At 42.4% G+C, this 72089-nt stretch overlaps 1 long non-coding RNA gene across 1 annotated transcript; it reads right to left on the bottom strand.

Annotated features, from left to right (window-relative positions):
- Positions 1 to 17614: 17614 nt before the first annotated feature.
- LOC142471210 (uncharacterized) lies at positions 17615 to 42274 on the bottom strand. Its single transcript, XR_012789373.1, has 3 exons — positions 42216 to 42274; positions 17987 to 18164; positions 17615 to 17856 (listed from the first exon to the last, which is right to left on the bottom strand). It is a non-coding gene; the product is annotated as an uncharacterized LOC142471210 (long non-coding RNA).
- Between the last annotated feature and the right edge of the window lie 29815 nt (positions 42275 to 72089).

Genomic DNA, 72089 nt, shown 5'->3' with positions numbered 1-72089 from the left:
TGGAATGGGCTGGGGGAATGTGGAGGGGGTATTGTGTGTTTGATGTGGAGGGAGGTATTGTGTGTTTGATGTGGAGGGGGGTATTGTGTGGGTGAGGGGGAGAGATGGGGGTATGAGAGATAGATGGGGAGTATCGTAAAGGTTGATAGTGAGGGGTTCTGGGGCAGATATGAGGATGATGATGATGATGATGATGATGATGATGATGATGATGATGATGATGATGATGATGATGATGATGATGATGATGATGATGATGATGATGATGAGGTGCTGGAGGAGAGATGATGATGATGATGATAATGATGATGATTTCACCCGTGCGGCCCAAATTTTTTTTCCTTGGAGCAGTTTGGCCCTTCTCACTTTACGAGTTGGGCAGGCCTGGTATACACAATGCCTTGCAGTAAATGCCCTTTTAATGCACTAATCTTTTCTTTTCAGAGCTGGCTGCTGCACTAAAAAACGAAGTGGTGGGGGGCATGTGTAAATGTATTGGACTGTGTGTACTGTATGTTGTAGCAGTCTTAATGACAAAAGAACTAAGAACTAAAGACAGAATGCAATGCAGCCATTACGAAGAAGATAAAGATTGTAAATTTGTATTATTCATGATTATTTGTATTTTTCATTCTTCACAGATGAAATAAAAAAATTGTTAACTTTTCATAAACATGATTCATATTATGGTTAATTTAAATCATTCCTTCAAAAAGGGATGTCTGTTTTTTTTAAAAACTTGAAATTCACTTTGATTCTCCAAGAAGGGCTTATCAATCACAGATGAATTGCTTTGGGGAAGGTGTGGATAAGCATTTCTATTCACGTTTGTTTGTTAGGCTGTGTGTGTGTGTGAAGTGGTGGGTCGGGAGGTGCTACAATAGCAGTGTGTGTGGGATTAGTGATTGGTTCACAGAAATCTTTTGACCAGCAGTTAGCAGTTAAACTCATCCCATGTCGAGAAAAAAAATGGAATGTCTGTGATGCACGTGCGTGAATGGGTACGGGGGGCGGGGGACAACACGGCTCAACAAAGTCTCAATGTATTCTCAATAATTCTCAAGTCTCAATAATTTCTTCTTTAAATTCACGAGAATCATTGAAAAAACCCACCCCAAAAAAGAAAAATTACGGTAATATACTGTACAGTGCAGTATACATTACAGTACATTTACAAAGGAAGTGATTGTAAGAATGGCAAAAATTGTTAACTTTTCAAAAACATGATTCGTATTATGGTTAATTTAAATCAGTCCTTCAAAAGGAGATGTCTGGTTTTATTTTAAACTTGAAATTCCCTTTGAATGTGTGGTGGATTCTCCAAGAAGGGCTTATCACAGATGAATTGCTTTGCTTTTAAAAAATAAATAAATACACGCATGTGCCTAAATATGATGATACGCATATGCGTTTCAACAAGGTACCAATGAGACATACATGCATGTGCCTAAATGTGATGACATGCATATGCGGTTCCAATGAGACATACACGCATGCGCATTAAATAAAAACAGTATGAAAACAAGAGAAAGCCTAGCAAAAGTTGAAAGTATTGAATAATACATATAGAATAAAAGATATACATTTTTATTTTTGGGGTTCTTAAAAGAGTTAATTAAACATGCAAGTGTATTGTAATTATACTGCAAAATGCAACGTCAAACAGTAGTGATGATTACAGTACAATGTAAAAAAGTATTGAATATGAAAACAGCAGCATACTGGTTAAGGTTTTCTATAAAGCTCACAATTTTTCTATCCTAATCAATAAAAATTCCACTGTCACTAAATTGTTGCCTACAGTACTTGGATTTTTAAATCAGATTCACAATGCGCAAGCAACGTTTTAAAACAGCGATATTATACTGTACAGTAGGTCCATCGAAATCCCTCCTTGTGCCTTTTTCCGCTTGATGACAAAGTTTCTTTTCTGGGGAAAAATAACATGACACTATTATTTCCGGTATTGCGCATGCGTCAAGTCGAGTCATTGTGAATTAAAGCAGCAGTTCAAACAACTTCTGATAGGCTCTTCCACCTTGCCCTCTCCCTAGCTGTCCACCAATTGTATCTACTGTAGTAACTGCTCAGTCAATTATATTGCATGACTACATTTTCAATAATTGTGCAAGAATTAAATACAGTAACACTGGGCAAAGTGATTGATTACAGGAGAATGGACCAATCTGCAGCTTACTGGACTGTAACTAATCACTTGTCTGTGTGCATAATGTATTGATGCACATACTGTACATACTGTACAGTATTTAAAAAAAAGAATATATTTTTTTAAATACGGCAGCTTGAATTTCAGCTGTAAACTTGATACTGTACAGTATAGTGTAATACAGGTAGTTACTGTAGTAAATTATATTTACCTTCATTATAGACTTTGCCAAACGTGTGGTGATGAGCCACTGTCAGTCCCGTAGTCTTCATTATACATGTAGTTGACAGGTGACAGCGGGCCTGCTACACCTGTAGTCTTTTTGGTACATGCAAGCTTGCTGGAAGTTTTGCAGGTATTCTGGCGGGGACAGACAGCAAGGATTGGCGTTCACCAGGTTTTCACTGACGGTCGGACCGTTATTGTAAGGCAGTGCAGGTGCCGGTGCAGGCGCCGGTGCAGGCGCTCTTGCTAGCGCTGTTGCATTGCTGGATTGGAATTGATGAATTTTTATTTGGATTCAACCCGGACTTTCTCCTTTTGAAGTTTCCATGCTCAAACACAATGGAAAAATCTGGTATAACACACTAAAGCCTCTTCTGTCTCCGTGTGCAGGGTCAATACGAAAAAAACACGGATCGCTACTTATCTTTTTTCTTATTGCACGCTTCCACACACGTGCGTCAGGTGAAAATTTGTAAAAATCATAGTTCGAAGTGAAATATTCATAAATTTTGGTAACAGTCGCATGTTATCTGCTGCAACATCAATTGCAGAACAAATTAAAAATGCATACGTAAAGTCAGGTCTTTTAAATAGTGGTGTACTCATTGTGTCCAGTCTGCAATGGTGCAGGAGAAAGAATGTAAAAAAAAGACACAGAGCATTGAGTTTTTTTTTTTTTATATAACTTAAATTTTATTGAATCAAGACAGCATAAAATACATTACAGAATACTTTTGTCTTGTATGCAAACAATATTTTAACAATTATATAAGTAACAACGAGGCCCTGCTGTGCTTCAGGACCCGGTCTTCCGGGTACTTTGGTGTGGACAATATAATCCAAGCCGACTCTACTTAAATGGACAAACAGACACATATAACTCAACTTAAAAGGGGAGACAATACATACTCACAGAAAAAAAAAAAAAAAAGAAGAAAAAAAAAAAAGGAAGGTTGAGGCGGGATGGGGAGGGGAAAGGGGTAGGTTGGGGGTGAGGTAGGGGGAGTGCGTTGGTAGTAGGTGTGACACGTGGCTCCGTGCTAAGCATCACAGATGTTTGCAAGCTGAGTTGTCTCTCTTATTACTTATGTTATAATGTTGCTATAAGGGGTCCTGGGTGAATAGAATACTTCCTGTAAGCCCCTCCCAAGGAGAACGCACCTACTGTTATCAGAGCCATATTGAGGACCTCTCAATCCCCGGGATATCTGTCTGTGCCAGCCAAGGCGTCCAGACTTTTAGAAAATTGTCACCAGTATTAATTTCCATCTGGCAAATGAACCAAATTCGATTCCGAATCTTTGGGATGGTTGGAATATCAGATTGTTTCCATAATGCTGCGATCTCGCACCGCGTTGCAATTGCGAAATGGGCAATTAGTTTGTTATTTGTTTTGGAAAGGCCCGTCAATGGCCTGTTCAGTAGGAACAACCACGGGTCTGGGGGAATGGTGAGATCGAACAGTCTCTGTATCCAATGTCTAATCGCCTCCCACAGTGGAGAGATCCGTGGACAAGACCACAGCATATGTAACAGGTCGGCTGTTCCTCCGCACTGGCGGGGTCACAGGGGAGAGGAACCCGGCACAAACCTTGATAATTTCAGTGGGGTGAGGTACCATCGCATTAGGACTTTATATGCGTTCTCCTTGAGCGTGGTGCATATGGAGCTCTTCGCTGTGGCCATATATATGGCGCTCCATTCTTCATCTTCTAAGTTTTCTCCCAGATCTGTTTCCCATTGAGAACGGAATGAGGGTATCTGCTGCTCATGTTCACCAGAACTGATCACTTCTCCGTATAGCTGAGATGTAAGTCCCTTCGTGTCGGTCTCAGCCAGACAGAGCTTTTCGAAAGATGTTAATAGGGGGTATGGGGCAAGTTTGTTATAAAATGCCCTGATCTGGAGGTATCTAAAGAATTCTGAGTGAGGGATCTCTTTTTCTTCCCTGATATGGTCGAATGTTTTGATTTTTCTGTCGTGACCCTCCAGATCTCTAATCCGATTGTAGCCCCTCTGTCTCCAGATTGAGATATTACTGACTGATAGACCTGGAGCGAAATCAGGGTTATTCCAAATGGGTGTTGCCATAGAATGTTTTGTTGTAAGGGAATGCCGAAATTTCGTAGACTCCCAAATTGACACTGAGTTGGTCATCGAGGAGAGCGGCATGGCGGTAAATTTTTGCGCCGTTTTAGGTAACCAAATTAAGCTGCTCAGTTCCAGAGGTGCACATGCAGCATTTTCTAATTCCACCCATCTCTTTAACTTTGGGTTAGAATGCCATTGTACAATCTGACTTAATTGTGCCGCCTTGTAATATGATACCAGGCAGGGTACAGCTAGGCCGCCCGCCGCCACAGATCTTTTCATATTTAATTTACTTACTCTCGGTTTTTTACCTCCCCAGATGAATTTGGATATTTCAGATTGAAGTGAGTGCAAGTCCCTCCACCTGAGTGGCACTGGGAGAGTTTGGAAGAGGTATAATAAACGGGGGAGTAAATTCATTTTGACTCTATGGATACGTCCAATCCAGGATATCCTTTTGGATGTCCACTTCCGTAAATCAGATTTTAAGGTCCGAATCAGGTTGGGGTAATTTGCATTGTACACGTCTTTTACAGTTTTGGTGATGTGGACACCCAGGTATTTTATGTGGTTTTGTTGCCAATTAAATTTGAAATTTAATTTGAGTAATTTCTCCATGTGTCTAGGGAGGTTGATGTTGAGGGCTTCCGTTTTGGATTGATTGATTTTGAAGCCGGAGACCTTAGAGAATCGATCTAGTAGGTCGAAGAGGTTTGGTAGGGATGTAAGGGGTTTTGTGATAATCAAGAGGATGTCATCCGCATACAGGGCCGCTTTATGGGTCTGGGAGTATGCGTTTAACCCTGAGATGTCTGTGTTTCCTCTGATATGTGTCGCCAGTGGTTCGATACATAGGGCAAATAAAAGCGGGGATAATGGGCAGCCCTGTCTCGTGCCACTCTTTATTTGGAATGGCAGAGAGGGGTAGCCTTGGTGTATGACCCTGGCGGTGGGGCCAGAGTACAGCGATAGAATCGCCTCACTCACCCGATCTCCAAAGCCAAATGTCGCAAGCGTCTCTTTTAAATATGGCCAGTCTATCCTATCGAAAGCTTTTTCTGCATCCAGACTTAACAACATGCTTTGAGTTGCCTTACTATTTGCCAAATCCAACAGATCAATAAATCGTCGTGTATTATCCGCTGCTTGCCGGCCCTTGATAAATCCGACTTGATCTGGATGTATAAGTTTGGGTAGGATGAGACTAAGTCTATTGGCCACTAATTTAGCGTATAATTTAACATCAGTGTTAATTAATGATATAGGCCGGTAACTTTTGCAGTCTAGCGGGTCTTTCCCAGTTTTATGAATTAGTGATATTGACGCCTTTAACATCTCCTTGGGGATGGGGGCTCCCGCTAAAATAGCGTTAAACATGCGGAGCAGCCTTGGGGCGAGCAGCTTTATAAATTTCTTATAGTAAAGCCCTGAGAATCCATCAGGCCCAGGGGCCTTTGATGGCTTCAGTTCTTTAATGGCCTGAGATAGTTCTTCCATAGTGAAGTCAGCATTCAGAACTGCTCTATCAGTGTCCGTCAATCTCCCTAGTTCCGAGCTGGCTAAGAAATCTCTTAGGGCACCGCTCGTTGTAGAGTTATGTGCCACTTTTTCACCGTTATACAGTGTTTCATAGAAGGAGCCGAATTCGTTTACAATTTTCTGAGGATTAGACGTGGGGGTACCAGATTTTAAGCGTATAGCTTGGATGTTATACTTAGCTTGCCTGTCCTTTAGCATGCGGGCCAGCATTGTATCCGGCCTGTTCGCTTTCTCGTAAAATTTTCTCTTTGACCAACTCAGTGAATTGTCAGCTCTGGAAGCTACTGCACCGACACACTTTATTCAAGCAAATACCCAGTATGTACCTGGCAGATACCTGGAATGCGCCGCTCCTCACCTCTGACAAGCCCCGTTGCGTTTGCCTTCCCAGCCTGGGTTCATGCCTGGCTGACGGGCGGTTGATCTGTTAAATGATAATGATTAGGATTTAATAGGCTGCAATGCTTCGCGTGTCTACCAGATGGCATAAATTCATGAATTGTAATGCAGTATATATATATATACTGTGCAGTATTGCAGCCAGCGGGAATAAAATGCTTCAATCCCTGCCTGAAAATACCTCAATGCACTCGGGCAGAAAACAGTCACAAACCTCAATACACCCGGGTATACCCGAATTCGTGGGACTAGCCGAGCTCGAATAAAGTGTGTCGCCAGTGTAGTAGCATGTTAAGTTCAATTTTGACATCTTTTACCTCTTGTAAGGTTTTGGGGTCTAAATTCCTTTTATGGTTGGAGGAGAAAGTCTGTAATTTGTTTTGGAGATTGATAATTTTGGACGCTCTTTCTCTCTTTCGTCTGGCTGTGATATTTATTAACGTGCCGCGTAACGTTGCTTTTTGGGCTTCCCATAGGACAAGCTGTGAGTCAACAGAGCCCGTATTGATATTGAAGAATTGGTCAATCTCGTTGCCAATAACATCACATATTTCCGGTATTTTTAAGATTGATTCATTAAGTTTCCAGTTCGTCCCAGGTCTATCAGTTCGGATATTATTGCACCTTAGCTCTATTGGTGCATGGTCTGACCATGAAATATCATGGATCCCTGCTCGGGTAACCTTAGGAACCAGTTGACAGGACACAAAAAAGTAATCAATTCTGCTGTACGAGCCGTGTGGGTGAGAGAAGAAAGTGTAATCCCTGTCTGCCGGATGTAGTTCCCTCCATATATCTGACAACTGGTTGGTCTTGAGGCCCCGGCGCAAAGATACACCCGCTCCTTTGTTGTACTGACCTACGACCCCTGACCTATCCATGTGCGGTTGCATGACTATGTTAAAGTCACCCGCGAGCATGACGCTCCCTTGGGCTACTGAGTTCAGGGTTCTGAAAAACGTATCGAAAAAGATCGTGTTCTTCTCGCTGGGAGCGTATAAGCAGGCCAACGTGATTCTCTGCCCCCTAATTGTTCCTACAACAATGATGTATCTACCATCCGTATCCCGTTTAGTTAACTGCACCTCGAACGGAATGCTGTTCCGGAATAGTATAGCTACCCCCCGTTTTTTGACTGCTGCTGCTGATGTGAAAACCTGGGTGAAATCTTTGTCAAGATATTTAGGGGCACTTGATTTACTAAAGTGTGTCTCCTGTAGAAAAAGGATTTCAGCATGTTTCCTTTTATAGTCTGTAAAGGCCAACTTCCGTTTGGTTGGGTTGTTAAAGCCCTGTACGTTATGGGAAATAAGTATCAACGCCATTTATTAAAGTGTGTGTGTGATAGCTTCGTGAAATCTTTGGACTCACCCAAGAATCCATCCTTGGAGCATGTCCGGTCCGTAGTGCTGAGACGCATCTGTACCATCTGTTGTGTGTTTTGACGGTGTGGACGATGTTACCCTGAGAGGTGAAGGGAGGGAGAGGTGGGAGGGGGAGAGGTGGGAGGGGGGGGAAGGGAGGGTGGGAAGGCGGAGGATGGGGGACCACATGCAGGTAAAAACATTAGGGAGGAAACAAAAAATAACATGCATATATAACGTCAATATGGCAGAGACATCAAATAATAAAAAAACAAGAATCCACCTCGGGAGCCCCCGAGTGTGTCTCTTGCGCCCATGGGGTTGGTCTCCTGGTCCAGTCTTATAGAGGGATCTCTCCGTCTTGCTGGGACCCGACCTCCCTGGGACTTGTGTGCGATCCCTCTTTCTCAGGGATCGAAAGTGGAAATGCATGCACGCCAATACGGGGGATCCCGCCGGCGTGTTTTTCATAATCAGCTACTATATGTAACTCCGTTAAACTCTTCAACGATGGAAACTGGAACAGAAACTGCATATCAATAAGCACCTCCCAAACATAACGAAAAACTTTGCCCTGTGTCTAACCTTCTGTCACCCTCCATGAACCACGTTACCAATTTGGAGCTCATCTACTTAGTTCCTTGGAGAATGTTAACTCATATACCTCCAGTCTGAGATGATCATGTCCATAGCAGCCCTTTTCTTCTGGGTAACTCTACCATGTATCAGGATATCTACACTGATGTACAGATGTACCCTGCCCTTCGTGAATCCGAGCCTAACATATCAAGTGATTAATCCTCGTCAGTCTGTCTATACCCTCCAAAGAGCCTATCCCCTCTTAGATTATGAGTTGCATGTCTTCTAGTAGCCCTATGCAGAGATCCCTCTGTGCATGTGCCACAGACGTAGCGGAAATAACCTGTCTCCCTGCCCACTTATGCCTGCGCTATCTATATACCTCCAGAGGCTACGTTGTTCAGCATCTTAGCGGCTCCTGTACTCATCACCAAGGTATCTCAGGTCGGGAGTCTAGCTTCCCAGATAGCGCTTTATAGGGAGTGATAGGCTTTAGTCTCTCTAGACCGTGGTCGAGGGACTTAAGTAATTATTTTTTTTTTTTAAACCTTATATTATGAACCCTGTGGTGGGATTGGCTTGTTTTTTGTTTACCCAATCAGTCGCCCTTCTTCTTCCTCCCCCCTTCTTCTTCTCCTTCCTCCCCTCTCCTCCTCTTTCTTCCACCTCTTCTCCCTCCCCCTCACTCCACCTCTTCCTCCCATCTCTCTCTTCCTCTCTCCCACCCCCCTTCTTCTCCACCTCCTCCATCCCCTCTCCTCCTTCCTCCCCCACCCCCCTTTCCCTTAGATCCTTTTTATTGTGTGTACATCTGCATCCCCTCTCCTCCTTCCTCCCCCATCCCCCTCTCTTCATCCCCCCCTTCTCCTCTCCCCCCTCTCCTCCTTTTCCCCCTCCCCCCCTCTCCTCCTTCCCCCCCCCCCCTCCCTCCCTTAGATCCTTTTTATTGTTTGAATATGTTTTATATGCGTGTATATGAATATGTGCATATGGGAGACCACAGTTCTGGGCCACAGGCACAGGCGGAGGCTGCTATGCACACTTCCATGTAGCGCGCCTAGAGCTCCTCTATGCCTGTGTCCCCGTCAGCCTCCTCATTCTGTGTGGCAGCGCTCCTCGGCGGCCATCTTGGTGAGGGCAGCAAGCCCCTCCGCCTCCTCTCTCTTCCGCGCAGGCGCCGGGATCCCGCGTGTGGCAGCGCTCCTCGGCGGCCATCTTGGTAGGGGCAGTAAGCGCCCTCGCTTCCTCCCTCTTCTGCGCAGGCGCCGGAGGTCCCGTTCGTGGCAGCACTCCTCAGCGGCCATCTTGGAGAAGGTAGCAGGTGCCTCCGCTTCCTCCCTCTACTGCGCAGGCGCCTGGGATCCAGCTCTCGCGGGAAGACGGTGCGGGGTGATGACGTCACTGGACAAGCCCGCGAAGATCAGTGAAGTTCCCGCGCGCCTCGGGGAAGGAGCAAGGGAAGAAGCAGGGGAAGATGGCTGCCGGCAAAAAATATGAGTAGGACCTGCTGCATTGTAGGGCGCTGATTCCCCTCTCCAGGGACTGGTGAGGGCTGCGGAAGGGGTCCCAAACGGTCCCGAGGGCATGAGGGGCAGTGTTGGGGTTGGTCCATACCGTAGATTCTGGCGGTTGTGGCTAGTGGAGGGTCTTTCATGCAGGGCTCAGTGTATCCGTCGTGGGTTAGCTCATGGCTGCGCGGGGGCGCCATCTTTAGCCGCCGCATGGCGAGGGGAACTCTGAGTTGATCCTAGGACCCTCCTAAGGAATCCCTCAGTGTCTTCCATATTTTTGAGGATATGTGCCTCTCCGTTTTTAAAGACCATGAGGGCACATGGGAACAGCCAGCGATATCTAATCTCTTGATCTCTTAGCGTTCTGGTAACTGGGGTCATTGCTCTCCTTTTTGCTAGTGTGGCAGGTGACCTTGCTATTCGGCAAGTTTTTTCTTTGGTGCGGTAACAGTGGAATCTAAGCACCACATCCCTTGGGGGGTCTCCTTGCTGAGGTCGTCCCCTCAGCGCCCGGTGGCATCTGTCAAGAACTAGGTCTCTGGCAGCCATGTCTGGAAATATATGTTCCAGCCACCTCGAGGTAAATTCCTCTGGGTCAGTTATAGCTTCTGGGACCCCTCTCAGCCGAATGTTACAGCGCCGGTCGCGGTTCTCTGCGTCCTCAATTTTATCCTCTAGGGAAGTGACCTGTGCCTTTAAGGCAGATATTTGAGCCTGTGTTTCTGCTGTGGATGTAGTTGTCTCATCTGCCCTGAGTTCCAAAGCGGCCGTACGCGCCCCTATTGCGTCCACATCCTTCCGAAGTGCCCAAAGCTCAGACTTAAAGAATTGTTGCATATTGGTGCAAAACTCCTTCATGTCTTTACGTCTCATTATATCCATATCGTCTGGTTCTTCAGGTGCGGAGTCCAATTCTGGGTCTGCTGATGCTGTCTGCACTGGAGATTCAGGTACGTCAGCCCTGGCAGCCTCTTTGCTCTTAAAATAAGTAGACACCGGTTGTGTTTTTTTTCTTAAAGTCTTAGTTGATGCCATGTCTGTATATTTAGACACTTTCTGCAGATACTGGATTATGCAGATGCTCTGTTTTTGCTGGAGTTAGATCGATTTGAAATGCCGGAGGGGATGGAGCTCACACTCTAAGCTGCCATTCACCTCCTTGTCGTGCACGCCTCCAGAGCATTGAGTTTTTAACAGTTTTTATTAAGAAACGCCTAAAAAGGAAACTGTAACTTCTTCAAGGTCAATTCACAATGGACAACTGTGTGTTTTTTAAAACACCTGCAAGTCGATACAGTACTGTACACATTACAATTCATTAGAATTCATGAATTTCTGCCACCTGGCGGATATGCGAAGGATTGGACCCAATTAAATCTGAAACCATTAAATTAAGTTGTTTTTTCTCTTTCTGTGGTGGGTTCCTATCTTCTCTGCCATATTAGGTCAGTATGGTAAGCCAGTTTCTTCTTTACCTTCTGTTCACTGTCTGCCCAGTGCTTCTTTGACATATCAACGGTTCTGACCATATGGCCAAAGGTATTTAACCTGGCTGGGATATTGCCCAGATTCTTTTCTAAGCTGTGGTTGTTCGCCAGCACAGCTCCCCTAAAAGCTTGGAGTATTTATCAACCACCGCATTAATGAGTATTTCTAATTCCTCATCAGTGAAGATCATACTCCTTATTTTCAATGTAGCTAATTCAGCAGAAGCAGTCGAGGTGAATGCATCCTGTGCCATCTTGACACCTATAAGGTCAGGCTAAAATGGTTTAAAAGATTCCCAATTCATTGGGTTATTTTTTTCTTTATTTTAACATGAAGATGGACGTTACGTTTAAGTAACTTATGTGCATTAGCAGGCTGGAATGCATGTTACTTGAGACGAAAGTTAAAATGTTCTCAATGTGCATATGCAGTGTATTGGATAGTGCTACGAACATTGTTCTGTCCCAGGCTCAATGTGTCAAGTGAGTAGAGGCAGGCATCTTAACTCAATCCCATATACCATACACTGTATAAAGGAGAGGCCTTTTATATTCTGAAATGTTTATTGGGGCACAAAACCGAAATAAGGGGGGGGGGGGAAATCCTGAGGGAATACAATACATGGATAAATGGGAACAATGGATAGAAATAGGGGATGGTAATGGCAAATAGGCATAGGTAAACAATAATCACTTTACCAGGGAGCTGAGGGAAGAGACCTGAGCAGCATTCAGACTTTGACAGAAAAGAAGGATATGGCATTGGTCCTATGGGAAATAGCAATAGGGCTGCACCAAAAGGGGAGGATGAGCAGCCCAACTCAGAGAGAAGAGAAGGGGGGTTTCCATGGCAACAACGGGGAACCAGGAGGCAGAACAACATCCACACTACTACAGGTAACGTATAGTTACAATGCTATTTTGCAAATGAACATTGTTTTTGTACATTATTCACTTCGGGGATACCAGTTAAAATCAGAACAAATTACGTCTGTTACCTATTTAGGTAACATCCCGTTAGTTGGTCTAAATTTATCTGACTTATTTAAACTGAATCAGATTTTTAAAAAACTTTTGTTATGCGTTACTCTGAAATTTGTTGAAACATTGAATGCTTTGTCAGTAACGCTCTAGACATAATTACCCTTCCAGATAAGAAAGGAGACAAAAATCTTAGCATCTGCTAAACTCCTTTTAGAAACACATTGCTGCTGAAATGCCACACTGATAATGAAATGTCGTCTTCAGGTCAGGTCAATTTTTAAGAAGGTACAAGACAGATTTTATTCAGCTATATCTGCCCGAAATCACCTCACTTGTATATATTGTCAGATACAAAATAATACATTGCAGAATAAAGAAGCATGAAAAACAACATCTTTCTGTAAAGGTGTGTGTATAGCAATAGATGAATTTGATATATATTTATAGCTTATCACATTCATATTCTACTAATCTAAATATTGAAATGAGTGTAGCTGAAAGCAGCATTGTAATTTCTATAACATTTGTCTGTGCAGAATATCTTTTACATATCTTGCTATAGCATTTTCTTTATCACAGATGAGCATTAATATTAACCCTTTGTGTGCCACTTCACGACATAGCCACCACATTGTCTTGGAGCGCTGAATGGGATCTGGCTGAGAGGAGGGCTACTTCTCTTCCGTGCATGTCATCCGTGACGTTGGTATCAGATGATCTCTCTGACAAGCAGTCATGTCATCACGATATACAAAACAAAGAAAATAACCCCTCCAAAAGCGCTTACCTACACTAAATTAAAGGTGTGATGAATAATGTGCTAAACGATAATAAGTGCTAAAACAACAAACAATCTAACAATTGCTGTAAGAGCAAGCAGCTAGGTGACAATAATGTCAGGTTATTCCAAACCTGATACAAAAAGTGCACAAACAATATTAAAGTCCCCAGCGCTAAAGTCCAAGATACCGTGACCTTCAGATAGTCTCTGATCTTAAAGATGATAGCTGGGCTCTGTTGAAAATGTTCCAGATGGGATGTGTCCTTGGATTAGAGGGGGAAAAAATGGAGAATAAACTCCTGAGTTCCAATGCTACACAATCATATATAATAGTGATAAGCAATCTCTGTCCAGGTGTAACTAGGAGTGGAGTCTCCAGCAGGTATAAATTAGAAAAAAGTATAAGATAAAGTAGGAGTTGATGATGGATATGAGACAAACCAGTCGGGGGTTAATTAAGCAAATGTGGACCAGGGGTACAGGAAAATGTGACAACCGTAACAAGTGCTGTGACCCTTGAAATGTCCCAATAATGCTAACCTTACCCGACTGGTATCCGGAACAACCCCTGAAGGCAAACAGTATGCTGGGATGGTAACCCGTATTAAACCATGCACGGCTGCCGGGTACACAATACTGTGAATCCCACGTGTGTGGCGTCCTTGCCTGACACTCCGGTAAAAGGTATCGCTGCACCGCTATCTGGCTTGCAAGCCTTCCCCTTCTGCTCACCGATGTAGGTGGAATGGGAGCTGCGTGTCTGTACCAGCCGCGTCGATCTGGGGACCCACGTGATGGTGCGTCAGCACGCACGGATGATCCTCGAGCCGCAACCAGACGGCAATCAGCTGTGTGAAGACCGGGGAGCCTGTGTGCGATGCCTTGCAGCGTGTGTCAGCTGGACGCCGCCTCCTCCGTAGGATAGGGAGAATACCTGCTGCAGTTGTAGACTCCTGTGTGCTCCGTTCGTAAAACGTGGCATAGGAGGTAGAAGAGGAAGAACGGTCACTACTTCCCAGTGAACCAAACAAGTAGTTGTTGAATAAAAAGTTCTTTATTTCAAAAGGCTGAGCATCATGCAAACACTCTGACGCGTTTCATCCCTTAGAAGGGACTTTTTCAAAGACTTTGAAAAAGTCCCTTCTAAGGGATGAAACGCGTCAGAGTGTTTGCATGATGCTCAGCCTTTTGAAATAAAGAACTTTTTATTCAACAACTACTTGTTTGGTTCACTGGGAAGTAGTGACCGTTCTTCCTCTTCTACCTCCTGTGTCCTTGGATTAGACAGATGCACGTCTGAAATACAGATGAGAGGCACACCTGATTGCGCAGCGTTTTTCTAGCAATCAGATCCCTATCTAAGACAGTGAAGATTCCTACTCACATGATGAACGCCAAAGTATTCAGTGGAGAGAATCTGTGCTTGTTCCCCTTCTTTCAGCTCCTCTCACAACCCCACGTGCAGGCAGCTTACTGGAGGTGGCCTCAATCCACAATGGCGTCGGGGGTGGCTCCGTTACAAACCCCCACCGAAGAGGGAAGGAATGGGCACAATATGGTGTAGTTTGAAACACTTTTAATTAGCTAAAACACTAAAAAACACAGTAAAATACACTCACATGGTGCAATAACGATTGGTATTGCTCAAATTGCCGTCCGCAGCTTGCAAATCCTGCCCGTAGGATGCACAGAGTCCCTGCATGCAGACACGCTGGTAGACTGAGCGTGTGACGTCACCGCTGCTGGGAACTCTCCTTGCAAAAGCTACGGTTGCTGGGATGGCTCAAAAGACTAGACTCCTCCTCCCTACCCGTTTCGTGACACGTGGTCACTTCGTCAGGGGATAGTGGAGCCCAGTCTTTGATGCCTTTTGTACTATCCCAAATTGAGAGAACCTCCTACTTGGGGTGGGACCTGGCTGTTGAAAGGAAGAATATCAGCTCTGATATTAGCAGCGCGATAGGGGTTGGTTCCTAAGCATGAATGAGCGCATGTACCCACATAGTTTATAAAGACTGAAATTTCTTAGTAGTGATGGCAATACCCACAATAATAAAATCGAACAGAAATGGAATAAAGGTATCTTCTAATCGCATGAGGACAATTAGGGGTTACCATAATACAATTTAAAATTGGTCAGTATATAAAGACATTGCACTTCATGGTTAAACTATACCACATCAGTGAATAGTGAAGCTTGATCAGTAATACCCTTTGTACTATCCCAAATGGAGAGAACCTCCTACTGGGGGTGGGACTAGGCTATTGAAAAAAGGAATATCAGCTCTGATAATGCCAGCGCGATAGGGGTTAATTCCTTGGTGTAAATAAACACATGTCCCCACATAGTATAAGGATAGGAACTGAAATTTCTTGGTGGTAGTGGCAATATCCACAATAATAAAATCAACCTAAAATCGAATAAAGGTACATCCCAGTCACATAGGACAAATATGGGTTACCATAATGCAATTGGCTTGATCTAAAATTGGTAATAATAATAATGACAATACAGTTCATGCCTAAAATATACCACATCAATGAATAGGAATAGACTAATGGTCCTTCGAGAAGGCTGCCAAGTCAAATTCAATGTTTAGACCTAGGGGGGTCAGGGTCTTAAGTGTGTAAATCCAATAGCTTTCTCTTTTGGAGACTAGATTAAGCCTGTCCCCCCCACGCCAGCTACTCTTTGGATTGTCAATTCCTACACACAATAACCCTTCAGGACTCTGATTATGATGTTGCCTGAAATGATTTGAGACACTGTGTGTCTCGAGGCCCCTTCTGATGTTATAAACGTGTTCTGCGAACCTTCGTTTAAGGGGTCTCCCCGTGCGGCCCACATACTGTAGGCCGCACGGGCATTCCAGTAAATAGACGCAGAAGTTGGTTTTGCAATTGATGAATGTTTTTATGTCATAGCTTTTACCTGTCACATTGGATCTGAAGGTCTTAGTTTTTTTTACTATGTTTGCATCCAATGCAGCTTTGACATGTATAGAAGCCTTTGAGATCTTTTAGCCATGTGACATGGTGATCTCTTAGACTATCTAGCGGACAGCTGGGGGATAGGGAGGATTTTAAATTTTTTGCTCGCTTAAAAACTATTTTAGGTTTGTTGGGGAGTATAGTTTTAAGGATTGGGTCTCGTTGAAGAATGCTCCAATGTTTGGTTAGTGTCTTGGATATAATTGGTGCTATACCACTATACTGTGTGATAAAAAACGGGAATGGGGCCTGACCCACGTCGGCCGTCTGTTTCCTACCACACAGTAGGGATGCTCTGTTGGTCTCATTGACCTCTTTAAACGCGAGATCCAATTCCTGATTCTTATACTCACGTTCAATGAACTTTGTTTTCAACTCCCTAATTTGATGTTGGTATACAGAAGTTTCGGAACAATTCCGTTTGATCCTAAGTGCTTGCCCCTTTGGGATGTTACGTAACCAATTAGGGTGATGGTGGCTGGATGCCAAAAGGTAAGTGTTGGCATCTACTTCCTTATGGAAGGTTTTCGTGTGGATGATGTCATTTGCTACATAAAGGGAGAGATCGAGAAAATTCATTGAAGTCCTATCATGACTGAACGTGAATCTAAGGTTCCGCATATTGTCATTCAGATATAGTTTGAATTCCTCAAGTCTGTCTAATGACCCCCTCCAGACACACAGCACATCGTCGATATATCTTTTCCAGAGCACCAGGTTTGCACCAAATGGGTGAGAGGACCTAATATGATCCTCTTCCCAGATGGACATAAACAAGTTAGCGTAACTCGGGGCAAACCTGGTGCCCATGGCAGTGCCGCATGTCTGGAGGTAGAACCTATGGTCATGACTGAAGAAATTATGCGTCAGAATAAATTTGATACCGTCCAGAATAAAATGTTTCAGTTTCTCGTCTACCTCAACGTCCTGTTCTAGGACTCTTTGAATTGCATCCAGTCCCATCTGATGGTCAATGACCGTATATAGCGAGACTACATCGCAGGTGACCCAACACAGATCTTCCCCCCACGTAAGGTCCTGTACAAGATTTAACACCTGTGACGTGTCCCTAATGTATGACGGGACCTGTACAACATATTTTTGGAGTAGATGATCTAGGAATTGGGAAAGGTTGGAGGTGAGGGAATGAATCCCGGATATTATCGGGCGGCCGGGGGGTCGGGTGAGGCTCTTATGGATCTTTGGGATGAAATAGAATACAGGGATTCTGGGCTGTTCAATCATAAGAAATTCCCTTTCCCTGGAGCTGATGATCTCATCCCTAAGACCCTGATCCAAAAGAGCTACCATTTCTTCTCTGAAGGAGTCAGTTGGATTAGACTCTAATACCTTATAGGTAGTGGTGTCTCCCAGAATTCTGAGTGACTCCTCCCTATAGTATGAAGAGTTCATCACCACAACTCCTCCCCCTTTATCTGCCGCTTTGATTACTATCTGGGAATTGGATTCGAGTGATTTAACTGCCGCCTTTTCCTCCTTACTCAGGTTTTGTTTGTGACACTTGAAATCATTACTGGCTTCCTCTAAGTCCGAGATTACCATTTCGGCAAAGGTGTCTACAAAGTTCCCCTTCATGCCTCTCGGGTAAAAGGTGGACGGCTTTTTGAATGGAGTGAGGGGAGGTTTTACCACTACTGGATTGGCATTCGGTGATATCACTGATCTACTCACTGCGTCCTTCAGATAGTACTTCTTGAGGGATATTTTCCTCTGAAATCTGTGGACATCAACATATATGTTAAACATGTTTGGTCCACTTACTGGGCAAAGTTTAAACCTCGAGATAGAACTTCTAACTCTACTGGTTTAAGAACTACACTGCTAATATTGAATACATTGCTCTTTACCAGTCCCTTTTTGGGTTTGGTCTTCTTCTTTCCCTTTCTCTTCCTTGTACCTCCTCTTTTCCCTCGAGCTCTTCTAATCTCTGCCTCTTCTTTTCTACCCTTACTGGCTCCTGCCTGTCTGGTTGGGCTCTTGTGTCCCTCCAATGTTCCCGCATTGGTGCTCGGCCCTTGCGCTGTTCTAAAAAAGAAGAGGAAGAGGATGAATTCTTACTTTGATTATTTATCTCATAGGTACCTCTATGGGTTCTCTCCATGGGTGATCTTTCACGATAATGATGGCCCTCATATTTTCTATCAACCGGCGATCTATCCCTATAATCATGTCCCACACGGTGTTGTTCCTCTAGAGGACCTTTATGTGTACTTACATCTCTCTGCTCTTGCTTATTAGATTTATTTTTCCCTTTCCCAGGGTTTGAGCTGGACTTGATGTCTTTTTTTAGGGGTTCTCCTTTCCTTTCCACTGTTATATCTTCTGACATATTGCTCCTAGTGGAATCTATCCTACCTCTGGGTGGGCCTGATATTTGATTTGATTCATAATCTCCTGCTTCTACTTCAACTATTGTAATTGTTTTTTCTATTTTCCAGTTCCTCTGTCTATTTTCATCATAGTCCTTCTTATCCCTGCTAATTTTTTTGTGCTTTGTTAGTTTAACCTCCTTCTCAACCTTATCAATTCGTGAAGATGTCTTTTCTTCTAGGGTTTTGTACTCTGGAAGCTCTGTGAAGGGTTCCAACTGTTCTTTAATTGAATTTATTTGCCCATCCAAAGCCTCCAGTGTAATAGCCCTACGTTTGATAAGGTGTAGCATGAGATTAACTGAACATGTATCTAATATACAGTTCCATTCTTTCAGGAATTCCTCATTGTCATAGTCAGATGTTGGTGGTTTCAGGACTCTAAGCCCTCTGGGAATCCGTTTGTTCTCTAGATACTGTTTTAGAGTGAAGGTTTCCCAGACCTGCCTCATCTCCTGCGTCAATAATTTCTCTAATTTTGAAAACTGGGTCTCCAGGCTTTCCTTATCTGTTTCCATAAGGTCACTGGTATCATTGAAGAAACCGGCTAGGGTTTGTCCCCTCAGTGCTCTATTTGTGAATAGTGCCATGGTATGTGTGGTTGGCTGCTGAGGGGTTAAGGAATACAAAAAATACAAAACAAAGAAAATAACCCCTCCAAAAGCGCTTACCTACACTAAATTAAAGGTGTGATGAATAATGTGCTAAACGATAATAAGTGCTAAAACAACAAACAATCTAACAATTGCTGTAAGAGCAAGCAGCTAGGTGACAATAATGTCAGGTTATTCCAAACCTGATACAAAAAGTGCACAAACAATATTGAAGTCCCCAGCGCTAAAGTCCAAGATACCGTGCTCTTCAGATAGTCTCTGATCTTAAAGATGATAGCTGGGCTCTGTTGAAAATGTTCCAGATGGGATGTGTCCTTGGATTAGACAGATGCACGTCTGAAATACAGATGAGAGGCACACCTGATTGCGCAGCGTTTTTCTAGCAATCAGATCCCTATCTAAGACAGTGAAGATTCCTACTCACATGATGAACGCCAAAGTATTCAGTGGAGAGAATCTGTGCTTGTTCCCCTTCTTTCAGCTCCTCTCACAACCCCACGTGCAGGCAGCTTACTGGAGGTGGCCTCAATCCACAATGGCGTCAGGGGTGGCTCCGTTACGAACCCCCACCGAAGAGGGAAGGAATGGGCACAATATGGTGTAGTTTGAAACACTTTTAATTAGCTAAAACACTAAAAAACACAGTAAAATACACTCACATGGTGCAATAACGATTGGTATTGCTCAAATTGCCGTCCGCAGCTTGCAAATCCTGCCCGTAGGATGCACAGAGTCCCTGCATGCAGACACGCTGGTAGACTGAGCGTGTGACGTCACCGCTGCTGGGAACTCTCCTTGCAAAAGCTACGGTTGCTGGGATGGCTCAAAAGACTAGACTCCTCCTCCCTACCCATTTCGTGACACGTGGTCACTTCGTCAGGGGCTGGTGGAGCCCAGTCTTTGATGCCTTTTGTACTATCCCAAATTGAGAGAACCTCCTACTTGGGGTGGGACCTGGCTGTTGAAAGGAAGAATATCAGCTCTGATATTAGCAGCGCGATAGGGGTTGGTTCCTAAGCATGAATGAGCGCATGTACCCACATAGTTTATAAAGACTGAAATTTCTTAGTAGTGATGGCAATACCCACAATAATAAAATCGAACAGAAATGGAATAAAGGTATCTTCTAATCGCATGAGGACAATTAGGGGTTACCATAATACAATTTAAAATTGGTCAGTATATAAAGACATTGCACTTCATGGTTAAACTATACCACATCAGTGAATAGTGAAGCTTGATCAGTAATACCCTTTGTACTATCCCAAATGGAGAGAACCTCCTACTGGGGGTGGGACTAGGCTATTGAAAAAAGGAATATCAGCTCTGATAATGCCAGCGCGATAGATCATCTACTCCAAAAATATGTTGTACAGGTCCCGTCATACATTAGGGACACGTCACAGGTGTTAAATCTTGTACAGGACCTTACGTGGGGGGAAGATCTGTGTTGGGTCACCTGCGATGTAGTCTCGCTATATACGGTCATTGACCATCAGATGGGACTGGATGCAATTCAAAGAGTCCTAGAACAGGACGTTGAGGTAGACGAGAAACTGAAACATTTTATTCTGGACGGTATCAAATTTATTCTGACGCATAATTTCTTCAGTCATGACCATAGGTTCTACCTCCAGACATGCGGCACTGCCATGGGCACCAGGTTTGCCCCGAGTTACGCTAACTTGTTTATGTCCATCTGGGAAGAGGATCATATTAGGTCCTCTCACCCATTTGGTGCAAACCTGGTGCTCTGGAAAAGATATATCGACGATGTGCTGTGTGTCTGGAGGGGGTCATTAGACAGACTTGAGGAATTCAAACTATATCTGAATGACAATATGCGGAACCTTAGATTCACGTTCAGTCATGATAGGACTTCAATGAATTTTCTCGATCTCTCCCTTTATGTAGTAAATGACATCATCCACACGAAAACCTTCCATAAGGAAGTAGATGCCAACACTTACCTTTTGGCATCCAGCCACCATCACCCTAATTGGTTACGTAACATCCCAAAGGGGCAAGCACTTAGGATCAAACGGAATTGTTCCGAAACTTCTGTATACCAACATCAAATTAGGGAGTTGAAAACCAAGTTCATTGAACGTGAGTATAAGAATCAGGAATTGGATCTCGCGTTTAAAGAGGTCAATGAGACCAACAGAGCATCCCTACTGTGTGGTAGGAAACAGACGGCCGACGTGGGTCAGGCCCCATTCCCGTTTTTTATCACACAGTATAGTGGTATAGCTCCAATTATATCCAAGGCACTAACCAAACATTGGAGCATTCTTCAACGAGACCCAATCCTTAAAACTATACTCCCCAACAAACCTAAAATAGTTTTTAAGCGAGCAAAAAATTTAAAATCCTCCCTATCCCCCAGCTGTCCGCTAGATAGTCTAAGAGATCACCATGTCACATGGCTAAAAGATCTCAAAGGCTTCTATACATGTCAAAGCTGCATTGGATGCAAACATAGTAAAAAAACTAAGACCTTCAGATCCAATGTGACAGGTAAAAGCTATGACATAAAAACATTCATCAATTGCAAAACCAACTTCTGCGTCTATTTACTGGAATGCCCGTGCGGCCTACAGTATGTGGGCCGCACGGGGAGACCCCTTAAACGAAGGTTCGCAGAACACGTTTATAACATCAGAAGGGGCCTCGAGACACACAGTGTCTCAAATCATTTCAGGCAACATCATAATCAGAGTCCTGAAGGGTTATTGTGTGTAGGAATTGACAATCCAAAGAGTAGCTGGCGTGGGGGGGACAGGCTTAATCTAGTCTCCAAAAGAGAAAGCTATTGGATTTACACACTTAAGACCCTGACCCCCCTAGGTCTAAACATTGAATTTGACTTGGCAGCCTTCTTGAAGGACCATTAGTCTATTCCTATTCATTGATGTGGTATATTTTAGGCATGAACTGTATTGTCATTATTATTATTACCAATTTTAGATCAAGCCAATTGCATTATGGTAACCCATATTTGTCCTATGTGACTGGGATGTACCTTTATTCGATTTTAGGTTGATTTTATTATTGTGGATATTGCCACTACCACTAAGAAATTTCAGTTCCTATCCTTATACTATGTGGGGACATGTGTTTATTTACACCAAGGAATTAACCCCTATCGCGCTGGCATTATCAGAGCTGATATTCCTTTTTTCAATAGCCTAGTCCCACCCCCAGTAGGAGGTTCTCTCCATTTGGGATAGTACAAAGGGTATTACTGATCAAGCTTCACTATTCACTGATGTGGTATAGTTTAACCATGAAGTGCAATGTCTTTATATACTGACCAATTTTAAATTGTATTATGGTAACCCCTAATTGTCCTCATGCGATTAGAAGATACCTTTATTCCATTTCTGTTCGATTTTATTATTGTGGGTATTGCCATCACTACTAAGAAATTTCAGTCTTTATAAACTATGTGGGTACATGCGCTCATTCATGCTTAGGAACCAACCCCTATCGCGCTGCTAATATCAGAGCTGATATTCTTCCTTTCAACAGCCAGGTCCCACCCCAAGTAGGAGGTTCTCTCAATTTGGGATAGTACAAAAGGCATCAAAGACTGGGCTCCACCAGCCCCTGACGAAGTGACCACGTGTCACGAAACGCGTAGGGAGGAGGAGTCTAGTCTTTTGAGCCATCCCAGCAACCGTAGCTTTTGCAAGGAGAGTTCCCAGCAGCGGTGACGTCACACGCTCAGTCTACCAGCGTGTCTGCATGCAGGGACTCTGTGCATCCTACGGGCAGGATTTGCAAGCTGCGGACGGCAATTTGAGCAATACCAATCGTTATTGCACCATGTGAGTGTATTTTACTGTGTTTTTTAGTGTTTTAGCTAATTAAAAGTGTTTCAAACTACACCATATTGTGCCCATTCCTTCCCTCTTCGGTGGGGGTTTGTAACGGAGCCACCCCCGACGCCATTGTGGATTGAGGCCACCTCCAGTAAGCTGCCTGCACGTGGGGTTGTGAGAGGAGCTGAAAGAAGGGGAACAAGCACAGATTCTCTCCACTGAATACTTTGGCGTTCATCATGTGAGTAGGAATCTTCACTGTCTTAGATAGGGATCTGATTGCTAGAAAAACGCTGCGCAATCAGGTGTGCCTCTCATCTGTATTTCAGACGTGCATCTGTCTAATCCAAGGACACATCCCATCTGGAACATTTTCAACAGAGCCCAGCTATCATCTTTAAGATCAGAGACTATCTGAAGATCACGGTATCTTGGACTTTAGCGCTGGGGACTTTAATATTGTTTGTGCATGTCATCACGATATACCTGAGGGGCTTTGACACTCTGGCGCCACAGTTCTCCGGTACTCAAAGGTTTAACTTAGGAATTCCAACAATTGCCAACAACTACATGGTAAAACAAAATAGACGCCAGCTACTTAACATTACAAATAATTCTGTGTAAAACTATATTATATTAAAATATGTGCTGTTTAATAGCCTCACTGCAGCCATCAACAAAGAGATTCACGGTGATATTTGCCAGACTGTTTCTAAAATTGCAATTAAAATGTAAAAAAACTGAATTGTGGGATGTCATTTCATAGGCTTCCTGTGGCTTCCCATGGCAAACAAGGTCTTCACACTGGTGGAATCTTGCTGCTTGCCTCTATACCGGGAACAGTACTTTTCGCTACATCTGTGTGTAAATATGTATGTATTTATAACTCCTCCGCAACTTAAGCATAGTTGTCATGTTAAATAAATGGGTGCAGACTGTCAGAATACTATATATATTATTTACGAGGTAAATGAGACAGACACTCCATGAAAACATGTTGCAGAATGTATTTGACGTATCGATTCCCATCGTCCGAATGGGTCAGTTGCACTTCTAATTACAGGCAATAAGGGAGGTGCATTGTAAAGCTGCAAGGTTATTAGAAAAATATGTATGACCAGCACTAATCTAATTTAAATATTCATTTCGAATTATCTATCATTCAGTCCCCATCGAGACCTTTGTGAAGAAAAGGGTCTTGCTAGGTAACGAAATGTAGATCATTCTAAATAAATGTCTAAATTGGAGGAGTGCTAGTGATTATAATATACATATACACACATACATATATATATATATATATATATTTATATATATATTATTTTTTTTCAAGGGAGCAGGCACATCATACTTGTAGCATACATTATGCATTATTCCTCAAGTGCGGGTAGCTACTGGGTAGCAAAAACGTTGAGAAATAAAGCTTCACGTTTGCTACAAGTATAGTGTGCATGCTCCCTTGATTTTTTCTATATTATGCTTTTTTAAGTACTGTAGCAGCAGCGCCTTATCTAGATTACTGGCTTACTTGCTTTGTATGCCCTGACTTCCCTGCCTTGTGTGTGTATATATAAATATACATACACGTGTGTATACAAAAATTGTAGTTGCATTTTCAAAGTGGGCAAAAACTAAAAGTATTTGAAAATGTTATTGGCATTTTGGTTTAAAAAGAAAAAACTACAACTACAAAGTTACAATATAATCAAGAATAGCTCAGAATGTAGTTGTGTGCAGTGGGTACCTTCCATTGCATTGCACTGACTATTAAGAGGTTTATAAATGTCAGCATTAATTATATGCTACCCTTTTTATTCAAGATTTTCTGGCACTTAACAGCTTTATCATAATGTGCTAAACATAAACCTTTTACCTCATTAGAAAGTAATCAATGCCTTATCAGAAGGTTCATTATAATTTGCTTACCGGCCAAATTCACTTGTTATTTTCAGCTATATTTTTCAAAAAAGTTCAAATCTGCCTATAACAATAAATTGCCCATAACAAAGATTGGCATAGACTCTATGCCATAGAGTAATAGCAGGGATGGCAAAAAGTCAATGACATGTGATATTTACAAGGTTCATGTAAGAGAACAAACAGGCAGCCCAAGAATGAATTGTGTCTTACTAGAGATGAGTGAATGTGATGGTTTGAATTTGGTACAATTGAAAGGCTTGTGGAGATGGGGAAGAAACAATGAGATGGCCTGTAACTCAATGTGGGATCTTCAGTCTTACTTTAGAAAGAAAGAGACTGCTGAAGTAAATGACACAATTGAGAACGACTGAATTACTGTATTGTGGATCAATGTAGTGGCCATGGGGATGAAACATGGACAGTAGAGTGAAAGGACTGGCTGTGGTTAGAGTGAGAAATACTGTCATAGTGACTGCAAAGCGTCCTATTCTGGTAAAACCAATTTTAATAAATTGTTACTCAAATTAAAACTCAATTGAAGCAAAAAATATTTTTAAAAAAAATAATTAATGCACTGTATAAAGTCACAAATAATTGGTGCTTCTCAAAAAATACTATAGAAATTTCCACATGAAAAATATAAAATCAAAAATAATTTACATGAATAATAATTGAGGCAGGGATTTTAAGTGTCCTGAGATGATCATCATTTATAATTTCAAAGGTCGTTACAGATAGTGGGTAAACTCAATTGAAAGCATGTTCATGTCCAGCACTCTTACTGTGGTCTCGCTCTCTGCCACTACCCATCATTCTCACCACTACTCAGTATTACCTCTGCTGGCCATACTACTGTACGTGTGGTCTCCTCCCAGCCAACTCACTTTCTGTGCATCCAAGTACTTAACTCAACAAGATCCTACACCATCACTTCATTCAAAAGTGATTACCAACAGATATCTTATGCACCTCTTCTCAGCCCCTACTTGTCACTGTAATCTCAAAAACAAATACTATTTTTTTTAAATATCTCTTCGATTTTATTAAAACATGTAAAAATAGCCAAAGTATTTTGAGCCTAATTTGATCCTTTTTTTTCAAGACTATGATTCAATCACTAGCAAATGAAGCATTTATTGTCACTTCCTAAAGATGTATTACCACAAATAAATAACATTACCAGCAAGATTGCTTATTCTTGCAATATTGCCTTATACGAATAGATATATTCAGGAATAACAATAGGGGCATGTAACAAATTCATATAGGGAAAGGACATACCATATAAAAAAAATGTTTTTAACTGTGAATGTGCTATAAATGTCATCTTACAGAGCATTTTTGACTCAAAAGTTGATACAAAATAACAATGCGTCAGAATCCTACACCGCTACACCTAACAAAACTCAAGCAAATTTAGTATGCCTAATAATTACAGCCTGTAAGAGACATGTTCAGAGGTACGCAATGGAGACCGTTTAAAGTAAAACTAATATTAGGCTTTTTGCGCCTGTCCTTTTAACACAGCAAAAGCATTCAAAATATGCAAAAGAAACCCTGCTCCACTTTGGAGAATATCTACACATGTAGTCCAGCCCTCTCTAATGGGGTGGTTAGCTAAGCTAATTACCAGCCCCAAATATATACAGTATACATTTATGCAGATATATAACCGTCCCAAAACAAAGTCTTATCTGTCTCTTGTAGCTGTAGGGGAAGCCTCTCTGCTCTCCTGGGTCAGCACCCTTGTGTGCTAAGGCAATGACTGTCCAGGTTTAGAGGTCTGGTCACCTTGTCTTGCTATCAGCATACAGTCCAGTCCTTCTGCAGCTCAAGACATCTGTTCCTCTGGTCAGTCCAGTGTGGACTAAAGAAAAATCTGTCTGTCCTTCCATGGTTCAGCCCCCAAATGTGAGACTAAGGAATCCTACTTTCCTATCTCAGAACAGGCTATTTCTGAGAGAGCTCTAATCAGCCAGGTGGAGTTGGTTAATTGATGGTATGCAATTAACCAGCACACTGCTGGATTAGGGGAAAGTTTCTTTAAACAGTGATAAGTCCTTGTCACCCAGCCCTACATTGGATATATTCTTTTTAACCGTGGAAAGGTTAAAGCATTTCAAAAAACCTCCCCTTAAAAACAAGAACATGAATGCATCCAAACAGAAAGAATAGCACTTCATAACTTAAATATATATATAAAAAAATAATTATAAAAAATGATAAGTGGGAAGCCACATTGTCATGAAGGATATTGTTGATTGTGTAAAAGAAGCTAATAATCTTGGAATAATTTAGCAATAGTACTTTTTATGCCAGATTGATAAATGCACAGTTGATACAGTACAACCAATAACTATTGTTCCTACATTCTATGTAGTTCCTGAAATTCACAAAAGCCTTAATAAGCCACCTGAAGAGTCATCAAAAGTGTAATTGTTTGGCTTACTGAAACATGTAGTTGTGTGCAGTGGGTACTCCTGTTTGATTCCTTTTTAAAAACATTAATTGTGTTCTTAATATAAGATCTTAATGAACTGCAGAAGTTATTGTAAAATATTTTCTTTTTGGTGGGCATTTTCGTTATTACAATGGATATAGAAACCTTTTACACAGTCATTCATCAAATGGGCACATGGGCTGTTCAATATTGACATGTTATCTCCAAATAAGTTTATTCTGGAACTTATAGAGATGATTTTAAAAAAAATAACTGAATTTTATGGTCAAATGTTTATACAATAAAATGGAACTGCCGTGCTAATTTGTATTTGGGCCATTAAGAGGTGCTCTATGTCTTCTCCAGTACCAATGATTTCCTGTAAAGGATTGCATGCTTCAAAAGATATATAGATGATATACTGCTGGTGTGGCATGGCCTCTGTCACCAAACAGGACACAGAGATCAAATAAACAGGTGTTTATTTTATCCAGAGCCACCAGACATGGCACAGCTCGGTGTAGGAGGCAGCCTCAACTTTGGATGTTTCTGCCATGACCTTAGAGCCCACCACTTAGTCTGCCTGCAGGGGAGATATATCTGTGAAACTCAGATTGGCCACTGCTTTTATACAGTTCCCCTGTCCATAGAAAAACACGGAGAACTGGCAGTGGCCTATCACAGCACTGATGCTTTGTGTTGGGCCAATCACAGCACGAGGGCTTCTGTTGGTCAATCCAGTCTGGGGGTGTGACGGGGATGCTGATGCAAGGAGGATGGGAATTACAAACCAAAAAAATGATAGCAGCGCTTACCTCCCCCTGTTCTCAATGTCGGCTCGCTATCTTGATGAGTTAGGACCTCTATGTTTGGGCAGACAATGGCTCCGCTCTTTGGACCAATACCTCCAACATAGGAGTACTAACCATTTCCACAATCTATTGTATCAAACCTCCGTGTGGAACCAGCTAAACCCGGATTCTAGGGTGTATTGGCTGGGTAAGTGGATTGCCTGGCATGCTCAAGGAACAAAGAAATACAGTTTGCAGTTTAAAATTGATAAAGACGTAACTAATAGATTATTATGTGTAACCTATAGCTTTATGACCACTTGAGCCAAAGGTAGGTGGGTGTACAGGGTGCACATGCATCAGATGGTCAGAGACCACGCTTAACCTTTAATATGCTGGTCGCTTTTCCCCTACTGTCACAGCCCCAAGAAGATTTTATTTTTAAAAATGTGTTTTCTACACACCACTGAATTAGTGGATTGTTTTCTACACTCCACTAATGAGCACCTTAAGTTTCGATTTAATATCTCTGAGTGTGTAGTACTGTAGAATTTCTGAACATGACTATCTTTGAAGAGAACATATACAGAAAGCCTATGGACTGTAATAGTGCCTTACTGTACATGCTAAAAGTTTTAATGTGCAATAAATAATTAGAAATATCCCAAAGGTACAATTTACAATTGCCAAAAGAGAAGACTGCACAAAACATGATGATTTCAATGGAGAGATTAAGTAAATAGTCAATATGTTCCAAAAAAGAGCGCATAAAAAATGACATAATAAAACAGTGAAATTATAATACCTACAATATTACAACAAGAGAATTTGATAGTCCCAAAGCTTAATTTTATGCAAAGTATACCCCACACATAAATCTGGTAGATCTATCCTTAAGAAAAAATGGCATTTATTAACAACTGCCAACAGAATATTGCCTAATGTAAAAGAACAAACAGGAATTATTTATAAAAAGGCAAACAATCTTAAAGATATAGCCTGGTGAGAAGTTTTTATACCAAGATATTTTTTTTTTTAACAAATCCACAAAAGTTGAGCTTGAGAGGTCATTACCAACTGGTTAAAACACCTATCATAAAAGATGAAATATAATTTACTCTATGTATACTGGACACTTGTACAGATGCAGCCACGAGTATTAGAATACTTACCTGGGAAATTCTGGGAGATTCTGGGGCAGTCTTACAGTATATGCCTCAACATTGTCTCAACATTTCTGTGAGATTCTTAATGGCCCCCTCTCCCAGACAAAGTCACCCTTTTGTAGAGCCCCTCTTTAAGTTCCCACAGTTCCTGCCTCATTACCTTTCTTAAAGCATCACTGAGCTGCATAATTACCCCAACCCTCAAAGCATGCCTAAACCTATATCCTACATCCCACTTACAACTTCCGATGGGCCATTAAGAATCTCACAGAAATGTTGAGGCAATGTTGTGGCATTTACTGTGAGACTGCCCCAGAATTTAAAAGGTAAGAGTTCTAATACTCGTGGCTGCATCTGTAGGTCTTGGCTGACCCTTCTAAGCAGAAAAACGGGAAACCTACTAACTGATCCGATTTAGCTCACCTTCTGAAAACTCGAGCGAATTCTGAACCAAAGAACAAGCTTGACATATCATCACAGCACCAAGACAGTCACCCTCCCCTCATGGTCCAGACAGCTAAACCGCCTCTACTTCCGTAGCCATAGCCTGCATAAAGCGCATGTATTAAAAAAACACAAACCCGGCCACACTACCATGGCTGTCCCGTTGCGGGATACCTGTCAGAACAATCCGTCATCTTGACCACTCTCCCAGACAAAGTCACCTTTTTGTGGAGCCCCTCTTTAAGTTCCCACAGTTCTGTCCCATTGCCGTTCTTAACGCATCTCTGAGCTGCATAATTACCCCAACCCTCAAAGCATGCCTAAACCTATATCCTACACCCCACTTACAACTTCCCTCATTGAACATAAATAACACACCTCAACCTGTGCTATCTAACTGACCATACTGCCTACCCCAGGGAGCAGAATTAGAATTGAAAAAAACTTGAAGGCTTTCCAACATGAGTGAAGACAGAAATGCAAATTAAACCGAATATTTCAACACAGTGCAGCCACAGCAATGGATAATCTTAGGAAAATTTAAATTGATTTTTGTGCCACTTGAATGTATAAATATTTAAATAAATAAGCATTTACATTTAACATTTGGAATGTTCAGATCTTGCTGTCTGTTATTTATAAATGCAGATGTGTAAAGTGTTAAGGTTATAAAACCGTTAAAATAATTTGTTATATGTTACACATTTTCCCAGAATGAAAACAATTACTTCACTTCTATTTACAATCATTAATATGCAGACTCTTTGGATACATTCATAAATAATACTGAATACAATAATAACAATATGACAATTAAAATGTATTAGCGTAATTTTTCAGTGTGCTGGAGATGCTAAAATGATTCAAGTTTCATCATTGATTGCTTTTAAGCTATTTATATTGCATATTTGTGTTATATAATTCAGATACAGAATTTGCATTAATAGAGTGATGCAATTTACTGTAGTAAAATATAACTATTGTGGATACCTTTATGTCAGGCAAATCTACATACGGTATAAAAAACACATTCTCATGTCTGGCGCATTGATGAATGATCATTATAGATTCAAGTAAAATATTTTAATTTGAAATAGGAAGAGAATGTGATTATTTTTAAAAGGATTATCCTACTCTAAATTAATCAGTAACTAATATAGTAAAAAAAAAAAAAGACAATTTAGGCTGTAGTAAAAATGAGTAGCACAATTCATTATTATAATTAGTTTGGTTTCAAATAAAAAATGCATCTTATTTTAATCTTTTTAATCCACTAGTACTACAGTTTATGTGTATATCACAGTTCTACCCCCCCTCCCTCTGAAAGATGTTGCTACTGGTTACTGCTATTGTGGTGCGTGCATACTTGTGAGGGTCCAGGAGAGCTGAGTGGTTCGCAATGGTGTGGGGAACAGGACATCATCTTGATGCTCAACTCAGGGTATCAGCACCTCCAGCTCCAGTGGGCTCCAGGATTGCCAGAGTTAGTCCCACACTAAGGCAGATTTCATCCATAACCCTACCCAATAGACTGCGAGCTCAGGCAGGGGTATATGAAAAGGGATGATTTATTTGGCACACTGCAGATGTTACACAGCGGATGCAGATAGGTCACAGAGAATCCCAGGCCTATGGATGGTGCTGGGCTCTCTGGTAGTCTTGAGGCCTCTTATCTCTCTGGCCCAGTCAGCCTAAGAGGGTCTGACTGGCCTGGCTCACTCCCAGCCGGGAGGAGCTGCACATACCTCCTCTGTCTGGGAGGGGTGGAAGAGAACTGAACTATCTTTTGACACTTCCTCTCTGAGACTCCAGAAGGGGAGGGCACAAGGTCTGTAACATGATTGGCTGTATAAACACCCTTGTGGCCCACCTCTTCTGTCACTCAGAGAGTCAGCATGAGGGAGGTGTCAAAGCCCAGAGGATAGCCTGTCACAGCCTGTAGCTACAAAGGGCTTACATGACAGGGGGTAGATAGGCAGTCTGGGCCAGCCATGCTACATGTGTGTATATATATATATATACTTCTATATAAATATATATTTATATTTACATATAAAACTATAAAACAGTAACAGAAAAAGTGGGACTGCACCTAGGTCAGATGATCTCAGATAACAATATAATCTGTTATTAAAACTATCATTTGTATATGATGACTATATTATAGATCTAATAACCCTATGTGAGGTATAGTAAGCTTTATACCAGTTACTATGGGTAGCTAATGATAATGATACAATACATCAATTAATATAAATCCACTGCTAAGCCAATTGACTTAAATAAAAATATAAAATGAATACATTATAAAAAGAAAATGTCCAGAAAACTTAGCATAATTGCCGAAAATTATTCTATGGGTAGCTAATGCGTTCCTGCTTTTAGCTTACAATCATTGTAGCCACTTACAACATTGGACAAGGAGGCTGTTAGCTGATCCAGATGATTATCCTGAAGGTGGAACCAATTGGCACCCACTTAGATTGCCGGGGGACTCAATTTCGATGAAGACAGAGACAGCTGAGTTCCTCAGGAACTACACAGGATATCAGATCCGGCGGAGCCACGTCCTTGGAGCATGAATTTTATACATAAACTGCCTGCTTTAAACTGATGTTTGTGAGTATGTCATTGTTATTTGTTATTTGTTCAGAAACTAAAACCACCCCATTGGTTTTACACTAGGAGTGGGCTCTTTGTCTTTCTTTTTTTCTTATATACAGTAGAGGCAACGTTTATTCTAACATTTGTATATATATATACAAACATACTATACCGTTCGCATGGGAATCAGCAGGCAGCACTCAGGTTAAGATTTGTAGAATTTATATTGTAGAAAAGACACAAATCACTAACATTTCGGACCCACAAACGGGACCTTCCTCAGGTATCCCTAAACAAGTAGTGTTTACAGTGTCAGATTTATCATTAGGCACAGGCGTAAGGCATACAAATTTTGGGGCAGCAATAATTTCCGCCCCCATATAATTTTACCGCGCTGTCAGGCCTATCGGACTTAATGAGAAGTTTCTTGGCTGTGTTGGCCGCCTCCTTTCTGCCGCCCTCCTGCGTCTTTGGACTCCCAGCATCAAATGGAAGTGCTGTGTATACTAGTGTATACTAGCAGGGGTATACTAGATCTAGGAATGGAATAGAAATGGTACTATGTGTCTCAGTAAATTTAAGGATTAGATCGTTTGTTAAGATAATCTAAAAATTCTAATAAAAGAGCCTCAGGTCCATTCCAAATAAAAATAATATCGTCTATGTAGCGTCGCCATAGGACCAGGTTTGCAACATACGGATTAAGATTGAAAATAACATCCTCCCAAATACCTAGGAAGATGTAACGAGGCGCAAACCTGTTCCCCATGGCGGTGCCACATAACTGCAAATAAAAACTATCATCAAACCAACAGAAATTATGTGTTAAAATATAGTCAATGCTCTCTAAAATAAAATTGATTTGAGTAATCCTCCGAAAAGGTAGGTAAAGTGGAGCACAGCCGTGCTTGTAGGGGATATTGCAGGAAAACAGCCAGTAGAATAAAAGCTTCTTTATTAGGACAACATGATGCAGACAGGAAAAACTCTTATGCGTTTCACGCCACGATTGGCGCTTCGTCAGAGAGTGCAGAGTGTGGACTCGATGCCTCTTCTTATACCCCTTAACCGCTTACCGGAAGTGACGTGGTAATGCATCATCAGCCCACCGGAAGTGACGCAACTGCACGTCCAAGAAGATGATGGTGGGGGATGATGGGGTAGTGACGCCATTTAGGCATTTCTATGACAACCTGCTGTGTTGGTAAATACCAGTCAGCGTGGCTTGTCCCATTGCATCACTTCCGGTATACAGATTTCAGTGTATCAGTCTTCTTGGACGTGCAGTTGCGTCACTTCCGGTGGGCGGATGGTGCGTTACCGCGTCACTTCCGGTAAGCGGTTAAGGGGTATAAGAAGAGGCATCGAGTCCACACTCTGCACTCTCTGACGAAGCGCCAATCATGGCGTGAAACTCGTAAGAGTTTTTCCTGTCTGCACCATGTTGTCCTAATAAAGAAGCTTTTATTCTACTGGCTGTTTTCCTGCAATATCCCCTACAAGCACGGCTGTGTTCCGCTTTATCTACCTTTTCAGAGGATTACTCTCTATTGATTCCAGGGGATGCACGCCCATAGAAGAACATCAGGATTACGCATGTGAGTTACCTTTACATTGGTTATTGGGATGTATACACATGGTGGATGTCAGCGCTTGAGATACAGTCCCATTTGGAAGTGATTTAGTGGAGCCATTAAATCTTCATCTATAGCACTCTCCAGGACATGATACATATGTGTCTTATCATTCAGCGCTTACCTGTGTACCCCAGCACTCACTTAATCTGCACTTTCCTGTTTAATGAAGCTCTTCAATCAAGATTATGCATATTATTTTGTCTTCAATAGAATAGTTACCACAGTCATTAGAGCACTATTCACCAGAACATTGTTCTATTACCTTAAAATTGATTTGAGCCAGATCCAATTTTTTGTCTATGAGTCCTCCTAATCGCATCACAGCCTTAAGTGTGGTCTATAACTGTGTATAAGGAAGACACATCCACCATACACAGTATATAAACTTCTTTCCACTTTACCTCTTTAAGTAAGTTAATTATATGAGTGGTGTCCTTCAAATGTGACGGTAAATCAATCACATATCCTTGAAGAAATATATCTGTTTACTCGGATAGATTTGAATTCGCTGAACTAATACCCAATATAATGGGTCTCCCTGGAGGTCTTCGTGGATCCATATGCAGTTTAGGCAAAAGGAAAAAACTGGAACTTTAGGAAAAGGGACATTCAGATATTTAAATTCTTGATCATCAAGTATTCCCTCATTTTTGCCTTTATTCAGCAAAATTTCCTATTTCTCCTCCACTGGCAGCAAGCATGCTGGGAGATGTAGTCTTTGGGTGTCAAAAGCCACAGTGGAAAGGACAGGCAACAAGAGACCTATTTAATCAAAACACACACACACTCGCCCAAAGCTGATGAAGCAGGGAGATAACTGCAGATGCAGGTAAGTCCTCGCGGAACCCTTGATTGTGGCAGCCATTTTGTTTAAAAAAAACCAATTTAAACGGGAGCCACGCTGAGACCGCGTTATAAGCAGATCTGCATTGTAGCGGATCACGCTATAATGGGTTAAGCTGTATATATACATAATCAAAAATGAATAGACAATTTCATTCTGTGGCTAACGAAATGCTTTTATTTGTGTGAGCTTTCGAGATACACTGATCTCTTCTTCTGGTGGGGTTACAATAGATAAAGCAGAAAAGGTTTACCTTAAAAACAGTGCATCTTGGAATGTTACCTGTGACTGAAACCTATTGCTCCCCCCTGTGCTGTATGTGATTTATGACATGAGGTGCTAAATGGTCCCTGAATGTTAATGATGTAAGAGTGTGTGTGTGTGTGTGTTTGTGGATTGTGGCAAACGCCTCCCTTTATGTAGTGCTGCCAGTTGCCCAGGCTCTTCGCAACACAGTCTTCTAGGGATTCATTTGTAGAAAAAGGGGACAAACGTGTATACACACACAAGGGGCACTCAGCCCTCAACCTTCAGCGTTTTATTTCTCCATTAGTGATACTAAACATTTTAAACACCGTCACTTTAAGAACAAAAGACATCATAAAAGGAAACATCATCTCCTGTCAGGAGTCTAACTCACATGCATATCCCTAACTGCAGTTACCAACTTTAAATAACACACAGGTATAATAACATTGAGTCCTTAATTGTGAGATCGGGACAGCGTCCCACTAGATCCTCAGATGTTGCAACGCGTGTGGGAGGAGGGGGTACTGGGGAGCATCAGTTTTCCTCCCAGCTTCCAGACTCTAAGAGAGAGACTGGAGAAGCAGACCTCACTGCAATATATTCCTGTTCCATCAGGGATCATGAAATCTGCTGTGTCGGAAGAAACGGGTAGGGTCATGTGGTTTAGTTGAACTACGGTGGTGGAGAAGCTCAGACGCCAGATGCCAGGAAGGGGAAGGAGTTCCCTGAGTTGCACACAATACCAATCAAGTCTGCCAGGAACCACAGGCTGCAGTTTTGGGTTACCGGAGGGACTTTCTACCAGGTGACACCAGCAGCAGTGAGGAGTGATGTGACGGAGCAAACAGACGGCGATTTGGCTACATGTTGGCGCATGGGCTTACCCATACAATGCTTTTTATGCAATGACAAATTGTGAGTGTGCATTTGTTGTGATTCATGTTATTAAACCTTTGTTATTGGATTTTACACAAGGATTGGGCGCTTTTCCTTTTCTTTTTTGTAATAGGTATCTTCTGGGAGGTTGTTGACCCCAAGGACAAAGCTGCCCGGACCCCAAGATATCCTCACAAGGTTTAACCCAACATTGGGTTAAAGGACTTTTTTTAATTTTTTTTTATTTTTATTTATGATTTTTTATTGTTGCATTTTTTCCTATTTTTTACAAAACATTTTTTATATATTTTTAATCACATCATTTTTTTACATCTCACATTACACCATCATAGTTATTAACACCACATCTACATTTGCACTTTTTATCTGTTATTGTAGGTCATCTGTGCTGGCAAAATCATTTGGTGATTTGTTGGGGGTCTGTGTAACCGCCTTTAGGGTTGGTTGCCTTAATAGGCGCTGTCTATTCAATTTTTATATATATATATATATATATATATATATATATATATATATATATATATACAGGCAGTCCTCGTTTTACAACGCTTCGCTTTACAACTAATGGCTTATCCAACGCTATGCAATGCATACCTATGTTCATTTATACAACGCCAAAACGGCTTATCCAACGCTCTTATGACGCTTTGCAAAGTTGTTTGTCTATGTGTGTGTATATATACACATAAACAACGTTGCAAAGCGTCGTAAGAGCATATATATAATATTATATTATACTATACAATATTATATTATACTATATATTATTATTTATTATGTTATATTATATATATAATACAGTATATACACTATATAATTTATGTGTGTGCTGCATATCTTATAGTCTGCGTAAAATATTTGGTGTATTTTAGTGTTAAAAATGCCTTCAGGAACGGAACCTTTCATTTAAACTGTGTTCCTATGGGAAAACGTGTTTCGCTTTATAACGTTTCGCTATCCAACGCCATTTTGAGTAACGCATTGTGTCGGATAACCGAGGACTGCCTGTATATATATATATAGTTACAATGCGGCCATGTCACATTACAGGCAGGAAGCATAAGAAACTGTTAGCAGGTTTATTCTTAAAGGCATGAAACAAAACGACAATCAATCAAAATGCCTAGCTCCTCTCTGAGAGCACTAACTAACACCGTTGTTAGTCTCTAACTACCGGTTGGAGGGCTAAACCTCTTACCAACTATGCAAACAGTGAGATGCAAATTTTTTGACTTGGATAAGGAGAAAAATCAAGCTTGATTCCCCTTGGCTCACCTCATTCACAGATGCAGAGTCCTGCAGCTCCACGATACACCCTTCTGGGCAGTCCCCAAAACCTCTTGATCTAACTCTGCAGGTTCTTAGCCTCCATGGCATTCCATCATTCTGTTAAACTCCCAGGATGTCCCCCTAAGAAACTTGACCCTGCCTCTTGAAGGATCTGGAAGCACTGACTGCATGTAAGAGCTTGCCTAGCATCTTGGATGTGGTCTGCTGCCATACAGTGAGGAAATTAACCTTCACTAACTCATATATACAGTATATATAAATATATATATAGGTCAAGCTTCTTAGGGGGACATCCTGGGAGTTTAACAGAATGATATATATATATATATATATATATATATATATATATATATATATATATATATATATATAGAATCCAATGCACAGCCGGCACACCATTTGCAAGTAAATAAGTTTTGGTGCTTATCCCATAAAGCAATAACAGACCATACGATACCGGTTGCAACACGACATCAAGGGACAGCACGCAGGTAACGTCGATTTTTGTGTCTTCTATCAAATATAGAAAATGTATGATTTACTTACCTGCATGCTGTCCCTTGATGTCGTGTTGCAACCGATATTGTATGGTCTATATATATATATATATAGGAGGAGAGGGGCATGAGGACAGGGGAGAGAGCCGGCAGGGGGGCGCAGGGGAAATAGATTGTGCACCCCTGATCTACACCATGTTGGTTTTCCCTCCCTAATCTTGTATATTCTCCCTAATATATATATATATATAAATGAATCTAAGCGCACAAGATTAGGGAGTGAAAACCAACATGGTGTAGATCAGGGGTGCACAATCTTTTTCCCCTGTGCCCCCCTGCCGGCTCTCCCCCCTGTCCTCATGCCCATCCCCTCTGCCCCCCCCCCTTACCTTGGCTCCTGTGTTCTGACGTCACGTGTGTCCAGAAGCTGACTGTGCCAAAGTAAGTGATATTTTTACAGAAGCCTTCACCACTCCCTCGGCATTTAATTTAAATTCCTTCGGGAAGCGCACAGGGCCTCTGTAAATTCTGCACCCCTTGCAGAGAATTTCGTGCCCCCCAGTTTGCACACCCCTGGTGTAGATGGTCAGCACATATCTGAAGGATTACTAAGCTAAAATTGCGCACTGACATATCCTTCACTTGAATTGGTAACCATGTAATGGATATCAGTCAAGGTGGGTTCAGGCACATATAGGTGAAAGTAAAATCTGTAAATGGTAGAAAAAGAGGTGTCTCCTAAATCAAGGAGTAAAACATAGTGGAGTACTGATAAAAATACATATATTTGTGCAGTGATAAAAAACAAACTCACAAGATGGCTGCAAACATGAGCAGATACTGGGAACTGCCCAGTATGGTCTTTAGCCACAGCTGTGGACAGCTCACTGATCGTGTGCCATTGCTGGAGTCATGTGATGTTCACTCCTCTTTGGCCATTGTTTCCCAGTCTACAACTTGCACACCAGGTGCGAAAACTAAATGTGTAGAAATGAATTGACTGTATTGTTGTTATTATTATTATTATTATTATTATTATTATTATTATTAATAATAATATAATATGCTTCTATATAATATAGTAGACAATAGACACAGACAGAACAGTAGAGCCCAGGCCAGGGTGTGGTCACAGAAGGGGTCAGTCCAGTCACATTAAATGCTACTAGTGTTATTAAGTAAACAAATTAATATTATCTAATCAAATATTTGAGCCCACAGCACTTGTCTAGTATTACAGCAGCAGCAGAAGTCACCAAGTAAGTAACCCACCAAGTTAAACCCAAGACTACAATGACATAGACATGAGGCTGCACCCCTATTTATACTCCTCCCAAAACACATTTTACAAAATTGATTTTGAATGTCTAGTTTTTAAGACTAAGCTGCTTACAGCCGCATCTGTAAGAAACTGGCAAATTTGCGCCAAATGTGAATCTCGCTGAATAATTCACCCATTTGTACTCTTTATATCCCTTTTTAATTATTTTTTAATGCCTAAGCGTCTTTGGGTTGTATATCAACCATATAGAAAGCCATAGAACTTCCTTTTATTAAATAGTCAGGCATATTGGGAAGCAGGTTCTTCGTCGATCAATTGGCAGTTTAGATAATTGCATTGCAATAAATGTAAAAAGCGGCTGCACTTATTAAAACAAACCAAAAAACAAAAAACGTCAAGAAGCAATACTCTTTAATGGATATGTGACTATGACAATAGAATAATTAACTCATGCCTTATGACATCAATAATTTAAAAAAATTGAGGCATACAAATCATTTGTGCACATTCTCAAAATTGATGACCTGTGAAAAAGTTGTGAAATGGCAGCATTTTCAAAAAGTTCACTAGGTGCCACTGTCTTACTCCAGGATAAAATATTTGCACATACTGTAAATGGAAGTAAATTGTGCAGGCTTTTCTGTAATGTCCAAACATATTTTTTTACCTTACCTTTATGAAGTTTGGGCAGTTTTCTACAGAGCTAAATTTCCCAAAAATATATTTTGTCCACCATCCAAATATTTAAAGCAATTTGATTAAAACATACACAAAACAAACATTGACAACATTTTTACTCACAAGTGCCATAGACAGTAGGATATATATTATATATAATAGTTTCGATATATTTCTGGGTTATTTTTATTTTGTGCATGATTTATTTTTATAAAATGATTTTTTATTTTTTACGAGACTCTAAAAATGTTTTACACCTCTTTAACTGAACTTGTTGAATTCCCTGGTTCTAATTTTTGGGGTATGCTATTTCTAATAGTTTTGTCATATTTCTATTATAATAGTGGTGTTTTGTTTTTGTTATTAGTTTGTCTTTATTTCAAGAGAAGCAGTCCCAATTCCTTTATCAACCACAGTGCAGTGAGCTGATGACATTTGAAATTGCAAGCTTCAGCTTTAGAACATTCAGCAACGGATTTCTCTGATTGATCGAAATCCTGGCCCAGGAATGTCTAGGAATGTCAATAAATACCAGAGGCTAAAATTAAAATACATGTTAACAATACAATAAAAGCTAATAAAAACAAATTTATCTTGTAAAAGTAATAATCCCATATATAAAAAAAAAAGACATTTCCTTGTCTGGCAGTTGTAGCTCTGTGAGGATTGTTACTTTACTTTAACTCTAGCATTTGATAGATTACAATCATATTAAAGCCTTAGTAAACATAGTGGTCATGAAGGCATACCTTCATGTCTGCTGTAGTAACTAAAGGGTTAATAATCCTGATACCTCCACTCATGCTACCTATCTACCCATTGCATACTATAAAGCAGGGCTGGCCAACTCCAGTCCTCAAGGGCCAACAAAAGGTCAGGTTTTCTGGATATCCCTGCTTCAGCATAGGTGGCTCAATCATAATGATTATATACTGTATGCATTTAAGCTTTTTACTATTATATCAGCTGAGGCAGCAGAAGAGGCTGTTTTCAGATAGCAATTCTCATTGAAGTCAAAATGGCCCAATCTGTAGCTTCAGCTGATATAGAATATGTCCATTAAAATCCTGTTAGCAAATGTGGCTAATAGGGCAGAACAGTATTCTTATACAGAGGGTTTTAAGGTGTGTTGCTGAGGGATCAGGGATTGGTGATGGGTTTTGGTGTCCCAGAGTGAGAGATTATGTCCACCCAATGAGGAGGTGGGAAGGGCTAACCCATTGTATGCCTTGCATGGAAATGCCTTACTAGCCTTTATGGCATGCAATGGGAAGACAGGTAGCAATCGTAGGTAAGTAGCAGGATCATTATCTCTTTAGTTACCATAGCAGACATGAAGGCATGGGTGATGCATGCTTTCATGACCACTATGATTACAAAGGGTTTATACCCCTGTAATACAAATCTTTCATTATCATTTATGCCAGGTACTGTATATATTTAAGTAATAATCACTGAAGAACAGGACATTACTGGCCAATAACACAAACACACACAATGCAGCTACACAAACACACACACACACACACCTACACTGCAGCTACACACACACACATGCTGCAGCTACACACACACACACACACACACGCTGCAGCTACACACACACACACACACACACACGCTGCAGCTACCCACGCACACTGCAGCTACACACACACTGCAGCTACACACACACGCTGCAGCTACACACACACACACTGCAGCTACACACACACGGTGCAGCTACACACACACACACACACACACTGCAGCTACACACACACGCTGCAGCTACACACACACACACACACACACACGCTGCAGCTACACACACACACACGCTGCAGCTACACACACACCTACACCACAGCTACACACACACACACACACACACACACACACACTGCAGTCACACACTGCAGCTACACATACTGCAGCTACACACACGCACACGCACACACACAAACGCACTGCATCAGCTACACACACACACTGAAGCTACACACACATTGCAGCTACACACACACGCACACACTGCAGCTACACACTGCAGCTACACACATACACACACACACACTACAGCTACAAACACACACAGAGCTACACACACATAAAAAATCTCCTGCTGCTACACACACTGCAGCTACACACACGCACACACTGTAGCTACACACACAGACACACACACTGCAGCTACACACACACACACACACTGCAGCCACACACTGCAACTGCACACAGACACACACACACACACACACACACACACACACTGCAGATACACACACACACACACACACACACACTGCAGCCACACACTGCAACTGCACACAGACAGACACACACACACACACACACACACACACACACACACACACACTGCAGCTACACACACACACTGCAGCTACACAGATGCACTGCAGCTACATACAGACACACTCACACACTGCAGCTACACACACACACAAACTGCAGCTACGAGAGAGAGAGAGAGAGAGAGAGAGAGAGAGAGACCACAACTAGAAACAAAAATAAGACAGCTACTTACTTTGCAGCTACACAAACACTCTCTCACGCCTCAACTTAAAATGAAGCTGTGTTCATGGAAGGAGGGGGAGGAGTCACTGACTGCTGCTGCTATGTGGCCAATCCCCTGCCCTGTCTGAGAACTGTTCCTGCCTCCTGACCAATCCCCTGCCCTGTCTCAGAGCTGTTCTGACAAAAGTAAAAGCTGATTGATTACTTTTACTGGCTTTGGGGGTGGGGGCGGGGCGGGGTGGGGGGGAGGCTGCTATTTTCTTAGCTGCTTCTTCCCCTAGAAATTGGGCCAATATCATTTTTATTGAATTAGGCAAAAAGTGTAAACATTTGGGGGAACAAGAGAACTTCAATTGCTTTGCGGCACACAGATGTATTTTACTGAATGCTGCCTATGATCAGACAGTTTATTTGTATTCTCAAACAAAAGTGTTTTGATACAACTGTGCCTAAGTGCAATTTTTTTTTAAATGTTTACATTTATGGATATGCAGGACAGCTACGAAACATTGATGGTCTTAATAACAAAATAAAAAATAAATTATTATTGTGCAGATAAAAATGTCATGTCTGTTGACCTCTAACTGCATGTCAATATATACATTGTACTCCTTTATGCATATAATATAGCAATAAAAGCTTATTTGCAATGCATTTTCATTTCAGATTTTTGATGGAGCTTTTATGGAAGGTATTCATTTCAATGGTAACAGCTGCAGTTTTAGATTTGAAAAACATTTTGCATGGGCGAAAACAAATTGAAGATAACCTTTTATGCCACTCTGCTTTCTCTCTATACAATACATATTACATTTCTAATTTTAGTCCCTATCCAAAGACTGGCAATATTTTTGTATAGAGAGCAATAATATGATGGATTGTTTTTAATTAAACAATTGTTAATATACCGATTCATAAAAATGATGTTTTAAAATAGTTTTCAATTAAGGAAAGAAAATTGTTGCTGGTGCATTTCTAGATAAGAAATTTATATGTACAACATTAAATGAGTGGTTCCCAGAAACAAGTATTTCCTATTATCTCTGAATTTAATAGGAAATATTTGTTTTATCATTATTTCCACACCAGAAAGGGGATACCATGTTAGCCAACAGCAAAAAGGTTGTCAAAAACAACAAATTATTGGACAGCAATGAATCCATGTTTGTCAAACGGTTTTTAAGTAATGTACCCTTTCACAAAAACATATGTGTTCTGTACAAGAAAATCTGAATTCACTGATTCATTAAGGGCAGTTCTATCCCATAAGACATCTTCTCCTGTTGAATCTAAAGGGTCTTTAAGTGTCTCCACAACACCACTTGGCCAATATATGCCTAACAGAGGAAGTGCAATGTGCATTGACCATTCAATCTGCAAATGTTAAAAGGGAAGATTATATTATAGCAAGCAAAAAAGTACTACATTACTGTATAAAGGCCTGGATTCACTAAGCGCTGATGTAAGGTATTGCAACCTGATACAGCGTTAAATGCCATCGACTTAGATAGCAGTCAGGGTGCGATAACCTCCACCAGTTCTTAGCGAATCTCCCCCACAAGGCTCTAGTGTATGTATGCTAAAGCGGCCGTTTGGGCCATTTCTCTGCGTAAATCTCCATAGGCTTAAATGGCGATTTTCAGTAAAAAATGGCCAAACGTCCACTTTAGCATATACAGAATTCCCCCCCAGTGTTTGTTATAATTAGATATGCATTGAAATAGCAGACTGCAAGCACTAAATGAACAATCTGAGAATCAGAACCCATAAATCACTGTTACAAACTCTGGACTGCAGACAAGCATCTACCTATCAATCAGTGTACCTTTTGCAATACACCCAAATACTGTACATAAAAACTACAACTCAAGTAACCATATCTAACCTTAAAAAAAAAATTAATGTGGGAAGTAGGTTGCCTGTAGGTTAGTATAAAAAAGGTGTAACAACTCCATGATTTATATGCAGAATCTATCACACAAAATTAGGAAGACTCAGGTTCTCTGGTCTTCTCTAAAGCTTTATATAATATAAATGCACCAATGAAATATGTCAGGTGTGTCAAGAACAAGAATGCACACTCAGTGCCACATCATAGTACCTAGGGCATTAGAGTGGCAATTTTGAATGGACGTACGATGCAGTGAAAATAGACTTAAACATAATAGCAGATTTACAGTGTGTCTTGTTAACCAACCTTTGGCTTGCATGCTATCTCCAAATGCTTTGCAGCCGCCTCTGACAGCTAAGAGATTAATAAAATATATAACAGGATCAAGAGATGGGATGTACTTATTGCATCTGGGTAATTCTATTTTTCCATGTTACAGTTTTTCATTATTAGTACACCGGAATAAAAGAATGTTGATGTTTTTCTTTTTTGAAATCTGTTTACTGCCAGAGGGGTCCACAACGTATTGCTGTCAATGGAGGGGTTAACAGGAGGTGAAAAACAGTCCCAAATGTGTTTGTTACATTTTCCGCGTTTTTTTTTCTTCTTTCCTCCAAGCTTTACATGGCTAAAAAAATTACAAAATCAGTCTTAAGATGCTGAGGAATCTGTGCAATTTCACAAAACTGACAGATTCAGACCCAGAAATAAAACAGACAGACAGGATAGAGACCGACTTAGAATGGGTCTATTCTGGCCCCATAGTTGTGAAGAGTTAAAACAGATTTTCAGATTGTTGTGCAGTATTTATGTATGTACTGTAATGTTTTATGTATTGCATAGTACTGTACTGTATGTGTTTTTAGCCTATGGAGACCTACACTAGGAACTAATGAGCTGGCTAGGAATGAGATTAGGATAGTCCAGGAGGCATTAAGAGAATTAGACACAGCTTTAAAGCAGGTATCATCCTCGGTGTCTTTCAGAGGTATTGCCAGTATACAGGATTGAGAAGGGGAGGAGTGTTCACACCGAGAGACTGTAATATGTGGTTGATAAAGCAGTGTGTGAAAAGGAGGGATTGGATTTATTGCACATAGCGGTTCTACCTGCAGGGATATGGGTCTATATAAAAGAGATGGCCTGCATCTATATTGGAGGGGAACCAGAATACTCTGTGTGCAGTTCAGATGCTTGGTTACCAAGTATATAAACTAGCTGAGAGGGACAGTGAAATGCATCAGGATATATCCAACTGGCCCATCCTACCATTCCACGGGTTGCAATTGGGTGGGATATTGCAGCAGGAAACCTACCAGGGGAATAGAAGACCGGATCAACACAAGCTGAATGTGGTGTACAAGAGAAACAGGAAGGATTATGAAAAGCAGTAACAAAAAAATGTTGAATAATGTGTACAAATGCTCAATGTTTGGGATATTGTGGCTGTTACTGTGACATGGTACATTGAAAATCAGGACTGGGACAAAGCTATACCAAGTTACAATATATTTAAAAAGGACATGGTAACAATGAACATACAAGGAGTTTCCCTGTATGTGAAGAACGTAAAGGCTACTTCACTACAAGGCACTGGAGAAAAGACTGAGTCTCTTTGGGTAACCCTAGAAACTGGTGAGAAGGTTATCCTTTCTACTGGAATGGCCAACAGACCACCTGGACAAGAGGATGAATTGGTAATTAATAGAGGGTATCATCAAGATGGCAATTAAAGGAAAGGTAATCATTATGGGAGATTTCAATCTGCCAGATGAGTACTGGCATGTGTCTTTTGCAGGTTCAGCCAAAAGCAGGGACATCCTAGATTCCTTGCAAGGGGCATCACTTAAGCAATTGGGGAGGGAGAAAACTCTTAATAAAGTATCCCTGGACTGGATCTGTTGGTATTGGTAGTGTTATGGTGCTGTGGTGTTCATCTGCTGGCTCTCAGAAGGACTGAGTCTCCGCGTTGGTATGGGGAGTAGACAACTGGACAGGCTTTCAGGATGGTGCAGCGCCTCCATCCTGCAGGGCTCTGACAGAGTCAGGGTTTCATCCCCACAGTAACTTTTGCAGTAAGTTCAGTCACAGACCAGGAACAGTACAACAGGATTTATTGGCAGACCAGCTCATACTGGTCTGCCAATATGCAGCCTCTCATGCAAGAGAGGTGCAGGCAATAGATATTCCCAGACATCCTTTCCCTTGCAGATTGCATGCCTTCATGTATTGTTTTTGACCATGTTTTTCCATTTTGCTTACTTTCTGAGACTGGGAGGACTGCTTTTACTGTTATCCCCTTTGCTGAACCGTGCATTCATTTACAATTGATTGGTTGGCCCTGCGGCTTGAAATGGTTAAATTCCTTTGCAGTTATTAGGTACTATAATGGTTATCACATTACCATATGGTAGAAAAGATTTCTATATATGTGTTTTTGTTTTTATTGGAGGAAATTGTGATAGTATCTATCACAGATCTCCTACAATATCGCCAAACACCCGAAGTCACAATATTGAACATTTATTATGCATATTTAAGTTTTAGAGAACAGAGCATGAACAGGGAGGTAAATGGACAATAAATTTTAACAATGAACGACTACTAATATTATCACCGACTTCACGACTATCAGTGAGCTCGAACCATAGTATCAAGATAGTATTCTGTCACGCAGTGCTTACCACAAACAAGGCAGAACCACGGTGCTAAGGTGGGAATGGATATTACACCACCCACAGCCACGGGGATGCTCCTGGAGTGTAGAGTAAGTCGGAAAAGCCGGGTCGGGGTTGGAGAGGTACGGGTCGTTGTTATACTTGTCGGGGTCAGAGGAGGAGAGGTACGGAACGTAGCAGGTATTATTAGCTGGGTCCAGGATTGGAGAGAGTAGAGTTGTCGGGGTCCGTTTGTAGAAGTCAGGGTGGGAAAAGAGCGGATGGTCGTGGAAATCTGGACAAGATTATGGAGGCAGAGAAGAGGTGAGTTCAAAGCAACTAGAACTATGCTCAGCCAAAGTGCCAGTAGCACAGTTCAGCATATGTAGGTGAGAGCGTCAAATGAGAGAACAGCAGCGTGGAGGTAAGTGTAGAGCGAGGGCTGTGATAGGAGGCAGGGTAACAAGGCTCAGGTGAGCTCCCTGGGATGGAGCCGGCGTGTGCATGCCCGTGCGCTCATGAGTTGTGCGTGCCCCCCGTCCTCACGAAGGGGCGGCTTTAAGGGGCTGGAGCGGGTGCTGTGTATGCCTAAAGCGCGATGGCGGCTGGAGGAACTGTCAGGACCCGTGGAGGCAGGAGCAGGCCTCGGGAGAGTGCTGGCTACCGGAGTGGGTGAGCGGGGAGCACGCAGAGGGCAGCTTGGCACCCAGAACCTTACAGTACCCCCCTCTTCAGAAGCGACCTCCGGGCGATTCCAAGCCGGCTTGTGGGGATGCTTTTGATCAAAAGCCCGTATTTGTCTGGGGGCGTGAAGCTGATGGTGGTGAACCCAAGACCGTTCTTTTGGTCCATAGCACTTCCAGTGGACTAAGTACTGTACAATCCCTCTAGAGATCCTGGAATCCACAATGGTTTGGACCTCGTACTCCTGTTGTCCATCTATGAGTAGTGGAGGAGGTGGTGAGGTGGTACAGTATCATGGATTCGAGGGCCCTGGAAGGCAGGAGTCAGCGGTGAAACATGAAAAACTGATGGAATCTTAATTGAGGGTGGAAGACGAAGCCGGTATGCCACCGAGTTGATTCTTTGTATCACGGGATACAAACCAAGGAACTTGGGTGCCAGCTTAGGCGTAGCCACCTTGAGGCGGATGTTTTTTTGAAGACAACCATACCCTGTCTCCCGGGCTGAACTCTTGGATCTTTTGACGGAGTCAGTCTGCTTGGATCTTTTGCCTACTGGTTGCGATTCTCAGATTCCCTTTAATCTTCTTCCATAAATCCTGAAGGAAGCAAATTCGATTATCCACGGCTGGTACCTCGGAGGAAGAAGAAGCCAATGATAGTCGGGAAGGGTGGAATCCATAATTGATAAAGTCTTGGGTGGACTCATTGCGCAGAGAGTTGTGAGCAAATTCAGCCCATGGCAGAAGGACCGCCCAGTTGTCCTGGGAGTCGGAAATAAAACAACGCAGATACTGTTCCAGAGTTTAATTTCTTCTCTCCGTCTGACCGTTTGTTTGTGGATGGTATTCTGATGAAAAGTGTAACGAGATGCCCAGCCTTTGAGAGAAAGCACGCCAGAACCTGGAGAACCTGGAGACTTTGATCTGAGGAACCCCATGTAGACGGAAGATCTCCTGAACAATGATATCTGCGAGCTTGGGGGAGCTTGGAAGTCCTTTCAAAGAAATAAAATGTGTCTTTTAAGAAAACTTTGAAACCCTCTGGGATATGGGATTGATCCCGGCGGATCTTGTCCATAACTTCAAAGGAGTTAGCAGAGAGGATATTTATAGAAGAGAGCACTGTCTCCAATAGATGTTCGGACTTCTACTCAGCGAGGAACTGTCAAGAGAGAATGTCCGTTTTGAGATTCTTGGATCCCGGGACAAAGGAGAGGATGTAATTAAAACGGGAGAAGAAGAGCGACCAGCGTGCTTGTCGGGCTCCTAGGCGACGTGCGCCTTCAATATAAAGGAGGTTCTTATGGTCGGTTAATATAGTAATGGGATTTTCCGTACCTTCCAAGAGATGTCTCCATTCTAAAAGAGCCAGCTTGACTGCCAGTAGTTCCCGGTTCCCACATTCCCCATAGTTTCTCTCAGCTGAAGAATTTTTTTTTGAAAAAAATGCAGTCTTGCCAATGGAGATTTTCTTTGAAATTAGATTGCCCCGGACCCAACATCAGATGCATCCACCTCAAGTGTAAATGGTAATTTGGGGTCAGTGTGGGTGAGGATAGGAGCGGACACAAGGCTTTCTTTCCCCCACAAACAAGGTGGGACCACGGTGCTGAGGTGGGAATGGATATTACGCCACCCACAGCCACGGGGGTGCGTGTGGAGTGTAGAGTAAGTTGAAATAGCCGGGTCGGGGTTGGAGAGGTATGGGTCATCGTTATACTTGCCGAGGTCAGAGGAGGAGAGGTACGGAATGTTGCAGGTACTATTAGTCAGGTCTGGGATTGGAGAGAGTACAGTAGAGTCGTCGTGGTCCGTTTGCCGAGGTCAGGGTGGGAGAAGAGTGGATGGTCATGGAGAGCCGGGTCGGTACACAGAAAGAAGCAGCAAGGCAAGACAGGACAAGACTGTGGAGGCAGAGAACAGGTGAGTTCAACGGAACTAGAACTATGCTCAGCCGAAGTGCCAGTGGCACAGCTAAGCATATGTAGGTAAGAGCGTCCAATAGGAAAACTGCAGCGTGGAGGTAAGTGTAGAACATGGGCTGTGATAGGAGGCAGGGTAACAATGCTCAGGTGAGCTTCCTGGTATGGAGCCTCTGTGTGCTGCATGCGCGTCTGTGTACATGCCCATGCATGCCCCTGTGTGCACCTGTGCGCGAGTTGCGTGTGCCCCTGTCTTCGCGAAGGGATGGCTTTAAGGGTCTGGAGCTCACACCCCATCAGAAAAAAAAAATATATTTTTATGGAATGGGACATTTGGTCATGGCCGTTTCGCTGCGACCAAGTCCACTTGCTTTTCGCCGCAAGGTAGGGGTTTAGTTTTAGTGTAGGGTGTTAACTTTAAGGGTTTTAGTGGTTAGGGTAGGCGGTTAACTTAAAGGGTTTTAGGCTAAAGGGTAAAGATTTTCAGGGGACGGGTAGTGTTAAGATAGGGTTAAGATTAGGGGTTTTTAGGATAAGGGCTAAGGCTAAGTAATAACATTGTATAATATTTTGAAATTCTTTGTTTCAAATCATACCTCACTCCCTAAAGTTAATAATACATCATTATCCTTGCAGACTGCTATCACTGAAGAAACATTAACATGCTACAAAGATGTTAGGCTTGAGGTTTCAAGGCTACACAGGCGTAAGCTCCTTCTTCAGATTAATGTATGGAAGTAGATATGTTGCCACTTGACCATGTATGCACTTACATTTTGTGATTAACTTTTGATCACAAATAACCTCACTTGGCTTCGAATTAAGGTGAAAAGATGCCTATCCGGGTGCCAATCCATTTATCTAGCCACCTACGCAATTGAGATGCTGTCTAATCAAATTTAATAAAAAGGTAAAAAATTAACAAATTGACAGAATAATACCTGCACAGAGTATAAGAAATTAAATAGAAGAGCAGATGTTTCAGATACAAGAAACAAATCTTAAATTGGAGAACAGTTTATTTATTTGGATATTTAATGGAGTACAGAAAGAAAAAGGAAAAATATAGGTAATTATAGTATGTACAAACTGTAAAAATATGTATATACGAAATTGGCTCTAGTCCCATGTGACGGCGCCATGTTGGTTTTGTTGACGTCATGTTAAAGGGAAATGAAGCACAGCCATTCTGATTAGCTGGCTTCATTTCCTTTAAATGACGTCATCATTTTATTTAGCCTTATCCAAAATCACATGCTTTTCACGGACCAATCAGGACCGTGAGAACCATTTGATGCATAATGTGACGTCATAGGCCTATAAAAGCCTATGTCGTCTCATTTTCCAGCTAGACGCCGTGGGGAGAGAACCTCCCCTCTGAAGAAGATGGACGGTGCGTCGCAGAAGAAGAAGCCAGAAGACCCTGAAGACCCCGCAGACCCCGCAGACGGTGAAGAAGACACAGAAAAGAAGACCACAGACGGTATGGATTATAAAGACAAGAAAGAAGACACCACATTGGATTACAAAGGTTTTTTTATTTTATGGGTTCCTGGTTCCTGTCTTTGGATTTGTTGCAGACATAGCGGTTCCCCCGGAAGTCGGTCATTGGTCATCTAATGGTAAGTAAACTAAAGAAATGTATTTGATTTAGGTTGTAACTTGCTTTTTTGTTTTTTTCTAACAAGTCAGATTTATTTTTTTAATGTCCATTTCATGCCCATGTATGTATATATATCCCTATGGAGCTATATAAATACATGTTTATTAAAGGGTTGTTTTGCAAAAAGTTTATTGTATTTTTTTCATGTCTTCTACAAGTCTTTTCCCTGTTTGGTTACTATTGTGTGTGTGAAATGTAATGTAGAATTAGTTATGTCATTTCAGATGATGATGATGATTGCATGGGTATATGTTGGGACCCTGCCTTAATTGTTTCTTGTGGCTTATTTGGTGAATTTAGATTGTGTATGATCGTGTTAGTTAGAAATAGTTTTGTTTTTGCAATTGTTTTGTTTGCATAACAATCTTGAATAGGGTTTTTGGTTTAGATTTGCTTGTAATGTTTTTCGGAGGGCATTAATTGTGTGTTGGTAATTTATTATTGTCTACTTGCTTTGTTTATATTGAATGTTTACTTTCAATTGTGTATTTGTTTTGGACCATTGATTGCTATTGTGTACATGATGGAAATATTATTTGCATCATGTACATATTGTTCAATTGTATGTTTTATTGCAATTTGCTCTTTACTGGTTTGGATAGGTGTTTGCAGTATTCTCTTATGAGATGTGTTTTTATGTTCATTTGGCTTTGTTTTAAATTTGGCAGTGATGTTGTCAATTAGAGATCGGATCTTTTAAATTGCTACATGCATATACTTTCCCATTTCTTTGTAGATTGCTTAATCATACTTATATTTTAAATATATTTATAAAGATATATTTAAAATATTATATATATATATATATATATATATATATATATATATATATATATATATATAATATATCTATATATAAAGAGAATGATGAAGCCACTCTACAAATGAATGGGTGCAGGGTGGCTTAACCCATTAATAACTTTAGCGGTTATTAACCGTTATTGTTATTAAGGGGTTAAGTAACACCACAATATATTTGCTATATGGTGTGGGTGGGTTATGTATTGTTTATTAATAATTGTTATGTTTATTGCGGGTGTGTGTATTGTTTTGAATGTGGGTATTGGGCGTAGGGGGAATTGCCCCAAGGGAGGGTAGGGCTCACGGTGTGTATGGGTGAGTGAGGGTGGTTATGCCGCACCGGGTGGGTAGTGGGGGTTGTGCTTAGGCCTCCAGAGTAGTGAGTGAGGATGGGTTAATCCCTTAATGACGGTAGCGGTTAATAACCGCTACGGTAATTAAGGGGTTAGGGGACATAACATTGGCTCTTTTTATGCTTATTTATTTCAAAGTATTAATGTGTGTTTTACTTATTTTTTGGGTGCACAGACTTGATACTGCAGCCAAGCGGGGACCCCTGCGAAAACACCCGAGGGCCACCGCCAGCCTATAGTGTCACTGCTGTGCATGCCAAAAATGTTAGGGATCTTAAGGGGTTACTGGTGTATTATATATATATATATATATATATATACATATATATATTGTGGTTAGCGGGGATGGGTGCAGTGTGTAATCGCCCCAACGGTGGTTGTTTATGGCTTGCGGGTGGGTAGCTGGATGGCTTAAGCCCTTCATGACCGTAGCTGTATTAACCGCTATGGTAATGAAGGGGTTAACCCCCCCCCCCACCGGAAGCCATAAACACCCCCGAAATTCCAAATACCCCCTTAATCCACTGCCGCTCCCCACACAAAGCATGGTAATGGATGGTTAACCCCTTCATTGCCTTAGCAGTTGGCCTCTAAGGTAATGAATTGGGCTGTTAATGCATTATTCCTGCTTCGGATGCATGGGGGGGGGCTTCGGTGCAGGTATTACTGGGTATCAGCTCTGGAGCCCCCCGGCATCAATCCGAGGCAGGAAAAGGGCCTGATTTTTTTTCTATGCCCCCTATCGCCGCTCAGCACCAGCTTCTTGCCAACTTTTGTTGGCGGAGCGATTTGGAGAAAATTTCTCCATTCTAGAGCGCCGATCAGCGCCGAGATGCTGATCGGGGCTACTAGAATACGGCGGGTTTTAAAACTGGCGAGATACTGCTTCTCGCCACCCGCGCGGTTTTTCCGGGGAAAAAAAACGGCGGATTTTCCTCATCTCGCCAGTTTTTCGGCATTTACTGAATTGCTGTAGGCATATTTGCCAAAAAACTGGCGAGATAGGGCTTCTCGCCGGTTTCTGCATAGGCCCCCAAGTGTATGTTTTTTTTTAATCCTAAAACTCCTTTGTATTTAAGACGAATAAGCCAACCTTCTGGGCCTGTTCTTAATCCCCTTCATCAATCTCCAGTGACACCTTTATGGCTTGGGTAAAAAAGGTTATTATTTTGAATTAAAAAATGCTTGAATATAGAGAATACCACTTCACTTTCTTTCTATAATATCTGGAAGGATGTCACTTTAACTGTTGCATTAGTATAATTAAAATACATGTGGATATCCAACTTGATGGGGTAAATGTTAGGTTTGAGAGACAAATGGATATCTGACCTTTGTACACTCACATCATGGATTTTGCAAATAATCCTATGTTGGTATTTATGAGGGAGATAAGGTGATAGCTTGAATAGAATAATTAGAGGTGTCCTTCTCTTTTTTATGTAACCCCCCTTTCCCCGTGTCTAAGGGAAATACATATTCTCCTGTTACCTGTGGCTCACAGAAGGCCTGAACCTCCTGTGCTGGGAGCCTGGGGTAAGCTCTCATTCTCCTCGGTGCAGTGCCTCCACCTGAGAGGGATCCCAGTGCAGTGGGATAACCCCTTTCAGAACCCCTTACACTGAAATGATACACACACAAGTATATAACAAGTGGTTTACTGACAATAGAATAACGATATAATGGTACCATACAATAGAACACACACAGTACAATAATAACAGCACAGGTGTCCCCCAAAGTACATAGGATGTGTGGCACCAATACCCCAAATGAGAGTCAGTCCCACCCACGTGTAAGGAGTAGCACTACCCCTGTGGACCGTTGGTGCACTTTACCTCCCTGGGCACTCCTGAACCCAGGTACAGCTGAATGAGCAAACCACGACCTCTGCTGAATCCTCTCTCTCTGGTCCGCATAGGCTTCCGCCTCTTGAAGGAGCTCCAGCTGCCCCCCCCCCAATGTCTATAGTTGCCTGTGGTCAGATCCCAAACCACAGGCTACAGCTCACCGCGTGGCATCTCTTCACTAGTGCTACACCTGACACTATAAGGCTAAAGGGTAGCGTTCCTATCTGGGGTCTTCCCTATAGCAGCCACAATCTAGAAGGAGACTTAGGACCTAGCTGAGACCTAAGGGACAAACCTAGTCTTAGTCTAGGGAGCACTGCTCCCTGGACACTACCTACACAGTTCTCTCCTTCTTTCAACTGCCAGTAACTGCCAGCAACTGCCTGTACACTACCGACACACTTTATTGAAGTGTGGTCGGTACCGCAAGCCGGGAAATCTCCCGGCTTGCTAGTGGCCGCCCCTCGGCGTGCCGCGCGTCATAGACGCGCGGTCACGCGTCATCGGGAGCGTGCGCCCGCTGCACGCGTGTCCAGGGGCTCCCCGAGGGAGCCCTGGTGTCCCGCGATCGCGGGACAGCGGCAGGGGGTTCCGGGGGACCCGGCGGACCCGGCAGCGGTAGGGAGAGCGCCCCGATCGGAGGGCGCTCTTCCGCTGCTTCGGCGTGCGCCCGTCACACTCGGGCGCGCGCCAGGCTACTGCTGCGGCACAGAACGGGCAAATGCTCGAATAAACTGTGCCGCAGCAGTAACTGTCTGAAATTTCCAAACTGTGTCAACATTCTACCTGCATGTCCCTCAGGCTCCTGGGACATGTAGTCCCTTGCAAAGCCTCTCCTAAGATGGCTGCCGCAACTCTGGGGACTGCGCATGCGCAAAGACTCTACTGCGCATGCACTAACCTAAAATGGCCACCGCAACTTCTCGCCTCTCTGCGCATACGCACAGCTGCAATTGCGCATGCGCTAACTACAAGATGGTGGCCCCCGCTTGCCGGGTACACCACGGAGCTCCGCCGCTCCCATACACCACAGCCGCCCCCCTCCCTGGCACCGGAGGTAAGAAGGGACACGGCTACATCTAGAATCAAAACTATATTATACAAATCCCATTCGTATTTAATTCCCCCATTACAAAGAGCTTCTGTGACCGCTCTCAGGTTTCTCCTTCTTAGTTGTGTGATAGAGGATAGGTTGGGAAAAATCTGCAACTTTGTAACCTCAAACTCTATCACTTCCAGATTCCTTGTAGCTGCCATGATGATTTCTTTCATTTTAAAATAAAAAAATGCAGGATTACATCTCTTTACCTGTCCTAGTTGGGGTCTTCGGCCTCAGTTCTCTGTGAGCCCTGTCCAGAACAATCTGTGTGAATCCAACAGGTCAGAGACAGTGAAAGGAACAGGCATTGAAGGTAGTCATTCAAGTCTTTAACAGATTCAGGTATCCCTTGCATGTGGATGTTGTTTCTGTGAGACCAACTGTATTTTCTTAGTCCTCCTATCTCCCAGACAGGTCCGCAACCTGCTCTTTCATGATGAGCATATCTTGTGTGAGGGAGTCCTGCAATTCAGCGACCTCCATCACTTTAGTTTCCAGATCATTGGTCCTCTGTTCAAGGTGAGTCAGGTCCCCTCTTAAGTCTATTACAGCCCTTCATATCTCGAGCTGGAAAGCTGTTCTAAAATTAGTGTACAACTTTTTGTAGTCGGGAACAAGGAGGCTTTGGACATCGTAGCCTTATGATGGATCATTGATAGTTGCGTTTAGATCACTGAAGAATCATAAAGTTCACTGTCCTGGACTGGAGCTACACTAACATGCGTCCATTCACCCTGGCACTACACATGCACCCCCCAATATGCTCTTTTTTAATATTATAAAATCGTAAAGTCTTTGAATAACATATTTTTTTATAGATACTGTATATTAGTAAAACAGAGAATTAGATAGTGTTATGCTAAAGTGTCCATTTACTATATTCCAAGTTTTAAGTGACATACAAACAAAAAGGCTAAATGTCTATATCAATCATATGAATATAATAGAACCACATATATTTTTGGACAGCAATGCACATAAGGATGATTATAAAATATAGTGAATTCTATGTCTCATTTTTGACATCAGCCCTTATGTCAAATTGATTAAGAGCTACAAGGCACCAGTCCTGTTCTGCAGAAACACAAAATTCAGAAAAGCCTATTTCCAAGGCTGTATACGATATATTTTTATTTCCTTCTGAACTCTTCCTCAAAAATGTTTACTTTACCAAAAATGACCTTACCTGCTTCATTGTAATCTATGAATAACTAAAGTTAAAAAAAAAAACATTACCATACTTAAGAAATACAAATCCCCCTGTTCTACTTTTTTTAAAGTTTGTATAACTTCAATTTGATATCAAATAAAATAAACAAGTAAATAAAACAATAAACAAGTTGAAGAACAGGACAGGAGCGTAGCCGTCATACAATAGGCAAATTGTTTCATTGTGGCCTGACTAAGAATTGGATATGATTTACAAAATATGTGAAAACAATGGGTTTATAAACAATTCCATTCCATTATAAACTCAAGATAAAAGTAATAAATGCAAAAATCATTGCTATATAGAACATTGAACATTGAGGACTATATTCAAAATACTCGGAAAAGGCATATTCAGATGCTTGTTTATTAAATTATCCATTTTGGTGGAGATGGATTAGCTATTACAGTAGAGGCAACGTTTATTCTAACATTTGCCGTAAACTAGCCGGGTTACATTCTGGGTATGTGCTGGGTATGTGCTGGGTATGTTCTGGGCTAGTTTGAGGCACGTTTAAGGTATTTCTGCATTGACTAACGACCCATAGGATTAACACAGCAGGGATCCCTGGCAGTCCAATTCAGTTTGAATGGGACTGCCAGGGACCCCCACTGTTAATCTGATAGGCCATTAATCAATGCAGAAATGCTGGGGCTAGTTTAAGGAAAGTTTCAGGCATGTATTCAGAATGTACCTGGGTGTTTCCTGGTTTTTTTGGGGAATTGCCACTGGTTTTTGTTCGAATAAGAGTTGCCTCTACTGTAAAGAAGTCCAGTTAATATACTCCGGCCTAGAGTGCAATCTTTCTGGGGGGAGTGGAGTAGTTCTTCTGCAGGAGATGCAGAATTTTGGTGGAGATGGATTAGCTATTACAAGGTGTTGAACCAGCCAAGTTCTGAAAACTATATGGTACTTGCCATATAGAAAACCTACAGATGTAGGCAAAGTTATTGCACCTACTGACGTGCTCCTGTGATAGTAATAATGTTTTAGTCCTGCCCTTTTCTTGTGTGTGGCTAATTAATAACAAATTACTAACCAAATCTAACAGTACTGTATCTACAAGACAGTCTAGGATTGATGAAGTCTAGAGGTTCAATTCATACTATACTCAACAATGTTTCAATTTATTAGGAACTTATGCACTACTACAGTAATAAGAAGCTAAACACTTCTAGTAAGGACAGACTACACCACTATCATTAGAAGGGGTGCTATTATTTGCCATCCCCATCAATACACAGGTGTTAGATTGCCTTTTGCAACGAGGTATCTTAACCCTACTTTAGCCTTATCGCCATTCAGTATTTTAAACCTTATTAGGTTATAGTCCAGTGGCTCCGCTCTATCTTAGACGGACTGACCACTTACAGTGGGATCGATTACATCTAAGCATCTTGTCGCTCACACAACTATTAAAGTAGTTTAATTCCTGCTACTATCCATACGTGCTTATTACAGTTCTTCCATAACACCTACCGTACAAACAGACTTTACCCTATAGACTATCTCATTGCATTCCCTACTCTAGCCATTGTTACAATGGAAAAGGCTGAAAAGGCTGATCCTACATGGTGAGAAAAGTCTTTTCTTTCTTCAGTTTTGTTTTAAACCTACAGTGACCGCACAGTTCCTCCATTCCATTGCCGACCCCTCCGCTTCAGGCTATGTTTGCCCTCTCTTAAATCCCTAGACTCCCCTTTTCAATGTAAAATTTGCCAGGTTTTATCTACACTACAAACGTGTCATCATCTACATTCAATGGATTACATATTCATTTTAAGTGTACTGCTTATCTACGCTACCAGCTGTAAGATGACTCTATACCCTAAAATACTGTACTGTAGATGTCTCTTGCACTGATATTGGTAGATTGTAACTCACTATACTTCATACAGTTGTGGCCAGGTTTCCCTTTGTCCCCTTACCTCCCGGTCCGGGGTGTGTGGGGAAAGGCTGCGGGGAGACGCCGGGTGCCGCCGGAGTGGCAGGCGGACCCGGCGCAGGAGCAAGGAGGTTGTCAGTGGTGGCTGCGAGGCGAGCGGGTCACCGGGAATCCGCGGTGACACCGGGATGCAGGCGTCGCCATCTTGGTTGGCTGCGCATGTGCAGTGTGAGCTTAGTGCATGCGCATTGGATCTAAGTGCAGTGGCCATTACGGGTAAGCTCTACACGGGACAACAAGTCTCAGCAGCCTCTAGGGCTGCTCCTCATGTGGGTAGAGACAGCCAATAGGGCTGCAAGGATAACGGCAGGACAGAAGAGTTACATTTGGCGCGCAGAACACCACGAGTCAGTCAGGAGCAGGACAGCAAGGGGAAGGTAAGGTCCAGGGAAAAGTGCTCCGCTGCACTTGGCCAGGTAGACCCCCATCACTATTAGCTTGTGTGCTGTAGGGAAGGCCCCAAGACAGGGAGGGACGCTCCCCTTAGCACATTAGTGGTAGTCAGCATATTTGTGATGGACATACACGGTGTGCGCAGCCTGCAGTGTGGGATTATAACCAGGCGTATACTAAGAGACTCTTAAAGGTGAGACCCTCCAGCAGGGGTTCACCCCACGGAGAGGCGGATGCCTTCGTTGGACAGACTGGACTGACTTACATCAGGGATCAGACAGATTCTTGTGCTATTCGGTACCCGGGTACTGGAGTGCTCTGGAAGGTATACCATCTAAGTTCACCAATAGTTCTCTACTTCCTACACTTTGGGTGGGGACTGATGTTGTGGGACGGACACTGGGACACTGGTGCCACCGCACCTCAATTACTCTGGGGATACACCATGTGGTTAATTTTGTGTTGTGTAGTTACTGTGTTGATTATATGTTCAGTAAATATTCCTTTATAGTACCGTGTATATATTTACTGCTGTATTGTCTTGGGAGGTGCTATCCCATTGTGTGAGGATCCTTCTCAGGTGGAGGAACAACGTCACCCCAGGCTCCCTTCAGCGGAGGATCAGGCCTCCTGTAAGCCACTCAGTAAGGTAGATTCCCTAGACACAAGGGGGAAAGGGGGCTACACAGTATTGTGAGGTTCATCTTTAAAACCAATGCAATTCTACGTCTCCATTTGTGAAACCCTCAATTCATACAAATACAGTATCTTACTACTCCATCTCTTTAATTGCGTTTGCCATTATCTGGAGACAGGTTTGTTTATTGATGAGATTAATGAAAAATAACCTTATTCTATGGCAGTAATAGCCTCTTACAATCATAGCAGCTGGCTACCGGGGATTGGACTACAGAGGAAGCTCATTAATATCTAATTTGAGCAATTGCTGAAAGTAAACTCAGAGCAGCTGATGCCACAATGTTACTTCTGGCATCAGAAAGTTTGTATAGTTATGTGCAGAATCCTAATATCGATATAAAAATGCAGAGTGCTGATTTACGGTGTGATATTAGATACAGCTGTTTATGTGAGGAGGAAAGTTTCCCAGTATACTGCAGGTAGAGATTTACTGTAATGGCCTGAAAGACTTGCTTATTTCACAATAAATACTTAGATGCAACAGTTTAATAAATTGGTAATCACAGATTGCTTCCTAAAATTAGATGTGTATATTATAGCAATAACTGACTAAAAAGAGTAAACTTAGTATAATTATCTTGCTTGCATTCACACAACACAGATGTGATACACGGGAAAGTAAATAGTAACCATTATATTCATTTATTTTCATGAATTATTTATATTATGGTTTATTCATGCCTAAAATTCAGGAAATTAACATGAAAGAACAGAAACGTACATTACAGATTTACAAAGAGAATAGCCATGCAAAAGCTGTCTCTGTTAGTACAGTAGTTGTAGCAATGGGTAGCAATGGTTAGCTAGGGGCTAAGGTCTAATTAAGCTTTTAGAACATAAATTAGTAATTATATTGTTAACATATTTAATGAGAAAAATTAAAAGGATGAAAACCTATAGAAATACTGTAAAATTGTCTAATATATTTTATTGAACAAACACATAATTTCCAGTTTCCAAGCTTCCAAACTCCTCATCATGTTTTTCAAAGTCCTGACAAGCTTTAGGCGTTACCCTGTGGGATTTGAAGGCTTGTACAATTTAACCTTTTTGTTGGTCCGATAAAAAGTTGTCACACTATCTACTATACTTTTTTTTAACTTTTACTATTTCACGTTAAATCTTGTATGTGTAGCCATGCCTGGTGTGGCTACTAGTCTGCCCTCACTGGCATGCAAGTCCTAGTAGGAGCAGGCAGTGCCAGTACATATCATGGGTTTTCCCCATCCAGGCAGCTTTCCATGAGTGACAGGGGATGAGGTGGGGCTAGGTCTGTGTTCTGCCCAATCCTGGGTTTAGACCTAGTACCTTCCCCCTACTGTACTTAAGGCAGTGGCAACCCCAAATTCATTAGTTTGTCTCTACTGTGTGAGAGAGAAGGTACAGTATCACACAGGACTGCTGTGCATTGGCAGGACCTGGTCCTCTTCCCTAAGGGGGAGAGTGAGTGATCCCCTTTTCCCCTGGTCCTGCTAGAGGGCTAGGGAAGAGCAGGGACTGCTGTGGGGCCCTTGACCCATAGTGAAGGTCCAGGGACCATCCTAATTCTGGAGACCAGAACAGAGACTGTATTAGGCAAGGACTGCCTTGATACTGTGAGTGTGCAGAAGAATAAAACTTGTTCCCATTGAATATACCTCCTGCTTGGTGTGTAATCTTACGGGGGGAGAGGTAACCATTTCTACTGTAGGAGACTGCCTCCATACATCTGGAGCTTATGGCCGATTGAGCCACTGTGTACCATGTAGTAAATGTCGGCTATATACCCCAGAAGCCTGTCCTGCAGTCCCCACAACCATCTGTGGACAACTCAGCATTCTATGAGCCAACAGGTAGCATGCACCATATACCTGGCAACAGGCGGATCTCCAATCGAGTAGGGGAAACACTGTTACATATGGATTGGAGTTTATGGAAATGAAGGACACCTGTTAGGCAGACTAGACTATCACTATGTAGACAGTCATCTATTGCTAGACCTTATCCTCTATATTGAGTGCATATTCATTTAATGGTATTATTTATTTATTTTTGTTGACAAGTCTATATTTATTAACCTAATTCATTTTCAGTGTCTGCCTCCACGTGGGGTGGTATCCATCTGGAGGGTTCCACCGTAAGAGTCTCTGTATGCGTGGTGGTCTGGTCCCAGACCACAGGCCGCATCTGCTGCGTGGCATTCTCTGCTGTGTCCCTGACACTAGGAATTCTACTGGGCAGTGTCCCTATCTAAGGGGCTGGTCCCTGTAGCAGCCACAATCTACAGGAGAGTCGGGCCTAGCTGGGGCCTAATAGGGGCGTCTCTGGCTTAGTGCAGAGGCCACAGTCACCCTGCAAACACACCTTACCGTCTCCTTGTCCCAGCTCTGACTGGCGTGTCTCCCAGCGCGCCAAAATTATCTACTAAGTTAAAGGGATCCTCGCAACCGTATTTGCTTTGCTGTAGCAGCTGATTCCCAGCCCCTGTGCATTATGGGGCTTATAGTTCCCGCGGAACCCTGTATCTTTCAAGGCCGCCGCTTCCCTTATACCACTGCACATGCGCAACCATGTAACGTGCATGCGCAACTTAAAGATGATGGCCCTCGCTAGCCTGGTGCGCCGCGGAGCTCCCGGCGACCTACTGTACTCGCTGCTTCAGCCCCCACAGCAACTCCCTTCACATGTGCTTGCTTTCTGAATGCCCCCAACACTCGCCGAGGGTCCCCACAGCCCTCCGCAGCTACCAGAGGTAAGGAGAGACCTCACCACAGTTATAAACTACTTCTTACTATAAATTTGATGCAAACATAAGCAGTAGTGTTTTGTAAAAAAAAAAGCCACAGTAAATACTCAGCATTACTGATTAAATTTGTTAGAAAAAGCAATTATTCCTTCACATTTACTATTCTAGCCCATTCTAAATAAATTCTTAATCACTACATTGTTCCCTAAAAAGTTGCCAGAACTTTAAAAAAGGTCCCAGAAGGTAGTTATTCCACAAAAATAACACTTAAAGCAAATAATTAATGAGTTATAGTAATTATTCAATCCATAAAAACAATATTTTGTTTGCTTTGAATCATCACTTCATTTATCTTTACCTTCCACAACGTAACATTTATACATAAGATATAGATTTAACCAAGACTGTTTTTTTCTAAACTTTGTCAAGTGAGACAGTAATTGTATGGCCACAAAAAATGCTTACGGTAACTCAAAAAGCATTCCCCGGCAAACATAAATTGGCTGACCTTTGGCGAGATGGGGTATTCGAAGTCGAATTACAGATGCTGAGCCTCCCGGTCTACCGCATAAAAGACGTGGATGGCCGGGTAAAGGTCTGGCACCGCAATCATCTTCTGCCTATCCCACAAGTGTGGGATGATGAACCAAATTCAGTGGCTACACCATTGGCCGGTGAGGCAGAAGGTCCTGAAGAGACAGTAACTGAAACAACCGAGGATCTTATGGAAGGACCCTCTAGTAACACAGACCAAAGTCAAGGGGCACCTCCCGAAGGAGCTACGGGTAATCAGTCCAGGCCTCAAACACCTACTCCGGTGGCTCCAATGAGCCCTCCTCTGGACCCCAGAAGTCCTTTTGTTTTATACCTCAGAGACATTTCAGAGACTGTAGTAGCCCAATGAGGGAGACTGAGACTCAAGAGTATGGTCACTACTACCCAGAGGTAGATGAAGAGGGGCTTTGCTGAAGCCAACGTGTTAGGTACCCTCCCAACCGAGTAGCCTATGATTCATTTGGGGCACCCCACTAGGAGGCTCAGCAGTGGTTTCGCACTGTGATGTTCACGGAAATGTATAACTTGATGTAGAGTTATGTCATGTGATAAGTTGTACATATTGCAATGCATTTTTATTATATGATCTGGTTGTGGTTATGTGTAATGCTGTTCCCAAGCGGGGAAGTTGGTCTTTCAGCAGGGGGAGAATGGGGCCAATTCTCCCTCTGGGGTTCCCCTTACCTCCGGTAGCTGCGGAGGGCTGTGGGGACGCTCGGCAAGTGTCGGGGGCATTCAGGAGGCAAGCACAGGTGCCTGGAGTTGTGGTGGGGAGCTCTGCAGTGCACCCGGCTAGCGGGGCCACCATCTTTAAAGTCGCAGATGTGCATTATCGAATTGCACATGCGCTGTCATATAAGGGAAGCGGCGGCCATTAAAGATACTGTGCTCCGTGGATACTACAAGCCCCATAATGCACAGGGGCTGGGGATCAGGTGCTACAGCTAAGCAAATAGGGTTATGAGGATCCCCTGAAACTTAGTAGATACATTTGGCGTGCTGGGAGACACGCCAGTCGGAGCTGGGACAAGGAGACTGGCCCCTTAGATAGGGACACTGCCCAGTAGAATTCCTAGTTTCAGGGACACAGCAGAGAATGCCGCGCAGCCTGTAGTCTGGGACCAAACCACCACTGCACACAGAGACTCTTTTGGTGGGACCCTCCAGCTGGATACAACCCCACGTGGAGGCGGACGCCATCACGGACCACGTCGCTGGATGAGTTGATCCCTGTCACTATTCTGTCAGCACTACCGGGTGTTGGAGAACCCGGCAGGTATCACACCTCCATCTACAAGTGCACCAACTCTAACACTAGTTGTGGGCAGCGCTGTCACACATACATAGGGTGGATTGGCTTCTGTGGGCACTGGGAGACTGAGTGTCCAGGGCACCTGAGTACTTTGAGGGAAAACTGCTCCAGGTTATGGACAGGGTGTTGGACAGAGGGTATGGTGTGTGGTTAAGGCCTTGCGAGGCCACATTCTATGGTTATTGTATTGCCCTTTGCATGTTAGTAAATCTGTTATCTATACAATTGTGTGTATTCTTGTATTGGATCCTCTGATGGGGTTATCCAACATAGTTAGGATTCCCCACAGGTGGAGGCGCTGTCACCAGACGGATCAGATACACCGCAGGCTCCCAGCAGCGGAGGTTCAGGCCTCCTGTGAGCCACAGGTAAAGAACCACACACACATAGTAGCCGTTTCATCTCCCATAGGGTGGGGGAAACAGTGCTACATAACATTAGACGCACATTGCAACTTGAACCAGGAAAGTTTACTCTAGTTCAGAAGAAGCAGATTTTTTTAGACATAAGTAAAATGTAGAAAATGTACTCACATTCACACCGAATTTAATACAAACAATTAAAATAGATGCATTATTCACTCTTCCCTAATACAGTACCTGTTATTGATGCAATATTGATTATAGATGCAATAAGAAAGTGTGACAATACCACAATTTTCATACAGTAAATTTTGCTGCAAAATGACTTTAATACTCTTAAGGGATTTTAAGACTAATAATTAGAGATACAGCTCAACCCCGCTATAGCGTTATCCGCTATAATGCGGATCGATTATAACGCGGTTTGAACGTGGACCCCGAATTAAAAAAAAAAAAATTGAAAGTTTTTTTTTTTTGCACACACACTGCACACACTCACAGCACTGCACACACTCATAGCACACTGCACACACTCACTGCACACTGCACACTCACAGCACACTGCATACACTCACAGCACACTGCATACACTCACAGCACACTGCACACACTCACAGCACACTGCACACACACACACACTCACAGCACACTGCACACACACACACTGACACACACACAGCACACTGCACAGCACAGTGCATACACTCATAGTACGCACAGCACACTGCATACATTCACAGCACACTGCATACACTCACAGCATACTTCACACACTCACAGCACTGCACAAACTCACAGAACGCTGCACACACTCATAGCACTGCACACACTCACAGCACACTGCACACACTCACTGCATACACTCACAGCACACTGCATACACTCACAGCACACTGCACACACTCACAGCACACTGCACACACACACACTGACACACACACAGCACACTGCACAGCACAGTGCATACACTCATAGCACGCACAGCACACTGCATACATTCACAGCACACTGCATACACTCACAGCACACTGCACACACTCACAGCACTGCACAAACTCACAGAACGCTGCACACACTCACAGCACTGCACACACTCACAGCACACTGCACACACTCACTGCATACACTCACAGCACACTGCATACACTCACAGCACACTGCACACACTCACAGCACACTACACACACACACACACACACACACACACACACACACACACACACACACACACACACACACACACACACACACACACACACACACACACACACTCACAGCACACTGCACACACAGCACACTGCACAGCACACTGCAAACACTCATAGCACACTGCATACACTCACAGCACACTGCACACACTCACAGCACACTGCATACATTCACAGAACACTGCACACACTCACAGAACACTGCACACACTCACAGCACTGCACACACTCACAGCACACTGCACACACTCACTGCACACTGCACACTCACAGCACACTGCATACAATCACAGCACACTACATACACTCACAGTACACTGCACACACACACACACACACACACACACACACACACACACACAGCACACTGCACACACACACACTGACACACACACAGCACACTGCACAGCACACTGCATACACTCATAGCACGCACAGCACACTGCATACATTCACAGAACACTGCATAAACTCACAGCACACTGCACACACTCACAGCACACTGAGTACATTCACAGAACACTGCACACACTCACAGAACACTGCACACACTCACAGCACTGCACACTCACAGAACACTGCACACACTCACAGCACTGCACACACTCACAGCACACTGCACACACTCACTGCATACACTCACAGCACACTGCATACACTCACAGCACACTGCACACACTCACAGCACACTGCACACACACACACACACACTCACAGCACACTGCACACACACAGCACACTGCACAGCACACTGCATACACTCAGCATACACTCACACCACACTGCATACACACACAGCACACTGCACACACACACACACTGACACACAGGGACACACTGTCTCTTTAAGGGAGCTTGCTCTCGCAAGACGGAAGCAGAAGCAGGAAACAGGAAGCAGAGACAGGAGAAGAGCTCCTAGATGCCGGGTAAGTACTGTGTGCTGTTGCTGCTGCCCCACCGGGTCTGGGAACGCTGGGAGAGTTCTCAGCTTTCCCCCTCTGGCAGACACGGTACAACCACAAATTTATTATTATTTTTTTTTAAATGTATTTATTTTTCGGCGGCCATTTTTTTTCCGCGACCTTGTTTATAACGCGGTGGGCGAGGGTGGCCCCCGAGGACCGCGCTATAACGGGGTTAAGCTGTAATGTGGAAATTAGAGGGATAAAGTAGCCAAAAATATGGATGTGAAGGAGATTTTATGAAACAAAATACAATATTATAATAAAAGCACATACTGGTGGGTGACCAAACATTTTTTCCTCTTTTTGTAACATCTCAATTTTCTTCACTTGCTGCTAGTAATTTTGCTTCCTACAGTATTCTTACCATAATGTAAAAGATATCCGTTCTTTTTTTTTCTCTGACAGCTCCCTACTGCTATTCTATTATCTACACCTTCTATTTCAGTTTGCTTTTCATCTTTTACAATACCATCAAAGAAAACGTTACCTCATGTAATAACTCACTCTTGTTTTTCAATTTGTGAGCTTTATCCACTCACTGGTACAATATATCTTGAATTAGTTTTTGGTTAGCTACCTTTAATTGCTCTGTACTGTATTTCCTTTTCTTCTGATGATGATTGAAACATGTTAATAAAACAACCTTCAATGATCATATGCCTTTTTTGTATTCAAATACATAGTGATTTGTCACTTAAATGATATAATAATATACTGTATATGATTTATTTCCATTTGGGTGAAACCTGGTCCAGTCTTACACGCCTGCAGCAGGATTTGTGGAACGTCCCCTTTGCTGCCTCACCAGTCAGTGAAGGTGTTTTCTAGTCACATATACTCTTGCTCTTCCGACTATCCCCAAAACTTTAGTTCAGGAGAAGGCATAGCACAGAAGTACTGTAGTGCTAATATAATTTCTTTTAAAGTGGGTGGACCCAGTTAAAATTACTCTTTTAGCTCTCTCTGATCTTTTGAAACCCCCAACAATTAGATTGTAAGTTATGTGACAGGCAGATATGGACAATTTTTCTGGCTAAATTCGAAGCAGATTTTATTTTAGCAAAAGAAATTTGGACGGTCTGGCGCAAAGGGCTAAGGCAATAAATAAGGAAGATACAGACACCTAAAAACATCGTTCAGCACTCTGATAGGTGTGTATATTGATAGTACTTAGCTCAGTATTTAGAGTATCCTTTGGGATGCGTGGATATCTTCAGCAAACTTCAGTTGATGATACTGTACACTGTAAAAGAATTTACCGAGTAAAAGAATACAAAGAATAGAATAGCATAATGCTGTTTTAATAAACAAAAATTAAAAGAAAACTTGCGATTGCAAACTCACAAACTCGTTCTTGGTAAATGAGCAGTTGAATATTAGCTTTCCAGCTTAGGCATTAGGAGGAATCCTCTGTCCAGGCACTGCAGTCTCTTCAGCTTGCTTCATTACAACTGCTTGGGTCCTTTTTCGTGGGGCCATCCGCTCCCCTCAATCCAGGTCCCACTTTCCGCTTGCAGAATTCTGTAGATCAGGATCACGCTTTGAGCTGTGCTCCGGTTGTCCTGATTCCCTCCGTGCCAAGATCGCGCCGAGCTCCCTAACCCTGTTCCACTTCCGGGTATGATGCGTACCGTGACGTCACTGATAAACTACGGTGGCTCAACTGTGACACCCTATGTGTTTCGCGACGTTCATTTGCTTCCTCAGGGGATAGTGCCACCAGTATAGTGGGGCTTTTTAAATACCCACTAGCTGGCAAGCGATGATTAGAATAATTGTTACCACATTGATTAAATTAGTGCTGACTGCTGAACGATATTTTTAGGTTTCTTTATCTTCCTTATTTATTGCCTTAGCCCTTTGCGCCAGAATGTCCAAATTTCTTTTGCTAGACTCTGTGAGGGTATTTGGAAAATCCCCTGGTTTGGACATTGGAAGCAGGACTTTATAACGGATATTTATTATACTATTTTTAGTGCTTTTTACTGGTTATTTTTGTATAATTGTGTTTTATTACCTCTGTGGTTTTACTGTGGTTCTGATTGTATTAGGAGATCCAACTGTTAAAGTGTTGTAGCGCTTACTGTCTTCCCTTCAGATTTTATTTCATCAATCGATTTCTGCATATCAGTCTCAAAAAGGCAGATTTGTTTTTTTCCACCTATTACTGAAAATCTGCCCAAGTGATTGCAAAAATCCTATTCAAATAAATGGATTGTAAGGTGTCGTCCCGCACCAGGAGGTATCTCATGGCAGAAGATTGCTTATTAGATATGGTTTTCTACCTCAGAAGAGGGTAAAGTGATTTGTACAGGTATGAGTGCTCAGTGAGAAGTTGAGCTCAAAGAATGGTGTTACAGTGGTACTAGCCATCAGCTGATTTAGCTCACACAGCCAGAGCTGCTGTCATGAATAACAGAGGTTGTGTTATCCTGTTGGGTCTGACCGGAGGTGAAAGTAGGCCAGTACGGTTTGGTATGCAATACCAGTAAAACAATAAGTGCTGGTACTGCGTACCGTATGAATTATAGGGGATCTAAAACTCCCTGTCTCTCCCTGCGATTTCCCTGATGTCTCTCCCTGCGGTCTCCCTGATGTCTCTCCATGCGGTCTCCCTGATGTCTCTCCCTGCAGTCTCCCTGAGGTCTCTCTTTGTCTCTCTCACCGTTTCTCTGCATCTCCCTGTGGCTCTGCATATCTCCCCACCAGAACTGTCTCCAGTCAGTGACGAGGATGTCCATATATGGATATAGCCATATTAGGGCATCATATGTCATGGACTGGAGCCAGCTCTGTAATGGGTAGATACACGGACACACAAGGAGATGCTGGGAGGCACAGAGACATATTGAGGCATGGAGGGATGCATGGAAATGCAGGCACACACAGAGAGAGGTGCAGAGACACAGTGAAGCATGGAGGGATGCATGGAAATGCAGGCACGCACAGAGAGAGGTGCAGAGACACAAGGTTGAATGGAGAGAGGAGCGGAGATACAGGGAGGGAGGTGCAGAGAGAGCAGGTTAGTGAGAACCAGGGCCACCGATGGGGGGAGAGCCTGTCTTTGGCCGATGGCTGTGCTGGTCATGACCGTCCAGAGCTGAAAGTTGGGCCCGGACAGAGGCTTCTGGCTGCCAGGCCTCTGCCGCCGGTCCCCAGTTCTCTCCAGCTGCTGCGGGCCTCCCGCTCCCACTGGTGCACATGGGATGCTAGGCCAAACTCTCCCAAGGTGTGTGTGTATTATTGTTTGTATTTTGTGGGGTAGGGTATTATTGTGAGTGGAGTAATGTGTATATTGTGTGTGCATGGGAGGGTATTATATTGTGCATATTGTGTGTGTAGGGGCATCATATGTGGGGGTATTATATTGTGTTTGGGAGTATTATATTGTTTTGGGGTGGGTATTATACTGTTGGCAGGTATTATATTGTGGGGAAGTGTTATATTGCATGGTTTGTGGGGGGTATTAGTAAGTGTATTGTTGTGGAGTATTATTGTGGCGGGGAATGTATGGGTATTGGGAGGGGGATTGTGTGGAATTGTAATTGTGTATGTGGGGGAATTGTGTGTGTGTGTGTAACCAGGGGGAAGCGGAATGAGTGTGAGGAGGGATTGAGGGAGCGGGATTGAGTGAGAGGGTGTAAGAGATGGGGTCTAAGAGGGGGCAGGAGAGGTAGAATGAGAGGGGAGAGTGAGTGACGAAGAGCGGGAAATAGTAAGTTACAGACGGGGGGAGAGAAATACATTTTTCAGCACAGTCATCTGTCCCTAATTTATTTCAGCAACTCATCCTCCCCATCTCCCTTCCCTCTCCGCCCTCCCCCCACCCCCACCCCATTACCCTATCTGTGTAACTGCTTGTTTCATTTTTCTTTTGCTATATGTCTTTACTTTTTACTCTTATCTTTTGCTGGTGTATTACCAAAATACTTGTAAAGTCCTTTCACTTGTAGCACATGTACCCCACCCTCTAAGAGATACTGTTTCAGCAACAGGTGTTTTGTGGTGTGCATACCTGTGAGGGTCAGGAGGGCTGTGTTGATCTGCGATTAGTTGGAGTTCAGGACAGGCTTTTGATGTCATCTGCATCAGCGCCTCCAGCTTCAGTGGGTATCCAGTAGTCCTGGAGATAGGTTCCACTGTAGCATAGTTTCTCATACCCCTGCCCAATTACTGCAGACTCAGGCAGGAATATATAAAACAACGGGCTTTATTGTGCAGTCACTGCATAGATGGCATTACAGCAGTGCAGATGCTGATCAGAGGTGTCCAGCCATCCGTATGGTGCATCTTCTGTGATTGATCGGCAAAGATTTGGCTCGTGGGTTCACTAAATGGCTGCAGAGGAGTATTCTACAGTCAGTGGAATGCATTTTCATATTAATATGACAAAGTTCTGTTGGGAAGATCATTTGACCAGGCAGTCACTAGATACAATTGGTGCACTGCTAAAGCGAGGACAGGGCTCAAAAAGGGGTGTGCCAGAGCATGTTTCAGAAGAGGAAGGGGATGTGACTTTGTACATGGTTGCTATAAAAACAAAAAATGCTTGTTACATTATAATACATTCATAAAGTAATTAAGAGGGTTTTTTTTTTTAAATGCTACAAGTATTTTCTCATAGTACAGAACTGATGTATTTAAAAAAACATACATGTAGGATATTGCTTGGTCTGCAGATTTATTAAGTTGTTTGTTTGTAAATTATTCCTTATGTTGTTTTTAATAACTTGTCAATGTGGCATAATTTACTGTAGGATTCAAGGTCAGATATACTAAACTGCAATAATGAAATTATTCACATAATGCACATGGTTAATTGGTCACTAATTTCAAAGCTTAAAACTTGCTTTAAATAGGTAGTATTTACTGTACATACATAGCATCTTTAAAATGGGATACTTACCACACTTTTATTTGTAACACATTTTATATATAGTTAAATGCATGCAAATGACCAGTTAAAAAGGAAATGATGGCACATTTCTTTTTTGGCAGTAATCCCACAATGCGGCAGATATTATTCTTGTTGAAGCATTGACTTTGTTAGAAAATATTGTGCATTTCTCCTTATAAATTATAAATATATATAAAACACGTTTATATTTCAGTGTATTTGGAAAAACAAATGAAATGAACTGTCATAGAAAAGGCACAGCAATATTCATCCTTAGTAAATACGCCAGGAACTAATTATAATAAACAATTTTGTGTCCTTTACAGCAGCCATGATTTGTTTTCAGATTATCTTCTATTATGACAAATTTGCACTATACTGTCATTGTTTATACGGCTGTGCAAGGACAGTCAGACGCTTCTCGTGTCTGCTACAAGCTCTGTGTAGTAATGTTCTGTTGCCTTCACATCACATGTGGCAGCGAACAGCATAGCGGATCACGTTTTCAATAAAGATACAAATATGTAGAGTATATTTATTTATATAGTTCTTCTCCTTTGTAAGAATCGTGACATGGTTAGCATGGCAAGGTAACATTAGCTATCTAAACATAATGTATGAAATACATACTGTAAGACCGCGCTTATAGTGCTGGTGACGGCGACGCAACCGATGACGTCACCCGTCGCGGT

The sequence above is a fragment of the Ascaphus truei genome, chromosome 1 (assembly GCF_040206685.1).
Source record: "Ascaphus truei isolate aAscTru1 chromosome 1, aAscTru1.hap1, whole genome shotgun sequence".
Taxonomy (NCBI): domain Eukaryota; kingdom Metazoa; phylum Chordata; class Amphibia; order Anura; family Ascaphidae; genus Ascaphus; species Ascaphus truei.
This window is presented reverse-complemented; position numbering and strand designations above follow the sequence as displayed.